This window comes from Cetorhinus maximus, chromosome 7 (genome assembly GCF_964194155.1).
Source record: "Cetorhinus maximus chromosome 7, sCetMax3.hap1.1, whole genome shotgun sequence".
NCBI lineage: Eukaryota > Metazoa > Chordata > Chondrichthyes > Lamniformes > Cetorhinidae > Cetorhinus > Cetorhinus maximus.
The window spans coordinates 88,005,435-88,077,523 of record NC_135885.1 but is presented as its reverse complement, the minus strand read 5'-3'; the positions used below and the strand labels follow the sequence as shown (position 1 = coordinate 88,077,523).

The window sequence follows — 72,089 nt, the reverse complement described above, 5'->3', positions numbered from 1 at the left end:
GTCTCACTGTCGGCGGGACCGATCTAGCGGTGGATCTCCTTGAGGCCACCGCAGAGAGGCTGGTCTTATGCAACATCCCACCCTTCATTCCCAGTGAGCACCTCCTCCCCCACCTTCACCAACTGGGGGAGATCAGGTCCAGGGTGGTGCCTCCCGCATGGCCTCAGGGAGCCCAGTCTCTGCCACTCGTACTCCTTCCGGTTCCAGCTCTTTGTTCGCCTGGCCCGGGAGGGGTGCACAGAGGGGCGGTTTGATTTCAGCTTTGAGGGGGCTGCCTACATTGTCTTCTGGTCGGCAAACGGCGTGCGGTGCCATGCCTGCAAGGAGGTGGGGCATGTCCGAAAGAACTACCCCGCCTCCAAGGCCGCCAATGTCACTCAGGCGGGCGTGGCCGGCACTGCCGCTCCTCCCCTCGCCACTGTTCCATCTTCTTCCCCGCCAGGGGAGGTGCAGCTGGCAGCCACCGCCATCTCGGCTGCCGGCGAGGTGGGGGGAGAGGCCATGCCATGTGGAGGTGGCCCCTCACAACGACCCGACCTTCTCAAACCCACCCTGATTGCCAAACCCCTGAAGGCACTGGTTCGGGAGGGACAAAAATCATCCGGCCTCGGCGTTGCGAACGCGTGAGCTCCCAGGCCCGTGTGCGTCTCAGCGCCATGTGCTGGGCCTGGAGTTGTCCCCATGGCGGTGGGGCACGCAACCCTGAGCCAGTGGTCCTATTAAAGAGGACGCCATATCCAGAAAGGCTGGACAAGGTGGTGGGGGCCTCGCAGATGGAGGTCTTCCCAGCCCCAGGCTTACCCAGGAAGTGGCGCCACCCCTCAGCGGGGGACGACCTCACGACTCGCAAGGCCGGATGTGTCCCCTTTCCCCAAGGAAAAGGTGGTGGCGTTTTTGCCCCATAAGTCCTTGCCCTGCCCTCTGGGAGGAGCCCAAATCCCCGACCCCTTGCTGCAGTCCCCTGAGCAGGGCCCCTCGGGGTTCGGTGAGGGTATCGCTCTTGCGGTGGTGCCCCACCCCGACCCACCTTGCACCCCCGAGATGCCATCTGGCCCACCAAGGGACTGCAGCAGTCCCTTCATGGCCCTGACAACTGGGTCATCGAACGGTGGTGGCAACGAAGGCCTCCCCGCTCCCTCCCAACCTTCAGCGCTGGGTGCCTCCATCCTAGGTCCGGAGCTTTATCCGGACTCGCTGGGCGACCCGGGGGGGGAGCGGGGCTCTGAGCCGCCACCTGCCTTTGGCCCAAATCCCCAAGAGAAGACCAGAAAGGACCCCTCTGCCCTAGATCCCGGGGGTGGGATTGAGGTGGAGGTGGAGCCAACTGGCAGTTCCGGACCAGCCCCCATACTCAATATGAATCTGGAGGCAATGACCTGGAAGAGGGCGGAGTTTCAGTGGTGAGCACCGGGGACAGCTTAGAGTCGTTGTCAGGTTAGGTAGTGGAATCCCTGGTGCCCCGCACTGATTCTCCCCTCATCCCTTTAAGGGAGTTCCCAGGATTTTTTAACAAGTAATCGCGGTTGCCGAGACAGGGTCCAGTTGGCCCTGAACTGGTGGCATTCTTTTCCTCTTGCGTTCTGGTCTGTCCGTGAGACCCTCAAGGCCCCTGGACTGGACTGGAACGTTAAGGGCTCCTGGAGGAGAGAGAGGATTAAAATAGTCCTCTCCTTCTTGTAGTTAGTCTGGGTGATGGTAGCACATGCTTCTTACAATGAAGACTACCATAGCCAGCCTCAACATCCACGGCAGCAGGAACGCACAGCGCAGGTTCCAGAACTTCTCAGTCCTCCAGAACGGGAAGTATGCAGTGTGCTTCCTGCAGGAAGCCCATACTGTTCCAGGAGACAAAGCAATGTGGCTCCTGGAGTGGCAAGTGGGGGGCTACATGAGTCACCTGGCCTCCAATCCTGGTGGGGTGGCTCTTGTTGGCCCCACATTTTCAGCCGGAGATCTTGAGGGTCAAGGAGCCGGTGCCAGGCCGGTTGCTGCACCTGACTGTGCGCCTGGGGGGCACGGCGCTTCACTTTGTGAATGTGTACACTTTGTGAATGTGCACACTTTGTGAATGTGTACACTTTATAAATGTGAACGCTCCCCTGGGTGCGCAGCAGCAAGCGAGATTCTTTGAGCAAGTGTCCACCCATCTTGGCTGCATCGTCCTCGGGGGGGGATTTTAATTGCACCCTCGAGGCCCGGGACCGTCACAGTGCCCAGCACCGCACGCTAGGTGTGAGTAAATTGAGGGACCTGGTCAGATCCTTCGACTTGGTGGACGTCTGGCGACATCTCCATCCTGACTCCAGCGTTTTCACCTTTGTGTCACCTGGAGTCGGAGCGTCCAGACTCGACCGTCTTTACATTTCGAAGGCGTACGTGTCCTGTGTTCCGTCGGCTTCTGTGCAGCAGGTGCCGTGCACCGACCACCGTTTGGTGTGGGCGGAGCTCACTCCATTCTGCGCTCGGACGGGGTCCGCGTACTGGCACTTTAACAACCTGTTGCTGGAGGACGAGCGGTTCCTGGACTCGTTTCGTCGTTTCTGGGCCGGCTGGAGAAGGAAGTGGGGAGGCTTCCCCTCCTTGAGGCTATGGTGGGACGTGGGCAAGACTCACGTCCGAGTTTTCTGTCAGGAGTACACGAAGGGGTCGACAAAGAGGCGGAAATCCAGGGTCGAGGAGTTGGAGAGGGAGGTGCTAGACCTGGAGACACGTCTCCGTCAGCCCGATGCGGACCCGGCCCTGCGGTTGGTGTACGAAGAGAGGAAGGGCGCGTTGGGTAAGTGAGGTCACGGATCCGGTTCCTCTAGTATCTGGACCGTGGCTCCCCCTTCTTCTACTCGCTGGAAAAAAGGCACGGGATCCATCAGCAGCTCCTTTTGCTGCTGGCCAACGATGGATCCCTTGTTTCAGATCCAGAGGGCATCAGGGCCATTGCCCGAAACTATTACACTGCCCTGTTCTCTCCGGATCCATCCAGCGAGGATGCTTGCATAGTTTTGTGGGAGGACCTGCCGCAGGTCGGCCCGGAGGGCGCCGGAAAGCTTGACTCCCCTATAAGTCTGGGGGAGCTGACCGGCGCCCTCGACGGTCTCTCAAGGGGCAAATCCCCGGGACTGGATGGGCTGACCGTGGAGTTCTTCAGGGAGTTCTGGGATGTCCTGGGGAACGACTACGCAGCGGTCCTGGGGGAGAGTATTGCTACCGGGGAGATGCCCCTCTTATGGCACAGGGTGGTCATTGCCCTGCTGCCTAAGAAGGGGAATCTCTGCCTGCTTAAAAACTGGCGCCCAGTCTCCCGCCTTAGCATGGATTACGAAATCTTTGCCAGGGCAATGTCTTTTTGCCTTGGCACTGTGCTGGATCACATGATCCACCCTGACCAGTCCTTCATGATTCCGGGCTGCGCCATCTTTGATAATATACATCTGATCCAGGACGTCATTCACTTTCACCCAGAGGACTGGTCTGTCGAGCGCCTTCCTGTCCCTTGATCGGGAGAAGGCGTTCGACAGGGTGGATCACGAATATTTATTTGGGACTCTGCGAGCATTCGGGTTCGGGGCACATTTTGTCACTCGGATCCGGCTTCTGTACACTGCCGTGGAGTGTCTCTTTAAGGTTAACGGGTCCCTGACGGCGCCCCTTCGCTTTGGGAGAGGGGTACGTCAGGGCTGCCCCCTGTCTGGCCAGTTGTATTCTATTTGTGTGGAGCCTTTCCTGCGCCTCTTGCGGAGGGGGTTGTCGGGATTGGTTCTGCGCGGGCCGGGCATCGGGGTGGTCCTTTCGGCTTACGCCGATGATGTGCTCCTAATGTTTAGCGACCCGGCTGACCTGTGGAGGATGCGCAAGTGCCAGAGGTCTACTCTGCCGCGTCCTTTGCCAGGATCAACTGGGATAAATGTTCTGGACTCCTGGTCGGCCCGTGGCAGATGGATCCCCTACCCGAGGAGCTCAGGCCTTTCACCTGGAGAGGACCAGCCTCCTCTATCTGGGGGTCCACCTCTGCCCTGCTGAGGAATCCTGGCCGGCGAACTGGCAGGAACTGGAGACCAAAATTACCACTCGCCTGTGGCGCTGGACAGGACTGCTCCGAGTGCTGTCTTACCGGGGTCGAGTTCTGGTCATAAACCAGCTGATCGCCGCCATGTTGTGGTACCGGCTGGTCACTTTGACCCCACCCCCGGATTTTGTCACAAAATCCAAAGAATGCTCGTCGACTTCTGGTACAAAAGGCTCTACTGGGTCACTGCTGAGGTTCTGAGTCTCCCACTTAGGGAGGGCGGTCAGGCGCTGGTGTGCCTCCGCACCCAGGTGGTGACTTTCTGGCTTCAGGCACTGCGGCAATACCTTTATGTTCAGTCCGTTCCGAGATGGTGTGCCCTGGGGACATATTTCCTCCACCAGGTGCACGGCCTGAATTATGACGTGCAGCTCCTGTTTGTAGATTGGAGGGGCCTTCGTGGTGCCTTGCAGGCGGTGTCCGTCTTTTACCAGGGCCTGATCAAAGTCTGGAACATGGTCACCTCGCAATGCAGCTCTCCACTGTCAGGAGTAGCGGCTATCGTCAGAGAGCCACTGCTCAGGAATCTGCCCCTCTGCCCTTTTCAGTGGCTGGCAGAGAGGAGGGCTATGGCTGCCGGGGTGACCAGGATCAGGGACATGCTGGGTGGCGGAGGTATGGGCTGGATGCTTCCGCAGGAGTTGGCGCATCGCACATCCATGGACGTCCGGCTCGCAGCCAATACCATTCAAGACCTTAGGACGGTTGTACTTGGCCCTGACATCATACTGGGACTCGAGGTAGCACAGATGCGACCGTACCCCTGTTCGACGGAATTCTACATTGGCCCCAAGCCCCAAACCCTTCCTTGGGAGCCGGTGCCCCGCAACCTGAATTGCCTCGTGGAAATGCCCTCCGTGTCCTTTAGCATGGCGCGGAGGAGTTTCCTGTATGGGCTGCTGCTCCACACCCTTAACTTCCTTGCCCTCGTCCGCTGCCCGGACACGCTCTGGTGTGCCTTGTTGCCGTCCGGCAGTGGAGGTCCCCAGTGGGGGCCCTCTACGGGGGTGTCCTCCTACTTTCCATCGGAGATTTGGGGTGGAGGGTGTTGCATGCCGCAGTCCCATACTACAGTAGGTTGTGTTGGTTCACGGACTTCCAAGATACCTGCGTCTTATGCAGCCTTGTGAAGTCTGTGGGCCATGAATATATTTAGCATTGTAGGCTGCACTCCCTTTTCAGTTATTTAAAAAATCTTTTACTGTTGTTTTGTTTGCACTTCAGTCTCACACTCCTGACCTATGGGCACCCGGTGCACAGGGGCCCAGGAGGGAGGAGGACTCCTCCTAAAGCTGCTCCTGGGCCTGGCCAATTTGGCCATTAACCGGTCCAGGCAGCGGGCGATCGAGGGGGGTCACTCGACCCGTCTGACTGCCCCTCTTCCGTGGCTATGTTCGCACCTGGGTGTCCATGGAGATGGAGTATGCGGTGTCTGCTGGCACTGTTGAGGCCTCCCATGCTCGGAGGGCACTGCATGGACTGGGGTGTTTTATTGACCCTGTTGATACCATTTTGATTTAGTGTTTTTTTTAATGTTTGTCTTTGTTTTTGCAGCTTCCCTTTAAGGGGCTGCTTTTTACTTTGTCCCTAATTTTGTCAATTTAGTTTACTTGGTTGACTCAAACGAGCTACATCTTCTTAACCTTCCTAACCCTGCTGCTATGTCTTGGTGCTCCCCTGACATCTACAGTGGAGATGGAGACAACCTGCTGACTGCTATACCCTGTCAATGATGAACTTGGTGGGCATCCTCTGGAGGGCCGAGACCTGGAGGGCCCCTGCCTCCTTTTGGGGTCTTGCTGTGTGGCAGTGGCACCCTCCTTGGCCTGTGGTACTGGAACTGCTGGAGTTGCAAATGGAGGGGATTCAGATGGGCTCGACACTCCGAGTCACCTAGATGGATGGCCCGGAAGTGTGCACCTGCTGATCCTCCTCCCTATGGATGCTCGAGGGCCCCAGACCGATTCCTTGAGGAGAAGGAGTAGCTGGAGTGAGATTGAGCTGTTTCACACCCCTCTCACACTGACACTGCTGGAGGCCAACTATGGTGTCAGTGATGGAGTTCAGCCCGTGCAGCAGTGCAGGACCATTCTCCTGGCCCAAGTTCTCCATAATGGCCACCATCCTACCAGTTTGGACCTCGGTGCATTAGCATGCCAGCAGTATCACCTCAGACAGACGGATTCCTTCATTGTACTTTGCAATCTGAGGAGTGCAGCTGACATCCCTTCTTGATCTTCCTGAGCTTGTCTTTGCAGCTCCAGCAACTGAAGTATGACCGAACCCAGAGGCTCCTCATCTGACTTGGTCTCAGCAGATTTCTGGCCTCCAGCAGCACTCCGAGTGTCAGAACCCCGGGAAGTCCCTGTCTCTGCCTGCTGTGGATCAGACAGTGTGATGTGCTCACCAGATTGTGACCCTGAGGCTACTCTAGATCTAGGTCCCACTGAGGTGTTTGTCTCAGTGCTGATGGAGGGTGTGGGTGAGCGTTATGAAGGGTCTTCAATGAGGGTGCCTCCAGATTCTTCTTCCGAGGTGTCTTTGGGGCTTGATTGGAAGCCTTGGGTCTTGGACTCCCTCGGCTGTTTCCCAGATGTGCCTGCGAAAGCAAGGAGAGATAATTAGCGCATGGCAGTGGCCTGTGAAACAGGACACATCACTCACAGCATGGTTGTCTTATAGATGTTGCACTGTTGGGCTCTCACTTGGTAGGGCAGCGCTGACCTCACCATCAGCACAGGTATGGTCCAGAGGTTCAGCCAGCCCATCAGCTCCAGCCCCCAGCCCACCTCAGATGAGGAACCAATCGATTAAGACCCATCACAGCATTCACCTGCACCCTCCACCAGTGCAGAGACACACACCTCGGTGGGTGTTAGGCCGAGATTAGGCTCATGGTGACTTTCCAGAGAACACCTCATTGACACATCTCCACAGCAGTCAGAGGCTGTGACAGCCCAGGTCTCTGGCAAACAGAGGACTTCTGGAGAACAGGCATCTGCTGAGTCTGAGTCAGATAATGAGTCTCTGGAAGTGGCCATTGCTAACATTCTGGAGATGCTAAGACAGGTGGAGGAACATTGGACACAGTTACGAGAAGCAGTCAACAGACTGAAGGATGGAGGAGCCTGTTCACATTCTGTCTGATGTTGTGGCTCTGACATGCGAGCACCTCTAGGTCACCATGGGAAGGGTGGCGGCCACCTTGGAGACCTTGGTCCAGCGGTTTCTGCCGGATTTACGCTTGGACCTGCACTCCATCACTATAGAGATAGGTGGGATCCATCAGTGGCTAGGCGAGAGGACTGATGGGACACCTCGACCTCTCTCCAGGTGCTCCTTCTCCTCAAGAGTCAGACAGGGGCCCTTGGACATCCAAAGGGATGAGGAGCATCAGCTGGATACCCCGGGCCATCTACCCAGGAGAATCCAATAGTGTCTGTCTGCTCCAAATCCCCTCTGCCTGTGACCCCATCAGCTCCAGCTCCAAGGCCTAGGAGGGTGAACCTGCCCCACAGCAGGAGACCCAAAGCAGGCAAGGGTCCTCCAGGCCTTGGCCCTCCGGAGGACGTCTGCCAAGGTCATCATAGACAACAGAGCATAGCAGCGGGCAGGCTGCCTCCACCCCTGCTGCGGATGTCAGAGATGCACTTAGACGTACCAGTAGGGTAAGAAAAATTCAAAAATACTGAGAGCACAATGGTGGCACGGGTGTTTACTCACTGTATATATCATGCACCTTTGTAAATACATTTTGATTTCATGATCATGGTCTCATCATGAGAATGTCTCTTGTATATGAATCTATGTGCCCTCTTATTGCAAGGGTGACCCAAGCTCTCACTCTGTAATTGCCTCCCTTTGTGTGACTCAGATTCATGTGATGTTTAACAGACTCATGTTAGCCTCTCACCCCTTGTGTCATGTAAGGGAGATGTGTCAAGCCATATCCTGAAAGTGACTGTATATTGAGATTTGATCCTTTAAGCTTTGCAACGCACCATAGAATTATACATGTACATGTGTCTTGGAGAGTTAAATGTAATGTTGTTTCATCAACACTGAGCTGTGTTCATTTTGAGTGTGAAAGCACATGATCTGGAGCCATGGTCTCTATAACCATGTACAAATCTCTGCGGCCGCTGAAAGAGTCTCTTTCCTGTAGAGGGCATCGTCACCTCCTTTATACATTTATGTGTTGAAGACTGAGATGCTGCATAGATCCCTGTGGACCCCTGGAACGAGCCGCTTGCAAATAAATTAAGTGCGGCGGTGACCTTCAGGGACACTGGCAGGGGATAGCCTTCCAGTCCATGCAGCATCAGATCCTCCCACAGAATGTGGCAGATTTGAGCCCCACATCTCTTGGCAAACGTAGGCATGGGCGGCACTGTCTCTCGCTCATCTCCAAATAGGAGAGGTGTCTTCGGTATCCCCTTGGCCGCGCCAGTCACCTCTTTGGGATGGGTCTGACCTCCTCAGCCTCTGGGTCTTCCTGAGGCACCCCTGGACCATGGACCTCAGGCTGTGGCTCTTCCCTAAGCTGTGCTAGACGGTGCTGGGCCCTTCTTCTCCTCCTTAATCTGGGCACTGCCAACACGAAGCCAACATTGACCGCAGCCTCCATTCTGCAATCCTCCTTCTCCCTGTGGACAGACAGACCCAAGAGATGAATGTATCTCCCCCAATAATTACAAACTCCCACTTCAAGCCAGAAAGTCACTGTCATGCCGTTGGGCTGCACTTGCACTACCTGCTTCCCTTTGTTCTACCCTTGTAGCTGAGCCACTGCCTCATAGATCATAAGAGTCTAAGAAGCCACCACAACAACTTGACATCTCAATTCCATATTGGATGTAAAAGGATTGAACACATCCATGTAATGTTGAGGCTCACTAAAGGCACTCATACACTGCCTTATTTGGATTGGAGGTTACCTCTGCTTAACACTTTTGGAAAGATTGGATGCCTTGTTCCCTGTGACTCAGGTCAATTGGACAATGCAGTTTGCAGGGTTTGGTAGAGCTTGTTGAATATATCCAGCAGCCGTGCTCCCTTAATGTCTGGCTGTCCCTTCCCTTCTCACATTCCCCTGACGGTTAATCAATGTGACAACCTCTAATGTGACCCCAATGCCTAGTGTAGTCTTGTGTAAAAGCGCACCATGAGTTACTGGTTCCAACTCTAACTTTTCAATAAAGTCTTCATGAGTTCTCTCAGCTGAACCTTCACCTCCATGTTGAAATTCTAATAAGAATGAGATTTCCCCCTGAATGGGCCCCAGAGTCCGGCTGTAGAATCCTCCCACACTGCCTCAGACCCCTCCTGTAGCAATTTTTTTTTCTAGTTTTATTTTTAAACTGCATCATTGTTTCAGGGTCTCAACATGATGGTACTGCAATTCTACTTTCAGACCAACTTTGACCCTCCCCCTGTCACCATTCACATCTCTCCGATCATCCTGGAACACCAGGATGAGCAGGTAGACCTCTCTCCGGTCACTCTCCAGCCTCTGCCAGCAACCCTGGAGCTCACAGTGATTGTTGTGGATATATCTGCCCTCCCCACTGAACCCATCACTGTGGATGTTCCCAGGACCCATGTGGATCTCACCCCTCTCCATCGTGAAGATGTGCGCATGGTCACATGCAGAGGCCACTCACCAACTCACCACCACCACACAAGAAAGTTTCGAGTAACCCCCCACTTTATTATATTTTCCCCATTTTATAGGGTGCAGATGCCTCCCAACCATAACTATTCGATCTGCAGCCCAGTACTGAACCAGCCACCCCAAGAACATCATGCGTGAGGCACTGACCATGCCCCATGCCTCACAGTGTGCACAACTCCCACTGAGCAGAAAGCCCTACCCTTCCTGGACCGGGACCATGATGTGCGTGCCATGTATTGCCCCATAGCATGGCTGGCAAAGCCCCAGGACTGCCTTATCTCTCAACCCGACCATTTGGCCACAGTCCCAGGATGATGACTGTCTGACACTTGTCACTCCACTTGCTTCAGGACTGCCTGCTCCCCACCCCTCAAACCCCAGTCATGAGTTTCTGTGTACCTCTTCCCTCTTGTGCAACCCTCACCACCCTCCCGTCATGAGTCTCCGTGAAGCCTTTACCTCTTCTGCAACTAACCCCCCTTTCCCCCAGTCTAGAGTCTGCATGCAACCCCCTCGCTCTCATGCTATACTAACCCCACCCACACCCTTGTGTGTCTGTGTGCACACCTTCCATGTCAGGCTTCAGCTCCCTTACCCCCAGTCTGCCTGCCATCCCCCATCCCTCCCTTGTTCTTAATACCCCCACCCACCCCCCATTCTTCCATCTGCCTGCCATCCCCCTCCCTCCCCTCTTCACTTCACCCTCATGTCACTGCTTCCCCCCACCCTGCTCCAGCGTCCTATGCTGGTCCCTGCCTGCGCCCCGCAGCACCCAATGTGAACAGCCGTGCCTACGTCCTGCAGCACCCAGTATGAACAGTCCTGCCCATGCCCTGGGGCACCCAGTGTGAACAGTCCTGCCCATGCCCTGGGGCACCCAGTGTGAACAGTCCTGCCTGTGTCCTGCAGTACCCAGTGTGAACAGCCCTGCCTGTGCCCCACAGCATCCAGTGTGAACAGTTCTGCCTGTGCCCTGCAGCACCCGGTGTGAATAGCCCTGCCTGTGCCCTGCAGCACCCAGTGTGAACAGCTCTGCCTGTGCCCTGCAGCACCCAGTGTGAACAGCCCTGCCAGTGCCCTGCAACACCCAGTGTGAACAGTCCTGCCCGCCTCCTGCAGCATCCAGTGTGAATAGTCCTGCCCGCCTCCTGCAGCATCCAGAGTGAGCAGTCCTGCCTGTGCCCTACAGCACCCAGTGTGAACAGTCCTGCCCGCATCCTGCAGCACCCAGTGTGAACAGTCCTGCCCGCATCCTGCAGCACCCAGTGTGAACAGCTATACCCGGGAACATCATGTCTCGCTTGAGAGAGGAGCTTCAGCTGCGGTGACGAGTCGGAGCAGCACTGTTGCAGGTAGGCTTTCAATGTTGTACACACCTCAAATTCACGAGTGAAGTGAAGTTGGGCAGATGCACACCACTTATACCCAGTCATGAATCAGAGCGGTCTAATTTCCCGCTGGCGTGGCATGTAATTAGGAGGGAGAATGTGATTCCGGTGAATTGCATTTTTAATGAGCATTCATCATAAGTTAATGCATGCAATTAGGGTTCCCGATTTGGATCACTGGGAGAGTATGCCCACCATTAGGCCGCCATGAAAGTGCTGAAGGGAAAATTCTGACTTGTTTTCCCACTGGCAGAAATCCAGCTTTTGGCCACATTCTGAATTTTCCTCTCTTGCCCACCATGACTCCCATTGCTGGCGGGACCAGAAAATTCCACCCATTCTCTCAACTTCTACCCTTTAAGCCTTCTCAGAGCCTTATGTTTCAATAGGGTCACCTGTCATTCTTTGAGATTCCATTGATTAGTCAGAGACCGAACTATACTGGCATGCCTCATGGCTGGCACTAATTGATGGCTGAAGGGGCAATGCTAGCCATCTCCTTTATTATATAGGAGTGTTGTGTGTTTCCGATTGGTCTTTATTTAATGCTCGTGGGCAGGACTTTTACCTTGTCGGATGGGCGCAGTGAGCAGGCCTGGGAGCGGTCGCGAAACCAACTGCCGCCCGCGATCGGGCCCCAACCACGATTTCACGCTGGCTGCCCAATTAATGGGCAGCCAGCATGATTCATGCACTGCAACGCTGAGTGCCGCTGGAGTGGGGGTGGGAGGAGGGTGAGCGCAGAGGTTTGCGCATGCGCATGGGTGCGTGCACTGAAAGCTCCCTGAAGGGACAGAGCTGACTCAGAGAGCTGAAGACTTAAAAACATAAGTAAAGAATTTAAAAATATTAAAAACATGTCCCCTCATGTGATTTTGTCACATGAGCAGGGACTTATTACAAATAAGATTTAAACATTTTTATTTTTAATTCCTGTTGGAAACCTCATTCCATCCATGGATGAGGTTTCATAAAAAATCCAAAGGCCGCCTGGCCAATTTGCCAGCCCGCCAACCATAAGGTTGGACGGGCAATGAAAATGTGCATTTAATTATTACTTTAATGGCCTTAATAGGCCTGTTAATTGTCGGCTGGCATGCTGCCAATTCCCGCGGGCACCCGCTGACTGAAATATCGCGCAAGTGCGCAATGACATCAGGACGTTTGGCCGACGTCATCACGCGTCATTTTATGCTCGAGCGGGTCTGGTGTGTGTCTGTCCGCTCAGCAAAAACTTATGGCCCATGTGTGTGTCCATTAGCTGTTCGCCAGCCTGTGGGACATAGAGGAAGATGCGGGCTCTGCAGACACTCCATTATATACAGTGTTGAGGAGATTTCCTGAAATTATGTTGCACAGGCACAATTGAATGCCTTATGTGAAGTCAGTGGCCTGTAAAGATGCAGCAGATTCTGAGGTTTCAGTCATTATAGGCTGCTTGGTGTATTCCCCAGACTCCAGGCCCTTCCCACTGCACACTTTCATGCCTTAACCCCACCCTCTGTCCTCCCTTGGAGCCCTGTTCTACTGCTCCATGCTCCAACCCCACCCTCTGTCCTCTCCTGGAGCCCTCATTCACACCTCCATGCCCCTGCCCAAACCGCCACACCCTTCTTCATCCCCCGGCTTACCCTTCACAGTCCTGATCCTCCATGCAAGCTGCCATTCTCCTGCTCCCCTCCCATGTGCCACAGAGTTCAACAAAGACAATCACTAACCTCAGACACAACTGCACAAAGCCGACTGGTGCACACCACCTTTAAATGACTGAAATGGGAGTCACGAGGTTCCCATGCGCCACTAACTTAGGCCGGGATTTTCCAGCCTCATCGTGGCAGGACCTGCCATGGGAGATTCAGTGGCCCTGCCAAAGGTCCATTGACTTTTGGTAGGACTGGACAATCCTGGCGGTGGGTGGAAAATCCCACCCTTAATCTTGAAGGTAGGACTTAAGTATTCATGGCATGCAAATGTACTACAAGTAGGAACCTGACACGGGACAGTGTGAGACCTGACTCACCACTAACCATGCAGTTGACTTAATTTTTCATTCTGAACCCACTGTCGTGATTTCAGCATTTCAGCTCCTGCCTGATTAACTCAGCTCATCCACCAGGTTTCCCGCCCCTAGAGCTTTCATTAAATTATACCCTCTGTTTCCTATTAGTTAGCCGATCCTCTATTCATGTTAATATATTACCCCCAATACCATGAGCTGTCATCTCATGCAAGTGACCTTTTATGTAGCACCTTATCGAATGCTCTTTGGAAAACCAAATACATTACATTTACTGGTTCCCCATTATCCACCCTGCTTGTTATATCCTCAAACAACTCTAATAAATTTATCGAACAGGGTTTTCCTTTCATAAAACCAGGTTCTCTCTGCCTGATTGCATTATGATTTTCTAAATGTCCTGATACTTAACTAAGGATTCCAGCATTTTCCCAGTGACAGATGTTAGGCCAAGTGGCCATAACTTCATGCTTTCTTTCTCCCTTTTTTCTTGAATAGTGCGTTACACTTACAGCTTTCCAATCTGCTGGGACCCCTCCAGAATCCATCAAAATTGGACTGGAGGGCTGCCTAGATTTTATGCTTAAGTATCTGGAGTGGAACTTGCATCCCAACCTTGCGACTCAGAGGCAAGAGTACTCTAACTGAATCACAGCTGACACCTTTGTCAGTAACTGAGGCTAATGGTGCAATTGAATGTGGTATTTAAAGAATCATTCACTGACCTTGCCCACTCTTGTGAGGTTATGACAATAAAAGGCAGGATTATTTGTCACATGGCATGCTATATCCCAAATAACAAATGGTTAAGGTTTAGTTTAAAGCTGAGCGCAGCTTTTTTGCTGTGAGAACTAATAAAACGTTTTAGACACAAGCCTGAATTGTAACTATCTTGCTGGATGCACAAAGTGTACTCATACTGTAGCTTCCATAACACTCTTTCTGCAGCCATGATCTTCCTTCCACCAAAAGGTCAGAAGTGGGGATGTTCGTTGATGATTACACAATGTTCAGCACTATTTGTGTCTCCTCAGCTACTGAAGCAGTCCACGTCCAAATGCAGCAAGACCTGGACAATATATCCAGGCTTGGGCTGGCAAGTGGCAAGTAATATTCGCGCCACACAAGTGCCAGGCAATGACCATCTCCAACAAGGGAGAATCCAACCATTTCCCCTTGACAGTCAATGGCATTATCATCACTGAATCCCCCACTATCAACATCCTGGGGGTTACCACTAAACTGGACTAGCCATATAAATACTGTCGCTACAAGAGAAGGTCAGAGGCTAGGAATCACCTCCTGGCTCCCCAAAGCCTGTCCACCATCGATAAGCCACAAGTCAGGAGTGTGATGGGGTACTCCCCACTTGCCTGGATGAGTGCAGCTTCCACAACACTCAAGAAGCTTGACACTGTTCAGGACAAAGCAGCCCACTTGATTGGCACCACATCCACAAACATTCACTCCCTCCACCACCGATGCACAGTTGCAGCAGTGTGTACCATCTGCAAGATGCACTGCAGGATTTCACCAATGATCCTTTGACAGCACCTTCCAAACCCACGACCACTACCATCTAGAAGGCCAAGGGCAGCAGACACATGGGAACACCACCACCTGGAAGTTCCCCTTCAAGTCACTCACCATCCTGGCTTGGAAATATATTGCCGTTCCTTCACTGTTGCTGGGTGAAAATACTGGAACTCCCTTCCTAACAGCACTGTGGGTGTACCTACACCGCATGGACTGCAGTGGTTCAAGAAGGCAACCCACCATCACCTTCTCAGGGGCATCTAGGGATGGGCAATAAATGCTGGCCCAGCCAGTGAAGCCCACATTCCGTGAATGAACAAAAATAAATAAAATAGGAAGAAGGCGAAGAAATATGTTTAAAGAAACATCCTGTGTTAGTTTCATTCTCCCTCTAATAAGGTCCATTCAGCAACTGTATGCGATTTGTTTTCACCAAAAACATAGAATCCTTTTTTGTTTCTCAACGTTCTGAATTAATCTGTGTTTTGTACTGCTTATTTACAATTTGAAAAGAAAAGATCAGAATGGGTGTGATTAGAAATAAAAAAGGTCCAGGTGTAAATTTCCCACAACATTGTTGTTTATCTAATTTTGGACCTAGTTTGAAAATAATGCAATTCAAATGCTTTCTTTATTGCAACCAGATGTAAATCTGCCATTGGCCACATTCCCTCCTTCTCATATGCCAAAAGAACATTTTATCAGAGAAAATGTGGTTCAACAAAAATCTGTACTGCTGTAGAAAGTTAATAATTGTGTTAAAATCAAAATGAGGACATGGGGGATTACAGTGAGCACACAAATCCTCATCTGTTTCATCTCGGAAGTATCGTCGATGGGAAACAGCACACCATTATTTAATTCCATGGTAACAAATATTTTAATCTGTTATTTGCCACTTCTTGAGTTTTATGCTCTTTAGCCCTTGGCTTTTTACCAGATGTTATGAAACTTAACATCCGTAATGCACGTTTCATATTAAGTAGAGATATATGTAGATGGTTTTTGACATTGGTTTTGGAGTGCATCCTTACACTCATTAAGAAAAATATGTTGAACTAATCTTAAAAAAAATCTTATCAAAAGCAGACTAGTTCGACATATTGTTCTGTTTATGCTAATTTCCTGCACTTTAGATAAGTCACAATTACGACTAATCTCAGTCTTTTCAATTCCTTTATTCGATATTACTGCTTTTTTACTTGATTTAGGGTTGATCTCTTTTTAGTTAAGTGCCTTGGCAAAACTGGTAGTACTCTTGCTCCTGAATTGGAAGATAGGGGGTTTAAGCAGCACTCCGAGAATTAGTCTACAAATCTACATTGCGATAATGACAAAATGCTGTATTGTTCGAGAAACTGGCTCCAAACATTCACGATCTTCAGATGCATCTGGGGTGCCATTGAGGTGACTGGTACAACAATGTGCTGCTCTGTAATGTGTGTATTAAAATTTAATACTTGCCATCTAATGTAACAAAATAGTTTAAGTTAGCTATTTATGCTTTTATAATTTAAAAATTGCTAGAAAGGTCTTATTGTTAAGGTAGCAAATCAGCCATTGTGCAGATACCAGCAACAATTTAAATATCTATTTACTAAACAGGGTACTGGAGAAGAAATTTCATGTCAAAATAGTTCTGTTGCAAACTTCAATCAACCAAGTAGAAATGAAGCTGGGTCTAAAGCCAGTAGCCACCACATTCCTTCAAGTATTGCAAAAAAAAACACGGACTGCAGCATGCCATGTGGGATACGAAGAAGAATATCCAAAAAAGAAAAGAATTATATGTGCAGTATGTAACATTCCATATACAATGTATAGATGCAGAGTAATAGCTAAATACTTTCTTTTTGATGACTGCAAACTATGAATATAGTTTTATATTCATTAAACTATAATGAGCAAATGTAGTTCACAAGAAAATTAAAGCAATGTGATGTGAACATTGCTAACAGTTTGAACTAACAGAAGTTAGGTCCATAAGACCTCACTGAATGTATTTATACGCCTCTTCAGTTCTTCCTAGTTCAACAACAATTAAGAGACCTCGGACCGGGTTTTCATAATCCCTCTGTCCATGTTGGAACAGAGGTGAGCCAACAAAAAACATGGTGGGCAGGCCCTGATTCCAGGATTCCCGTCCCCATTCCCATCACCAGCAATTTTTAGTTGTGCGGGTTCTTAAAAGATAAGTGATTATTAAATTGTCCAGGATTGTGAAAGTAGAAAAGCTTTTGTGTCCGTTAGAGCACATTATGTACACTGGATAAAGTGTTCTTCTACATTGAACAATGGAAATATTCAGATTTGATTGTGCCAGTTGTGCCCTGTGAGTTAATCTTTTTATTGATTGACAGCTCAGACATCTGTTTCCCTGCTTTAAGCTTGAACAGATGGTTGAGCTCTTTCATTAGCTTCAAAGGTTTTAATGTATTCAGCTTTGGAGGTTTGCTGATGCAGTTGTGCAATGGAATCTTATTATGAATGCTTGGTTGAATTTCAACCTACTAATGAATTCATCTCAGCAGGGGTTGTTGATATAGCTGTCAAGGGGCCTGTGAGTTTGTTTATTTTGACAGTTTTATGACCACTTAATAGGATAATTTTTTTTGAAGTGGTTTTTGAATGACTGTTTATCTTGGCAGTTTTATGAGCAGCTCAAAGACTTCCCAATGCTATTATAGTGCTCAGGAGTTCTGTACAAAGAACAAAGAAAAGTACAGTACAGGAACAGGCCCTTCGGCCCTCCAAGCCTGCGCCATTCATATTGCCCATCAACTAAAACATTTTGCACTTCTGGGGTCCGTATCCCTCTAATCCCATCCTATTCATGTATTTGTCAAGCTGCCTCTTAAACACCACTATCGTACCTGCTTCCACCACCTCCTCTGGCAGCGAATTCCAGACACTCACTACCCTCTGCGTAAAAAACTTGCCCCGCACATCTCCTCTATAGTTTTCTCCTCTCACCTTGAATCTATGTCCCCTAGTAATTGACTCTTCCACCTTGGGAAAAAGCTTCTGACTATCTACTCTGTCCATGCCACTCATAATTTTGTAAACTTCTATCAAGTCGCCCCTCAATCTCCGTCGCTGTACATGGTGGATACTGGGTGAGTGGGCCTGGTGGGGTAAGAGGGTAAGGGGTTGGATGTGTGGGCACAGGGGTGGGGGAATATGGAGTTGGGCGAATGGGTATGGAGGTGTGAGGGGGGATATTAGAGGCATGGGGACTATGGAGGTGGTATGGGTTTGATGGTGGATAGAAGTAGGTTATTGGGCATGGGGGTTGAGGGGAGATATGGAGGTTGAAGGAGGCATGGGAGGTGAAGAGATGAGGGATGGGAGGCATGGGAGTGGGGGGGTGAGAGGAGTGATGCTTAGAGGGCCTCACACTCTTGTATCGAACTGGGCCAATGTTCCAGTGAATGGAAGTGGGCCTTCTAACCTGACCGCATCGGCACCTGCCTGCCTCCATTTCCACTTTGGTCCTGCTTCCAAAGGTAGTGGCCCCGACTCCCACCCATCCCCTCTACCCTAACATGAATGGGGCACTGCCAGGCAGGCGATAGGATCACAAAGTCGGGAAATGGCCTTACTCTCAATTCTCACCTCGAAGATGTAAATCCAGCCCCTCAACTTGATATTCAAAAGCACTTACTGACATGAGTTCTGTTGCAGGAAATTTGATTAAAATTTATGTTTTAAATTTAAATGCTCAAGACCCCAAAATGTGAGCCAATTTTGGAGTTGCAAATGTATAGTCAATAATTCTGCTACATTGCAAATAAAAATGGTTTGACCATTCAAGAATTTGCGTGTGTTGCAGTAAATTGGTCTAGTCTTAACTTATACTGAAGCTTATATTCTTGCTAATCTAAATGCTATCATGCACATATTTTCTGGCAATGAAGTTACATTGACAAGCAGTCATATTTCCTTACAATTTTATAACTTTGCTTTGTTTTACTAACTGCACTGTTGGGAAAACATTGTTGTAATGGGGCATACGATGTTGCAACTGGAGACAGCTATTAGGAAGGGCAGATATCTCACAGAATGCATTCTGGTGGTTGCTTGGCACACAAAAGCTTAGAGAAATTGTACTGGAGTATCAGATTGCAGCACACAGATTTTGCATAATTTAACATGCCTTCCAGAAATCCCATATCAGCAAGTGATGTTTGAATTTCTGCTTACAGCAGAGTCCCAGCCAACAATAATGTCTGGAAAAGAATTGCAAAGATAATAGAATTGTCATGTGGGGACATTGTTATGACCATGTGAGGAGGGGGGAAATGACTCCCCCTATTCCCCCATTCCAGGTCAGACTGTAACAGGGTTTTTTGTGAATTTAGAGAGGATGTGCTTTGTCAATGCTGCAGTAGTCCCACTATTTACACTTTTAGATTGTAAAGAATTAAACAAGTTTTCTTAGGTTAAACAGAAATCAAGAAATCCAGATTTTAAAACACGAGGTAAATCGCAACCACCATTCATACGTCACATACATTCACTTGGGATCACACACACACTAGTACAGATGGCAGAATAAAAGGTTCGGCTTAAAGATTTTTAACAGTTTGCGAAGAAGATAAAGCAAAGGAGTATATGGTTAGCTGTTCTTTGACTGGTCTCAATGTGATGATTCCACGTTGTGGCCATTTTATTCCGTTTCCTTCCTGGGTGTATTTGTAAGGAGCAGATTTCCATAGTTTATTCCCAAAAGATCTCGGTTTTCAGTAATTTTTTCTTCTCAGGACGGTTACTTTGCAAATCTGGGCACAATACTGCGGAGAGAGAGAGAGTAAGCTTTTACAGTCTGTTTCAGTACTGTATTCTGATTTCTAATATCTCTCCTGCTTGGTAACAGTCTCTTAAAATACCCTGCTGACTGTATATTCCAAAGAAATTCCATTAGTCCGTATCGGCTGCAGTCGTTTTAGAACAGGTAATTGCATTTTGATGTCTCATCTCAGACACATTTTCAATGTTTCAGTATAGAGTAAGTTCAACAGGAGATGGGGTCTTTCATGCTCCCCAGGGGGTTGAGTGTCTTTTCTTCCCATCCAACAAGCTGTATATTGTAGCCATCTGGCAGTTTTAATTACCTTTTCGAGGGTTTCAGTCTTTTTTAAAATCCAGGCAGAAAAGAAAAAATAGAAATTGTATCTTTAAAAAATGCATCCTTGTAACACAAAGCCAATGATATTCATACATATTAAATTAACTTTGGACCCTAACATTGTGTAGGCCTTGCTTAAGTCCATTTAGGTGGTATTATAAAGAAATTACAACGTAACAACAGGCTGTTTAATCCTTCTACTCTGTGTTGGTGTTTAAACCCCATGAGCAATCTCACATGCTTGCTTTGATCCCACTACCCTATGGGCAGAAACTTCCCCTGTCGGTGTGGGGGGGGGGGGGTTGTGCGGGGGCGGGCAGGGGTGGGCACGAACTTGATCGGCGCCCCCAATCGGGGCTGCGCCGCCATTTTACATGGGCGGGCCAATTAAAGCCCGCCCAACGTGATGCGTGCCCGGAAGTGTTGAGCGCTCCCTGTGCAGGTGGGGGGGTTGCGGAATTCCCTGAGACGGGGCCTGTGCTCTTTCACGCATGCGGCGAAGGAGCACAGAAATCTCCCTGAGGCAGATTGCTTTCACTTATGAAATATTGAAGAAAGGTAAAAAAAAAAATTTAAGGACATGCCCCCTCATGTGAAACTGTCACATGAGCTGGGACATGTCCATTAATTTTTTCAAAAATTTTTATTTTAATTAATAAACCCTTCATGAAACCTCATCCTGCCCTTGGATGAGGTTTCATGAAAAATGTGAAGGCCGCCTGGGCTCTTCACCTGCCCTCCAACCTTAAGGTTGGATGGGCAGCTTTCTTAACAACTTTAATTACTTTCCTAATGGCCTTAATAGGCCTTTGACAGGCTGCGCGCCCACCAAACTGACAATCTAAATGACATATGATGACGTCGGGACGCATGCCTGATGTCACTGCGCGTCATTTTATGCATCGGCAAGCGGGCCCTGTCCCTGCTCGCCGACCCAAAAACACTTCCCTATATTTCCCCTTTTGTTCGACTAACTACCTAACCTATTTTTCAATGTGCACAGTCTGGTAGTGTATTCCACAGCCTCACACTTGCGTAAAAGATGTTATACTTTAAATTGTAGTTTTGGAACATGTCAAAAGATCAATACAGTAAGGAATTAACTTATTTTTTAAAAGGAAATTTGCATGCGACTATTGTTTCATACACAAGAAACACCAAGAAACTTATTCGAAATATGATGGAAGATCAGCAACAATCCATGGACAATCTCGCAAACCAGGCAAGATCACTATATATATGCTATTTAGTTTGACATTGTTAGCTCAATATTTTTTGGTTATATAAAGGTGAAGTAGATAATAACACAGCCAAGTAGAAGAATTTCTAGGTATAGTAAAATTGTAAATATGTTTAATAGTAGAATCCAAAAAAAAAATCTTTACACCTACGCCCCCCCACCCCCCCATATAGGTGAGTTGTGATAGTTTTAAAAATAATTTGTTAATTCCCCTCCCCTCACACCACCCCTAACACTGAACATGTTGACTAAACTGTGACAAATTTTGAAATATGTTGGTCTAGCAAGATACCTTGCCAGATGATGCATCTTAATATGTAAACCTGGTGACAACTTTTGCTCATGCCCAGCATTCATACTTCCTAATAATCAAGAGCTGGAATGCTGCCTGATGCCCAATTCCCAGAAACAAAAGGAACGAGGCCATCTGTAGAATGGAGATCAGACTGGAAATCCTTTTGCTTTGCGTTGCTCAGTGCCATTCAGGGTAGTGCAATTGCCAGCTGAACCATTAGGGTAGCTCTAGCCTAGATATTATAAGGGACTTTTAATCAGTGTGCAGGATTATAAAATTGGAAGCTGCAATGGTATTTTTTGTAAAAGTACTTTTAATTTTTCTAGGATGAAATATAGGTAATATAGTACCTTCAAATGTTTGCAACAAATGTATGAATCTTTTAACAGGTGAGGGAACTGATGAACAGAGTCATTCTTTTGGATTCACACTTTCTGGCAACCAATACTGAGCAATTTCCCACCAGACCAGTGCAGTCACATGGTGAGTGACCACTGTCAGCCAGTTCTAGAAATGCATTGAAATCATAGTTACTGTACTAATGCTAGACTACTAAATTTATTGGTATGTATGACATTTCTTGTATTAGGGCCAACCTTTTGCTCAGTGCCTTCCTGATTTTGGATGGATCTGTGGTGGGAGGGAGCAGCAATTTGGACAGGGAGCCATTTCACTAAGTCCCCACAGCCTGCCCACTCCTACGATGTTCCATTGAACATGACTGCATCAGGTGAAATATGTGCATATGTTCATGTGATACATTAATAATTGAAAATATCATATGGCATAATAGCCAACATTGATGCCACATCAACGTTAGATGAAAGGAGTACCCAAACAGTGATTTGGTAGTATAGAAGTTGAGTATTGCTGAAAAGAGAGACATGATGCTGAAGCTTTTCATCATGCACTCATCAGGACAAATGCAAGAATGCCAAATCCCCTTAATCCTTCAAACAGTCACAATTTCTATTACAGGAGAAAAGGGTGCTGATTGGTTGGCAAGTCGGCTCTGATTGGCTGAGGCATTGTCAAGAAGAAATCAAGGGGGATCTGTAGGCTCCCCAAGCTCCCAGGTAATTCAAAAAAGGCGCAAGGCTTGAAACATTCCATTTGTTTGCAGAGAATGGGTCCCTGCATATGAACGTATGTCACTTCTAGAAAGTGTAAATGAGCCACATTACGAGCTCGAATGAGTATCTTAATTTGGTTGTTAGTGTAGCTATCCGCGCACTCAGGATTGTTCAGCAAGTACAGCTCAATTGCGGAATCACATCTCACAGCAGACATTTTGTTTAGGGTTTTGAAAGTGCAGGCTGGTTGAGTATGGAGTGCACTCTGCCTATTATGAACAACCGAAGGAATATGCTATTTGATTTGATCAGCCAATTGCTGGGATGTGCGGCCCATGTACCTGGCATCACACTGGTAATGAAATTCACACCTGACATTGCTCAGTTGTGCAATAGGCAGAACATCTTTCTGGACCAACAGCAGCATCCTGTCAGTGTAAAATACCACTCACATAGCCACTGCATAGTAGTAGTATGAAATAGCTATTGTGGAATTGTTGTGATTGTTTGAAATTTGGCATTCTTGCATTTATCCTGATGAGTTCAAGATGAAAAACTTCAGCAATCTGTCTCTTTTTTCAGCAATAGAGGAGTAGCCGTGCATTCCTGGTAGCCAAAGTTGCTACAGTAGGTGTGGGAGAATTTAAAATTTAAGTTTATTACACTTACTCTGCTGGAAATTTTTAAAACTGGAAAAAAAATCTTGTCTTTACATTGCTGGAGGAGTCTGAAGTGTGCAGCAGCAATTTTCTGCTCCCCAAGGTAGGCTTCCTGATGTGTAAGCATGAGGTCCAACCCACAAAATGACAGGCCTCATGGCAAGGACTTGTTGCTCCTCCTGCTGTCCATCCAAAATGAAATAGCCCCCATATCCATGTACACAAATAAACACTAACAGAATAGCTGCTTGAATTTTGAATTTTATTTTACATTCACAAAAATAGATTATGTATGTTTATGTTTTAATTTTGATGTATTGATATATCTCTAAAAGGCAATAAATATGCATTTTAATTGTGCTGATTATTTTTTTCTTGTTTTATCTGCTTGAGTGTACTCTTTAACATAGTTTGTAGGGGCAGGTCATGAAACCTAAAAATCATTCTATTGGATGCACCTTTTTATTAATTAAGAGGAAATTCAAAACCACATTAAAAACTACAGAGATAACACGGCTCAAGATATTTTTTCAACTGCTACTGCTAATCTAATGATTAATTTTGATTAGTGTGCCACTTTTTGCAAAATCTAACGTATTTAATAACAAAAATAAATCAAAACTAAAAGAGAGCAGTTACATTATTTCAGAGTAAAACACAGTTTTTGCCAACTTCTCTATATTAACACCAGAAAATATTGTTTATTTATAATTGCTGCAGGATTTGACTGCACTGATATTAAGGACACTGTAGGTTCTATATCTAGAACACCAAGTGGAATCTACATAATACAACCAGAAGGAGCTGATTACCCATTTGAGGTACTTATAAGACTCTGATACTATTACTTCTTGGCTTTTTTATTCTTTGTTCTCTGCCTATAATGCATTTAAAATCACTATAGAAGCTAACAAACCCCTTCAGCATTTTATTGTGTTTTCAATGTTCAAATAATACAAAAATTAAGCAAAATTGAATAGCCCAGGTACATGTCACAAGAATAAGAATCTGCTTACTAAGAATTTGACTTCAAAAATTTACGCATAAGTTAGGCTAGGACACTGTATACCAGGAATAAGACTTCTTCTTGAAGCAGCTTAGAACTAAAATGAGGAAGACATCTTGAATTCCCTATCAAGGGCAGTTACTTTAATGAATATAAAAGAGTGCACTTGTCATGATGTGCTATCTTTTTGGAGAATTTTACTTTATTTGATCCAGGCATACATTTTTGAAATCCAATGTCTATTACCTTCTTTCTTTAGTCATCATCTTCTTGTCCTAGCTTCCTAACTTTGCACATAAGTTACTTCTGTTTATTGTTTACTGATACTTCACTCTATGAGTTCAGAGACATGGATGGGATTTTCTGGCCGCGCCTGCCGCCCGGATTGTCCATGGTTGGGCTGCTGAATCTCCCGCGGAAGGTCCCGCTATGGCAGGGCCGGAAGCTGCTGGCCATAAAAAAATTAACAAACCACTGGGATTCATTTTAGTGGTTTTTGCTGTTCAGTTACACATTATTAGCCCACTTGAACACCTAACAGTCTCAACTGCTTTGTGAAAAATCGCTTCAAAAGTTCTTTAAGATTTCTCTTAATGATCTATCCTTTCTGGGAACTATCAACCATCTTGAAAACTTTCTACATCCTCTAGACAATGGGTCAATAAATTACATACAGGTGTGAAATTCAATATTGGTGGGGTGCTAAATCGACAGTATCAGATCAGCTGCACATTCTATACTCCAACCAATTTTCTTTTAAAGGAAAATTGACTCAGGAATATAGGGCTGAATAAAATGCTGTGAAAATAGGAACATTATATGTCCGTGCTGACGTATTATCGGGCTCAATAACGTTGGGTCGTGTTCCCGATGTCATCCCACCTGATCCAGTTAGGCGGCGGGATAGAAATTGGGAGCCCACCTGCATTATTCAAATTGCATTAAATGGTGTAGTTAAGCTCATTAATCTCCCAATCACAATAATATGTGCCGTGAGCAATAATACGCTTGCAGAGAGTGTTTCACACCAGGTGGGTTTCTTGTTTTTTTATCAGTTAGCTTGTTAGGGCAGGTTTATATTCTCCAGCTGAGCCCTGAGTTTCAGCTTAGCAGTTCAGGCTGCTGTGACTGCTGGCAACACTTCGTACAAGAAGGAGAAGCAGAGTTTCCATTTCAAACTTCTTTTATTTAGAGGCCTTAATCCTCCGGCAGAGAGGTTCATTTCGACCCTCACCATCACTTCAGCCTTCTAACTAGGCCAAACATGGGAATCGTTGTTTCTATGGGAGATAGATCCTCCAGTGAGGAGGAGAGGGGGATGTGGAGGAGGAAAATGAGAGGAAGAAGGGCACATCGAGAGATCCAGGATTCTCTGGTGGTACATGAGGGTGACAGAGCTGTGCCAAACCAAGAACATGATGAAGCCATCATGAACCCTCAACAGAGGAGCAGAAGGGCTTATGCAGCCCATCAAGTATATCGGCAGAGAATGAGCTATCTTCAGATGTCCGAGACACAATGTCAGAGGAGGCTCAGGCTCTCAAGAGCCATAGTCACATCTCTTTGTGACATGCTGGCAAGGAAGATCTTGTCCAACTGCGTTGGGGGTCACCTAATGCCTGTAGCTTTAAAGGTCACTGTTACACTTAACTTCTTTGCAACAGGAGCCTTTCAGGCGGCATGTGAAGACCTCAGTGGCATGGCGCAGCCTGCTGCACATCAAGGTCTACAATGATGCTATTGTCAGAAGGGCAGTCAATTACATTTCTTTTACAATGGACCACCAGAGTCAACTGGAAAGAGCCGGAGGGCAGAAATTTTTATCCCGTAAGTGGGCAGTGCCCGACCCAATCAGGAGTAAAATAGTGCACGGTATTTTGCTCGGCAGGCATGCGCGAGAGTTGGCAGTGTGCCCGCCGACAATTAACAGGCCTATTACGGCCCTTAAACAAGTAATTAATTTGTATTTTTTGCTGCCCACTCAACCTTTGTATTATTTACAAAACCTCATCCATGGGCGGGATGAGGTTTCCAACGGTAAATAAAAAAGCAATAAAACATTTTTAACATTATTTTAAATATGTCCCTCTTCGTGTGACTGAGTCACATGTGGGGACATGTTTATATCATTTGTAAAATGTTTATTTCTGTATTTAAAATTCTTCAGCTCCTTGAGGCTGCTCTGTGCTTCAGGGAGCCTTCAGTGCACGCTCCCCTGCATAAGCGCAGACTTCAGCGCTCGTGCTCCTCCTGTCCCCACCCTGGCAGCGCTGACGCTCTTAGTGTGCATTTCACGTTAGCTGACCGTTAATTGGCCAGCCAGCGTGAAATCGTGGCTGGAGCCTGTTCACGGGGGCGGTCCGTTTTGTGGCCATTCCCGGGCCCGCCCGCCGCACCTGCCCAATGAAGGGAAAATCCTGTCCAAAGGATTTGTGGCAAGTGCAGATTTCCCCAGGGTTCAGGGAGCCATTGACTGCATGCATGTCATCATAAAGGCTCCAGCTGGCCAGCCCTGTATCTTTATTAACAGGAAGGGATTTCACTCTTTGAAAGTCCAGCAGGTCTGCGACGGATAATGCAGATATGCATGAGGTACCCGGGCAGCAGTCACGACTCATACATCTTGCGTAACTCTCAGGTTTCAGATTCATTGGCCTGATGCCCTGGATGGTTCACTTCTGGGTGACATGTGTTGTCCTTTGAAGAAATGGCTCATGACTCCAGTGAGGGACCCAGGAACAGATGTGGAGAGGAGCTACAATGACAGCCACGGAAACACCAGGGCCACCGTAGAGCAGACTACTGAGTTGCTAAAGATGAGGTTTAGAAGCTGTGACAGATAAGGGGGTGCATTGCAGTATGTTCCAGCGTGAGTGTCATTCATGGCTGTGGTATTCTGTGCCCTCCGTAACCTTGCCATTCAGAGAAGGGATGCCCTTGAAGAAGTGGGGGTGCCAGATAGCAGCCATTCATCAGGGGATGAGGGTGAAGATGACATGAAGGAACTGGCATACAGGTACAAGGCCCTGGACATGATCACATTGATGGCCATGACACAAGGGATGCCTTGATAAGGCAGAGGTTCCAATAGGTTGAGAAGTCCCAGCCTCAGAGATGTGTGCACTGGATGTGTCCAAACATCATTCCATGTGGAATGTGAGATTCATGTCACTATCCTGTCAACGAATTTACCGTGCCCAGTCCTTGGTATTCGATGCATTCTACCCTGCCTCCAATTATTAAAGCACATGTTGATTCCCCCGAGAAGGAGTTCAACAGCTATGACATATTGAAATAACCTCTGCATGAAGGACAGTGAAGTCAGGGTTTATTCACTTAAGCATTTTGAGACATGTCATTATCAAGCAGACTAACTGCACCCATGTGATCAGTTTGGTGGCTATTGTGGAGTTCTCCTGAAGCATTTCTTAGTGCTCTGACACAGGAACCCTGCCTCACTTGCTGTTGTACTGGAGAGAGGTTCCTGATCTGCTACTCCCGTTACCCTGGATGACTTTGGCAGGCGTCCTCTGTGTGGCTGAGGCCTTGAGGGCCCCGCCACGTTAGAAGACTCTTGCTGAGTGGTAGGAGGAGCTTCTGTCGCCGTGGCACTAGTTGAGGCGAATGTCAATGATGGAACGAGAAGATGCTGCCCCATCAGAAGTGCCCTGAGAAGTGCTTCCAGATGGCTGCAGCAGCTGCTCATCCTCTATCATCAGGTCCACTTGGTCCTCCAAGCCTTCCTGTGAAGGCCCAGCAGCTGGCTCAGTGTCCAGGCTCCCAGTCTCCCTGGCACTGCGCCCCTGAGATCACAGCCAGGGCGGTGGCGTGCAGGCCGAAGTGCATTCCCATGATTGTGTCTGCAATACGTTCGGCTTGCCCCTCCAGGACAGCCACCAGTCTTCCCAAGGAAGAAGCTTGACACCCTGAAGTGTGGGTGATCTCAGTGCACATGGCCTGAATGGACACCTCCAAAGTCCAGCTCAGAGCACCCAACCCCTTTGGTATATCCACCAAATTTCATTGCGCCTTGAATTGGATATCCAGCATCTGCCGCCTTACGGACGACCCCAGAGGCTCATCATCCGACTCGGAATCAGTCTCTGGATCACCTCTGACACTTCTTCGACTGCCCGAGGCCTGCTTCACAACACTCTCTGGCAGCTGTACATGCGATTATGAAGTGCCATCACCAGATAGTGCCTGCCCCTGTTGTGACACGCTAATCTCTGCCGTAGTGCTTGAGGTAGAGAGAGAGAGTGTGATGGTGCATCCTCCGAGTGTTCTTCCTCATCGTCGGAGGGAATTGGCAGGCTGGCATCGACATATTGGTCCACGGAAGAGGCTTCACCTACGCAAGAGAGACAGAAAAAAGGGTATTGATTGGCTTTCCAAACCTCTCAAAAGCTCTGCAAGGTCACAATGTACAGCACCATTCCAGTCATGTGCAGTATGAGATATGACACAATGCAAACAATATGTACGCTTGCAGCAACATAGAAGCTTTCCACAAAGAAGTTTCCATGGCTTTTAGTGGTGGGGTGGAAATTTTAATATTCATTCAATCATGCCAAGCATCAATCCACCTCCGACTTGCTCCATACCACTTTGTCCCGGTTTCAACCATTTGCCCTTTCGCCAGACCCACACCTTTCTCCAATCTCGCCTCTGCCAATCGACCTAATGGGTTCAGGTGAAGAGAGCAGGGGAACTTCCTCCTTGTGAGGCGTTAAGATTGCAAGCTCAGGGACACCACCTCCAGTTCGGCCTCTCTCCCTGGAATTGTGGGCACACTTCTCCTGAAAGTAGGTGTAAAATTGCAATGACTAACACTATTAGGTTAATTGGGGTCATCTGCCTATGCCTGGACAGCACAGTGCTTGGCAGCCGAAACTGTCCGCCTTGCACATCTGTAGAGGCTCCCCCATACCCCCCACCAGCTCCCACTGGTCCAAAATGAAAAGTGCACAGAGGCATCAACGCTATGACCAATGTCTTTGCTGCATCATGTTGCCTTGGACCTCTAAACACCTCAGAAGCCTCCAGCATTGTTGAGGATATCCTGTAACTTCCGGGCACAAGAAAACACATACTGATGACTTATTTACCCTGGCCGACCTCAGGAGGCCATTGAACCTCTTCTCGCATTTCATCTAAGTCTAGCCCTACTAGCCCTATGCTGCTGACCTCTGCTGCCACCTCCTCCCAGGTTGCATGTATGACTGAAGGAGCTCTCCACTTCCCGTCAGCTGGCATTAGCTGCTCACGTCTGGTGAACACAGCCCAGAGGAGGGTGCGGAGAAAATCATCATTGAATCTTGGGGCTGCTTTGCTCCTTCTTCCCTGCCTTTCCCCTCGCTCTCTTGAGTCAGCCACCTATGGAGGAAAACATCCTATAACTAGGCAGCCCCTCCATGTTAAGATCTTGAAAACATGTTCATGTTCAAATTGAATACCACCTGTGATCAGTGGCAAGAGAGAGCTTAGATAATGGACATTTCTGAGCAATATTAAAAACATTCACACTTATCTTAAACAAAGACTGATGCTATAACCTGTTAAATAATGCTTCAGATCTGTGTATAAGGCACACATTTGTTGTGGCACCTGGCACTGCCCCGGATGTGCCAGGTGGCCCTTTAAATGGCTGGCCGTGAACTTCTTCCGGGTCATGGCCAACGACCTCGCACACTGGACATCCCACTTCCAGCACTGATTGGGTGGAATTCTCACTTCTTTTAGGACTCAAGGCCAGGAAACACACTCTCCAGCCCAAATTTTCATAATAGCCATTTTATGCAGCATTGGCGGATGTAGGAGTTGGAAGGCCACCCAATTCCAGATGTAGGTCCTGCTCACCACGCTTGACTCTATTATTCAGCCCATAATGCATGGCTGATCCACTGTCACCTTTTTGTGTCCTCATTAAAGTTACATTTTACCCCTCCACGCTGTAGCTTTAAAAAAACTCAATCCCCTTTAAGGGATAGGAACTTTAGGTAGGTATAGTGCACTTTATGAAGCTACATCTTCAGTGTTGTTAGATTAAAAGGAGTGGGGACTCTCCATTTTGTGATTTCATACATGCTGCAGTTTTAACTGTTTCCATTTGCAATTGGACAGATGCTCATTGCACAACAAACAAATTTCATTTGTATAGTAGTCTTAATGTAGAAAAATATACACTGGCAGGGTAGGGCTGGAGGAGGTTGCAATGATAAGACAGATAAGAAATCCCTCCTTGAGAGGGGTTTAAAAATGAGGATGAATTTTTTTACATTTGAGGATGGAGAAAAATATGGGCCTACGAAGATAGGGTGACGAGTGAATGGGACTAGGTACATGATAGGATATATGCAGCAAAGTTTTGGTTGAGCAATTATCAATTGAATTATCAAGTGAATTGTAAGCTTAATTCTTTAAATTAATATTTTGTGTATAATTCAAACAATAGTAAGACTACTATCAGGAGGAATGAAGAGGCAACAGAACACAGGCAAAAGTTGATATTTCCAATGTTCCAATGACAGATAATATTATGTACTAATACTTCTGAGATAAAATTATAAGTAGTGATATTCCATAACTAACATTGCCACCAAAGGTTCAGCTGTAAACACTTTTATGTAGAAAAATCCAATTTGGGTAGTTTCTGCAACTGGTTGATTGCCTAAATTTTTATTTTTCTTATGCAGGATTTAGCAAAAATGATAATTTTAAATTTGAGGCTTTGGAGAACTGGGACCAACGTTCAGCAAGGACAGGGCTAATGAATGAGGGATTTGGTGCAGGATGCAATGCGGCAGCAGAGTTTTCGGTGAATTAAGGTTTATGGAAGATGAAGGATGGGAGGAAGACTTGGACAGCATTGGAATAGTCAGGTCTGGAGGTAACAAAGACATGGCTGAGGCAGAGGGGCTGAGGTATGGGGCAGAGTGGGGCAGCGGTACAGAGGTGGAAGTAGGCAGCCGTTGTGGTGGGGAAGATTCAGGTTTGTAAGCTCAGCTGAGTTTAATAGGCCACCAGGTGTGTGGAAAGTCTGGTTCAGCCTCATTGGCTGGTGAAAATTGTGGCTCATTAAAGATTGGATGTCAGATAAATATTTTGACAGAAGTAAAGCAATGGAACATAAGAACCCAAGAAATAGACACAGCAGTAGGTTATACAGCCCCTCAAGCCTGCTGTGCCATTCAATAAGATCGTATTGATCTTTGAACTCAACTCCACTTTCCCGCCCAATTACCATATCCCTATTTATTGATCTTAACCTTGGTTATACTCAACAACTGAGCATCCATAGCCCTCTGGGGTAGAGAATTCCAATGATTCACAACCCTCTCAGTGAAGAAATTTCTCCTTAGCTCAGTCTTAAATGACTGACCCCCTTATCTTGAGACTTTGCCCTCTACCTCTAGATTCTGAGGGGAAATGGCCTCTGAGCATTTACCCTGTCAAGCCCTCTCAGAGTATTATATGTAGCAATGCGATCAGCTCTCTTTATCTAAATCCATAGAGTATAGACCATTCTATTCAATTTCACCTCAAAAGACAACCCTCTCTTCCCAAGAATCAATCTAGTGAACCTTCATTACACCAGTTCTATGTCAAGTATAGTTTTCCTTAGATACAGGGACCAAACTGTATAAAGTACTTGAGGTGTAACCAAAGCCCTGTACAATTGCAGCAAGAATTCTTACTCTTGGAAACCAACCCCCTTGCAATAAAGCCCAACATACCATTTGCCTTCCTATTTGCTTACTGTAACTGCATGTTAACTTTCTGTGTTTCATTTACAGCGATACCTCTGACTATCAATATTCAATAGTTTCTCACCATTTAAAAACTATTCAATTTTTCTTTTCTTCCTACTAAAGTGAATAACCTCCCATTTCCCCACATTATACTCCAGCTGCCACCTTCATTACCAATTGCTTAATCTATCTGTATCCCTTTGAAGACTCATTACTTAAGAAATTGGACTCCATGGTACCACTGGTTCCAGTGCTATGGAAGCCCCAAAGGCATAAAATTGTGTGGGCTATGATGCTGGCGATGTCCTGTGCAGCCCATGTGCCAGTCCATGTTCCTTTAACAAATCCCCGATCCATGCTAATATATTACACTCAACTGTATGGATCCTTATTTTGTCCGACAACCTTCTTGTGGCACTTTATCAAATGCCTTTTGAAAGTCCAAATATACCATATCCATTGGTTCCCCTTTATCTACCCTGGTAGTTACATCCCAAAAAAAACAGATTTGTCAAACATAAAACCTTTTTGACTCTGTCTAATTGTATTATGATTTTCTTCATACCATGTTAACATCTCCTTAATAATGGATCCAAGCGCCTTCCCGACAATTGCTATTTTTACGGTGGTGGTTGCATAATGTGAGACTCCCGCAATGCAGCCAGGAAACTGATCTGAATTTAACTGCAGCCTGAGGGCTGGGGAATGGTAGCTAATGAGGTGGGAGCAACAGGCTCCAGCAGTATAGAGGATATAATTTGTGGTTAGTCAGGGATATTTCAGTTACATGGGAGGGGTGGGGAGGACAGAAAACTGATAGGAAAAATTCAAACAAGGACTTAGAGGAGTGATGGACATGGATTTAAGAGTTGACAACACTTTAAAGGATCAAGAAGGTAAATGGATGGTTGATGGCAAATACAGGGGGAGTCTGAGGGACCAAAGGAATTACTTACAATTGTTATATCTCAGTGGAGCTTTGGGAGATGAAAATTGTTATAGTCTTCCCTCTTACTTCCTGATTCTAGGCTCTTTGTTTCTCCATTGCATTCTTTATTATCGTTCCACATTTCATGAATTCCACTATGGTTAATGCTGCTCTAAACTTTCCTCTCCTCTTCCCCCAAGTTGAAAATATACTGTCCTACAAGCTGTTACAACTTTTTTTATTTTCATGAAATCAAGATTCATTGTACATTGGAATTTATTCTTTCCCCAAAGCTTCACATTGCTGGAGATACTAACCTTGCTTAGTCTTCATTCTGGTCCTCCAAGAATTTAAAACCCAGTTCATATTCAACAAATCGCTACTTTCTAATTGACCATGATTTCTCTTTCGCTCTTTCCAACCTTTGGTCCCTCGTGCACAATGGCCTTTGGCAGTTCAACTGGATTCTCAATCAAAAATGTGTTTGTGAGAACTTGTTTTGAATTTTTCCTTCTCAACACATATACTTATTTCTAAAACCTAGCTACAATTATCTTATATCATAGGTGTTCTGTGAGATGGACTACATGGGTGGCGGCTGGACTGTGTTTCAGAAACGGATTGATGGAACTATTGACTTTGAACGGTCTTGGGCAGAGTACATGGATGGCTTTGGTGACCTTACTGGTACGCTATCAACAGCATGAGGAATAAAAATTGTTGTTATCCATTTTAATTCTTATGCTTCTAACTTGTAATGTGCAAGAACGTTAGTTTAATAACCCATAGACTCACCAACTTAATGTTTTCCTAGCCCTCAGAGATCCTTGACATTTCTTTGGCACCATTATTTCTGGTGAGACCTGGTGTATTAATTAGCCAAATATTATGAAGCCATGCTTTATAAAGCATGACTTTAAGAATTTACTGGCTGAAAACAACTAATTGAATTTTTAAAAAGATTAAAGCCATATTCCAATGACTGGAAATCACAGTCAATGATGGCTGAATATTTGCATCACTGTACTTTCTACAATTGAAAGCCATTGGAATGGAGACAACCTGCCTGTAAATCCTCAACAGGAACAATTGCCTTGAAGGAGAATGAGTGGAGGCCATCTCCTACCTCATTAGCAAAGCATCCAGAAAACCACCTGGATACTCAACTGGGTGGAGACGAATCATCAGACTTGATTATTTGGACAATGGGATTCTGACTTTGAAAGGAATCTGCCCAGGCGTCATCTAATAATGTAAGCCAGCAACTAGAATCCATTAGCCATGACCATATTTGGGTCACTGGGCACTTGGGAAGAGAGAGTCATGCGACAAGCCAGCTAAGCCTTTGTGTGTTTAAGCATCTGTTTTCCCTGCAGACCAGGACAAGCAAATGAGACATTGAAGAAGCAAGATCCCAGTGTAGGTCTCTCTCTCTCTCTTTTTCTCTCCACCTTTTTTTGTATTCTTTCGCAGGAATTGGGCATCGATGGCTAGGCCAGTATTTATTGCCCATCTCTAATTGCCCTTCATAAGGTGGTGGTGAACCAATTTTTTGAACCACTGCAGTCCGTGTGGTGTAGGCACACCCACAGTGCTGCTAGGAAGGGAGTTCCAGGATTTTCACCCAGTGACAGTGAAAGGTGGACAGTGAAATATTTCCAAGTCAGAATGGTGAGTGGCTTGGAGGAGAGTTCCAGGTGGTGGTGTTTCCATGCATTTGCTGCCTTTGTCCTTCTAGGTGGTGGAGGTCATGGGTTTGGAAGATGCTGTCGAAGAAGCCTTGGTGAGTTGCTGCAGAGCTTCTGCAAATGGTACACACTACTGCCACTGTGTTTCAGTGGTGGCGGGAGTGACCGTTGAAGGTGGTGGATGGGTTTTCAATCAAGCAGGCTGCTTTGTCCTGGATGGTGTTAAGCTTCTTGAGTGTTGTTGGAGCTGCACGCATCTTGGCAAGTGGAAAGTATTCCATCACACTCCTGACTTGTGCCTTGTAGATGGTAGACAGGTGTTGGGGAGTCAAGAGGTGAGCTACTTGCTGCGGAACTCCTCGCCTCTGACCTGCTCTTGAAGCCACAGTATTTATATGGCTAGTCCAGTTCAGTTTTTGGACAATGTTAACCCCAGGATGTTGATAGTGGAGGACGGTAATGCCATTGAAAGTCAAGGGGAAATGTTTGGAAACTCTCTTGTTGGAGATGGTCATTGCCTGGCACTTGTGCAGTGTGAATGTTCTACAAGTTTGAACCCTATCTGTTGTTTGACTATCCATGTGTCACAGACAGAGAATTTAAAAAGAGCTCAACTCAGTTTCTACTATCTCTGGAAGAAGAGATAAATCAACCATCAATATGTCCATCGTCTTGTCGCAAAACTCGAAGGGCCACCAAGTTAAGCTTGAAGCCAGCCAATTCACCAGTCTACCTTCCAAAGCTTCAAGTGTGTGTATGCGCATGTGCACTTGCGCGTGTATGAGTGAGTTGGAGCTTCTTTTTTGAAAATTAGTTTTACTTAGACCGGATTAAGTACAATAAGTACTATTCTGTTCCTTTAAAAAAACTCGCGAAAACCTGTCTATCTGTGTCTTTTATAGTCACAACAAGTAAACAATTAAACAATCACTGAATTGGCAAACATAACTTTTGTAAAAAACCTGTTGTGGTCAAACAAGTAGTGGGAAAAGAGAGGAGCCATCCTACTCCCCCTCACCTGATTGTAACGCAAAGGATGTGAGTGGACCCCACCATGGTTCCAAGCTGAGATCATGTCTGGATTACTGAAGATGAACATTAAAAATATATATATTTAAATATGCCTCCTGTAAAATAAGACATTCTTTTCCCTGGGCCATCAACCTCCACTGAACTTTATATCCTGTTTCCAAAAGCAGTTTCTCCAAAAGCATCCCTTGTGACATAGGCATTTGGCATTGAAATGTAAAAAGAGAGGACTTCCCTTGACACCACAGAATTTAACAGAGTCTGTTGTGAAGTTTCCTGGTGGGTACATTTCAGCACTTATGCTGGGATATGCTTCCTGTGGATTTTCAGCACCATTTATGTTAAGCTTGAATTTGTCCTGTTAGAAAATTTAGCTGATGACTTTTCAGATATACTAGAGGGACCTTGTGTTGCATAATATGAATAGCTGAATAGCTATGCGTAAGAAATGCATGTGCTTCGATTTCTGGGTGGGGGGCTACAATTCATGCTGCGTCCACTCACGCACAGTTTGAGGTGGGTAAGACACAAAATTGGTGAAGCCACCTCATCTGCATGATATCAGTCCCATTACCTTTGTCTCTAACAGTGGTTTTCCCAACATTACTGGCAAGCTCTGCACACAGCAAGGGGTGATCAATGCCGGTGAATGCAACATCACATGACTTACGTCCACCACAACACAAGCCTGTAATGCTGCTCAATGACCACAGCCCCAATGCTCACTCAGCAGCTCTCCCTGGCTCTCAGGGCTGACGCCTAACATTCAACTACTCCAGTTACCCTCACACTACTACCAATGCTGCCAGCCTCACACCCACCTCTCACTGCCTCCCCATGTCTCCAGCTATTTAACTATGGCAAAGAAAGTGCTACATAACCACTGCCATTCTGCCTTCTCTCCCAAAAAATTGCACACAACAGAAAGGGGTTGGCCTGCAGGTAACTGTGATGCCTGCAACTCCTGAACACTACAGTGGAGATGGCTGTCTGCATTATATGGCCAGCTACAACAGGTACCCATCATCCGAAGTCACTGAGAACATTGAAGATGGGGGGATCTTCCTGCTTTATACCTCTTCTTAATGCCCAGCACACTCTCATCTTGTTATCTGGCGTGATGAGAAAGCTGCTGATGGTTTGACCTTGGATCTGTAGCTTCCGATCTTACCCTTATACCACTCTTCCTCTTCTGAGTTCCTGCTTTCAGCTACCCAAAAACTACCATCTGCCCAGCCACATGAGCCCAAGGCATAAGGGAAACAGCAATAGTACAGCACTGATGAAGAGGTCCCGTCACCTGATCTGACACTCACAACCATCAGTTTAGACATTGGCATTGCACTTTACTTGGAGGCTAGCACAACGTTGGAATCACTACATGGTGAATCACTGGGCAGGAGTGGGCTGTAAGAAGCTAGGGTGAACAATAGTTTATTTGCCAGCTCATCAGCTGGCGAGGTGGCAAACAAGTACTGCTGCAGAGGATTCAGATGAGGACCTTGATAGGGTGACATGAGACTGTGATGAATGAGCATGCACACTGGGGACATGCCTGCCAGATATCCTCCTGTCATTAACAAAGACCATGGAACAGTCTGGCTCCAACTTGACAGATGATGCAGGGCAGAGCTTGCCCTCTCTGCTTCTTCTACTGTTATGACGTGGCAGGTGATGTGTGCCAGGCGGACCAAATCCACAAGGGAAACTTGGCCATCCTATCACAACGGTTTTGTGATTTGCATTTATTACGAGAAGGCTTATGCGTTGAATTCAGAAGAATTGAGTCCACTAACGCCTTTAGAGATTTTAGAACTATGTTAAAACATTTATTAACAAAGGAAAGGATAAAACAATAAGCACACACAAAGCTACAGTTACACAGTTATTTAGTCTCAACAGTTCCCAAAATTCTTAATTAAACAAGCTCCCAACTACACATCCCCCCACCCCCTTTAAGGCAACAGTCCAAAATAGATTTGAAATTATAAAATCAACCAGGCAAGGTTACCACAGAACTCACTCGACCGTGGAATTCCAAAGGCCTTTAACACAACTTTAGTTAATGGATACAGCAGACTTCTGCTAAAGTGGCTGGTGGCTTTTCCTCAAGGGCTACTTCACACGGTGTAACTTTCGATCTCACATGGCCACACCCCCTATATAGCCTTCCATCCCTCTTTATCTATATATTTTCTCTCCCTTTAATCTGTAAATTCCATTGTTCTACAGATCTTTGGAAATTTACTTTTGCCATAATATAAAAATCTTTCATGTTGTCAATATGGCCTCTTTCCTTTTGGGAAAAATAAACATGATCACCTTACCCTATTTATCTTGTTAGTTGTAAACATCCTCCTATCCCTTTGAAATTAAACACCTTTCCGCTTCCCTTAAAATTCAAATTTCCTTCACACTTTATCTGTGAGACCCTCATCCTAGCTTATCCATCTCCATTTCAAAAGTCTGATTTACACTTAACTCTTTTGATTATTGCAACCTTGCGGTCTACCTGACTCTGATTCAATTAAATCAGTCGCACAGACGAACCATCCACACTCACACCCATAAGCCTACAATAATATCATGAAAAATATTATAGTTTTGTGACAGTACTGAAGATCCAGAAGCACTGTCACTGCTGCTCTATACCTATTTCAGACTTTGTGCAGACTGGTGGACTCCTCTGTTAGCCCTGTCTCTGGCAAATGGACCAAAACACCATCTAAAGCACTCCTGACTACTTTCAGACACTTGCCAATAGAAAAAGTCCCATAAATTTTAATTACATGCAGTCAGGTGCTTGGCCTTTTAAAGAACACTACAGAAGAGCTCACCTTGCTTAAGAATAGAAAACACAGCCATTTCCAGGATCTGTATTGTCCAGTTTTGATATCATGGCCTCACCTCAGCCGGTTCGGCTGTGAAAGTCATGCTGTCACATGAAATATGATAGAGTAGGCCATTGATATACTATAACAATACTTCTGCCTAGACCTGGAGGGGCCCTGCAATACTTGGCATAGCGGGTTTCAAGGCTTGTGGCGGTTTATTAATGAAGAAATTATCCAGGTATGAAACAAGAAGCAACAACCCCAATTCCTCATTTTTCACTGACCATCACATTGTCCCCAATGCAAACATAAAAGTAATCACAAAATAAATATTTTAAACCCATTATTTAAGTGAAATCATGCCATATTGCATACAAAAATCAATTAATGACCCTTGTTCATTTGCCTGTTCTAGTGCTCATAGGCAGTGCTGCCCCAGTGCTGCAGCATGACTGGTGGAAGGCTACTGTCTTGAAAGAAACTGGGAATGGCCTCAGAAGACAACCTCAAGGAGCTCCTGGCCTAGACAGCCTGGCTGCAGACTAAACCATCTCGGTATGGGTGGCAGCAATCTGGGGTGGCTGACTGACTAGCAACTGGCAAGGACATTGAAGTGGCAGGGATGGGAGGACAAATGCTGTCTTCCAGGGAGAAAACAGCAGGTCCATGCCCCATTGAGCCTCTGCCACTCCTAGCCTGTTGGAAGACAGATTGCTGAATGCTGTGACACCCTGCAAACCCCTTACATACTGTAATCTAAAGCCATGATGGCAACAGCTTTTTGAGTATTTGAATAGCTGGGAAAATAGTTATAGTTTAATGTTGAGGTTAGCGATCCATTCAACGGCTTCAGATGCAGTATGAATGGTTGTGATGTCACCAGGAATGGATCTCTCAGGGCAGAGGTTCAGCATGTGGGTGATGGTCTGACTTGGATGGCCACAGTCACAATTTGAGCTGCTCCTCATGTTCCACTTGTGGAGCAAGTGGCCACATCTTCCCTGGGCCGACCTCAAGCGGCAGAGGCTTGTCCGGATTTTCCATGGAAAGTTGAAATCTGTGACTTCACCACTCGGATCAGTTACCAGGCTGCAGTTGGCGATGTTTTCAGTTAACTAGGAGGTGTATCATCTAGATATGTGGCTTTCCTTAGTTTGTAGGGTCTGGTGTGTGTTCCAGTGGGGGCTTTGGATTTCAGGCGAGTGCATGGGACTTTTATAAGGTCCTGTGTCAATGGGAGTCCTTTGTTAGCTGTCAGCTGGCGGCGTTCTTTGAGAAAGATGTTTTCCCTGTGGACATCAGGAGGTTGAAAATGTAGTAGCACAGGAAGCTAGTCAAGCTGTGTTAGTCTCATTGTCCCAGCAATAATCCTTGTGACTTCCTGGAGGTGAATATCTACCACGTTTGTGTGGTGGCTCCTAAGCCAGGGTGAGCAGCAGTACTCTGCTGCTGGGAGGACCAGGGCATGTGAAGCAGTGTGTAGTGTGTTGACTTCGCTGCCCCGAGTGGTGCCTGTCAGTTTTCCTATGAGAAACCCACTGGTAGCAAGCTGACCTTGCCTGGCAGCAGTCTCGGCTTCCCACACATCAGAGTCATGAGCCATGTTGTAAGCAGCCAGCCCTTGTCACCTTGTTGCCACTCTTTGTTTAGCTATGATAGCTCAAATGCAGCTGGTACAGCAGACTGCCACAGAATGAAGGCTGTCTGGATCATAGGAATGATTTACTGCCTATGGTCACATGTCAGTTGATGGGATGGAATCCATTTTAGTTCCAGTATATGGCAAAGTTGACATGCAAGATTCCATTGATTAAACCCTGCACCGTGAGGAATCCTGCAATCTTAGCAAAGCCGCAGGCTCTCTCCATCTGCTGGCCTCTGGCAAGAGGAAATAAAATGTAGTTGTCTCTCTTTGAATAGAGAGTCCCAGTGACCTCCTTTAGACAACAATGGATAGCAAACTGGGAAATGTTGCAAAAATCTTTCAGCCTGAAGGAGCCAGACATAAATGTTAATTATCGCAGTCACCTTAACAGCCATTGACAATGAGGTCCTTGACCTGTTCTAATGTTGGATGCAGTAGGTGTTGGATTTTGGTGAGGACCTCCTTACTGAGGCACAGACACTTCATACCTCATTGTTCAGTACAGAGGTTCAGATAGGAGAATTGGTCTCTGAACACCCTGGGTGGATAAGCTCTCCTGCTGAGAGCCCTCTCTTCATCTTCCTCCTCCTTCTTCCAGCAGTTTGCCATCGTCTCTTAGACCTCTGCTCATTCTTCTAGTTATACCGTATTCCAAAGGGAATGCCTAATAATGCACCATTTTTCGGAGCAACTGTTTTGTGCAGAAGTCTTGAATTCCACAAGAAGTTCTTCAACAGCTGCCACAGAACTCCTTGTAGACTTTGGTACCTTGAAACAACTATAAAAAGCACCAAACACTGTAGAATCATAGCCATAGGCAGAGGAAATCAACGAATAACTAACCTGTAGGTAGTTGATGATCCTTTCAAATAACTTGTGGGAGTCCTTCCTGTTGCTGAACATGTGTGTATCTGTGCAAGGTTGACAGAGAGCATAGGTTGGATTGTTGAGCTCCAAAATGGCACCACTGGTGTCAAATTAGCATTACCCGCTGACTGATGTCATGATCTGCCTGCTCTGCATATTTTCAACAGATGTTCACTGTCCATTTGCTAGTCCAGAAAGGCATGCCTTGCATGCATCACGGACACCATTTCTTTTTATTCTTTCACAGAATGTGGGCGTGGCTAGCTAGGCAACATTTATTGCCCCCCTCTAATTGCCCTTGACAAGGTGCTGGTGAGCTGCCTTCTTGAAACGCAGTAGGTACAGCCACTTTGGAGCTCCTGGAGCTCAAAGGGCACTAATAGCGCTCAGAAAATGAATACTAGTGAGCCCAATTTTTAAAATTCTGAATTTTATGTTTTTCATTCCTCCCTCCTCTTTATTTTGTTTAGTTCTGTTTCATATGTTCAACTTTTAGCTGATTGCTGCTACGACATGTTGTACAACTAAAATGCTAAACTATCTTTCTTCGTTACAGATGTTGGCAGACCTACATTTTCTGGGTTTTTTTTTTACAGTTTTAGGGTCAGGGGAAGAAGTTTAATATTTTCATCACTAATTTACTTTCTGATTTTTAAACAGGCGAGTTCTGGCTCGGATTAAGAAATATCTTCCATATAGTGAATCAGAAAAACACCAAGTTCAGTCTTCTTGTGGCCTTCGAATCAGATGATGAAAGCACAGCTTATGCATCTTATGAAGATTTTTATATTGATGATGAAAATGAACAGTTCAAAATCCACTTTGGACAATTTACTGGAACTGCTGGTATGATTAGTTTAGGCTCTTTGTAGATTTGTTTGTAATTTCATCTAAAGTAACCGATATATACCTCAACTGATACCACAAGTCATTAAGTCAGGCGTTACATTCTTTTTCTCTTTGACTTAAACGTACCAATCATACACAAGGGTTAGTGAAACAATATGGTTGGTTCTTTATTTGAAGATAAAGGTATATACAGATAATGTTCACTAGGAGGTTTAAGTACAGTACATCTGACTTCTACTATTGCTGTTTGCAGGCGGACTACAAGTCAAAGGATGACTACATCATATCCTGTTGAGATAGGTAATGATTGACAGTAGTTTGAGATATGGCCCCTTACAGGTGCAAGTCATCAGATCACAACAACTGATGTGGGTAGTTTGAGTTAGTTGAGAATTTCCGGACTTGGCAGACCCGCCTCGATAAAAAGGGCCCCATTATGCTCAACTTTCGCTTTGGAGGGGTGCGGGGACTTGGTCGACACAGGTCTGCCAACCCCTGGAAGCAGATCAGAGGCAGAGGGTGGGGGCAAATCACAGTTGAGGACCGAAATAAAGGGCCACTCTGGACTCTGTTCCTGTTGTGAGGAAGGAAGCTAATGGCATGTTGCAGACTCGTGGGAGGAGACGTCTGTCAGCAATCAGGTGAATAAGGACTGTAATTGTTGGCCAACTAATTAATTACACATTGAGGGCCTTCCATCGGAACCATAGATTTTAATGCTGCCTCTTGATCATGTTTAATGAAGGACCACACAGCAGCAACTGAATACCAGCTAACCTTCACAAGGCCCAGCCATGCAGATGACTGCATCTTGGTGCTTCAGCAGATCCTGATACTCTGCATTAACTGAGATTGTCATCGGGGCTGAATTTTAGACACTGCATAGAGAACCTTTGCCCATTCACTTAACCTTTCATCACCCATCTGTCAGAGTGTGCGCACCCAAATGTCCATTATCCTCACAGCAGCACACTGTCATTGCACACGAGTGTGACACAGAGGGAGCACGCCGGCAGAGGCATGTTCGCTTGGGAAGCCACCATGCCATGTTGGCGTGAAAACAACAAATGTCAGGCTACCCAGCATTCAAGCATCAGTCAGCGTTCAACTACATAATCATTTTCCTATATGCTAACGGATACAGGTTATGTGTTGAACCGAGTGAAGAGAGAAGCCTTACGTGCCCATGTGATTTCTTTATTGTCATGCCAAAATGTCACAAGGGAGAACAGCTCCAGAAGAGAGAGATGGCACCCAGGTTCTGTGACCAGGACCTCAAGATTCTGGTCCAGGAGGTGCAACACAGGAGGAAAAGTCTCTATCCAAGAGGTAGCAGGAATGCTTCCAGCATCACAAAGTGAGTATGACAGGAGATATCAACCACAGTGAATCCAGCAGGGGACCATAGGTCCAGTGCCAAAATTGGTTGCATGCCCTGCTGCACTCTGGCAAGGTGAGTTGTTTGGCAGAAGCACATATATATCCCTGTGATAGTTGATAGCTGAATGATGCCCAAGATAGGGCACGCTTAGCACATACATTGGCACATGGATGAATGTATGGCCAAGGCTCTCATGCAGGCCCAAGTAGTCACTGGGGGTCACATGAATGCCCAGTTAGATCCACTGCCAATTTGATGAGTTTCATCCCTGGATGCCAGACAAAATGGGCTTACATCATTGTGCGAGCGGAATCACCCCAGTTTTGCTCTAAGTGCGGTTGTGGCCGTGAAAAAAGTCATTTTGCATGCCGGCTGCAATAGCGAGTTTTTGCATCATATTATCCCATTCCCAGCATGTCCCGCCTCATTAATAATGCATTCATGGAAACACTGCAGATCGCTGGTGGGCGAGCTTGGATTTGCCTGGCACGCCGTGACCTCAACGCTTCCTTGGTCCAAGCGCCATATTTAAAGTCCACCAGAGCGCATGCCTACTTCAGGTCTTCAGACCAGGACTGTTCCAGGAGACAGATGGCCTCGAAAGCAAAAAATATGGCAGCCCAAAATTTACACCTCTCTGGGGCGCCTGTTGGGCACAGTGGAAGGCTGCCATGATGTCCTCTAACCCCGCTCCGGCCACAGGAGGTCCACCAGAGTCACCAATCTGGCCTGGGTGGCGGTGGCAGTGGCAGTCAGCTCCACCAGAGCACAGAGGAGGTTAGGCATCCAGTGGAGGAAGAGGATGAATGCTCTCATCCATTCCACCAGGGTAAGTCAACCACCTCATGACTCTCAACTCACACACTCACAAACTCATCACACATCCAAAGGGATCTCACACCTCAAGGGACAACACCACGAACTCTCACAGACACCCTCACATCTCCATCAGACTCATATCCTCTAGAGCTCATGCCCTCATTCCGTCCATGGCTCTGCTCACCACACAAACATTACACGCAGTGCCATGTGTCCCGCTCACATTTTCTCCATCTGTTTTCATGCAGGAGAAGCTGGCTCACAACCAGGGAGAGGTCCCAGACCGGGGGTGGAGTGGCCAACATTAGGTTCCTCACTCACTTTGAGAAGCGTGCCATCGCGCTGACAGGTGAGGGCGTGGACCCTGCCTGTGGTGAGGTTGAGGTCATCGGCAAACACCCCCGTGAGGATCCTGCATCGCATCATCCCTCTCTCAATGCAACTGTAAATGCTCTCCCTCCTGCTTTTGACTTTGCTGTCATGCACTAGTTATCTCCACTTTGGTTTACAGGGAGCTCTGCCAAGCGACTGACGCCCTCAGCCAGTCAGTCCCTCAGCTCCAACCAGGTCCTCACCTTCAGAGAAGAGGACACTTCCTCCATTGAAGAGCTGGAAATAAGCAGCCTGGAAGACCCACCACAGCAATTACCCATGCCTCCACTAGGGCAGACACACACACTTCGGTGGGACATAGATTTAGAGCAGGCTTGGGTTCACAATCTGGTGGTCATTGCACAAACTTGTGTCCACAGCAGCAGGAGGCAGGCTCAGCTGAGCTCCCTAGCACTTGGAGGATTGCTGGGGAAGAGGCATCTGTGAGGTCCGAGTCAAATGATGAGCCTCTGGATTTGGCCTTCCAACTCATCATGGAGAGTCAGCAGAAGGTAGGGAACATTACGCAGAGCTGTTGGAAGGCCTCAGCAGAGTGGCACGTGAGTCGGAGGAGAGTGACCGCCTGCTCTCTGATGAAGTGGCCCACATGTGCGTGCATGGAGGTCTCCAGGCAAAGGATGGCAGACGTCATGCAGACCTGCACCCCATCGTGGTAGCCATGGATGAGTTCCTGCAGTGGCAACACGAGAGGGAAACAGGGCACCTCAATGTCTCTTCAGGTGTTCCTTCCTTTCAAGGTATGAGGAGCGGCAGCTGGACACCCCCGAGTCATCCACTCAGGAATCTCAGAGGCTGTCTGCTCCCTCTGAGTTCTCTTTGCCTGTGATCCCCCTCAACCTTGTCATCTGTCACTGCAGAGCTGTCCCACAGAAAGACAGCCAAGGCAAGCCAGGGCCTTCAAGGCCTTGGCTTTCCAGAAGTACCTCGCCAAAGCCATCAGAGGCAACAAGGCCAACCATTGCACAGGCTGTCTCCACCCCTGCTGCTGATGTCAGGGCAGCACCTAGAAGAAGTGTTAGGGCTAGAAAAGTTAAAAAATTCTGATCACAAGTGGTTGCAGGGTGAACACATTTTGTCACTTTATAATCGAAAAATATAATCACTTTCACTGAATAATGTGTGGTGTTGTCTTTCAGCTTCATTTACAGGCTTCGTGAGTCCTCCCATTGCAGCCCCCCTCCTCCCCCGCCCCGCAACCCCTCCACTAGCAGTTCAGCTGCACGCAGTGATTGTGGAGGGAGAAGTGTGTGTGTGTGGCAAGGCCTTTCGGAGCCTTGTGCATACATTCTCCCATGCAGGTGGAGTCTTCCTCCATCACATTCATCTTACCGTCCTGAGCATTTTCAATGCTTCCTGCTGGGGTCCTCTTTCAGTTGTCCATCTGAGTCGACCTGCATCTCCACCCACCCACTGTTTGTGCCTGTGCCCGTTCAACATGAGGCTCCGCTCACTTTGAGTTTCAACAGCCATGGCAGTCTTTAAGTTTCCCCGTCCTTTCCTTTCCCCTCTCCCCGTCACCTATGTCATTTCCCCTATCACTGTCAACCTCTCTGACCTCACCTTCCACCTGCCCACCATCTGAGTATGGTGTTCCAAAGCAGACCCGAGACATCAACAGAGACCTCCCACCTTCCATGAGCTGCTTCGCAATGGAGCCATGTCCATGAGAATCCACCTAGCATGAGATGCACATGTTCCTCCAGAGTCCGGTAGCTGTAGGGCTCCACAATCATCTTTTCCTCAGATGTCCACGATCTGAGCAAGGCCCTAATGGTAATTCCTGACTTCTGCACATCACACTTGTCCAGTCTGTTCTGGGCCAGCGTGTTTTCCCACCGGTGTAATGGTAAATCTGGAATGGGGGGAAGATTCTGGTCAGGCCTTACTTTGCATCCCATTACCAGGATGAAAATTGGATTCACACCAGCCTCCAGTGGGATTGGCGTTCCGCCATGACGGACACCATCCGATGATCCCGCTGTGATTTCACGCTGGTGTGAAACAGATTTTTGGTCTTCTCATCATATTGTGTCTCCACCCCCCAACACCATGACACACAACGCCAAAGGAGCTGGAAAATTCTGGCCTGTATTTTGTACTTGCAGGGCTTGCAATACAAGAGAGATGGCCAGGACTGGGGGTAGGTCAGTGCGGTTGAGGGCGGTTCATACAGTTGAGGAAACTGTCATGGAGATTATGAGGGTGCTGTCCAAGCTCAGTATGTGAAGTGGTGAATCACCTATTATAGTGCCAAAGATTGTTTTAGAGGCACATTTGAGTGTGGTATCAATGATGGAGGTGTTGCTGTTAGCGCATGAAACAGATTGGGAAGTTGGTTCAGGGGGAGTACGCAGGATGGTTTTCATGCTAAGGGTTCTGCGCTATGGCACACCTGCCAGTGACAATGGATACCCCTGAAGAAATGCAGAGTCAGCAGTCTCAGGTAGGTCCCCAATGGGTCACTGTATGACAAAGCTTGCCGCCATATTCCTGCTGTATAGCTGGGGAGGTGAGCAGCCTGTCGCCACCTCCCCATTGCAACACGGGAAGCACTACATATGTGTTCCTGAACCAGGGTGCTTCTTCACCTCAATCACCAAATGGTTCACAGTGGTGTCATTTACGAACACAATGTTAATAGCTACTTTCATACACCTTGTACATACACTGTACTTTCTGCAATAGAATTGGTGGTGTGTCATTTTAGAGTAATAACTACAATTACCAAGTAAACAAAAAGCAGCACTCCAGTGGGAATGGAGACTGCAGCCAGTAGTCGATCTCTTAGTGATGGTATGAGTGAAGAGTATGGCCAAGCGTATGAGTGAAGCTTGCCTGTGTGGGAGCTCCCATTCGATTGAAACCTTTGTCTTTCTTGGTGGTAGAGGCCGTGGGCTGTCAAGAAGCCTCGGAGAGTTGCAGATCTGAATATTGTGGATGCCACACAATGATGCCACTATGCGCTGGTGGTGGGTGGTCACTGTGGAAGGAGGGGGATGGTGTGATGAGGACACATGTGGTTTTTTCCTTCACAGTGTCAAATTTCAGCATTTCTGTTGGCCCAGCACTCATATCTGCCGGTCCTGAGTCTCAACTCGCACTGCACATGGACTCGACATGGTAGCATGGTAGACAGGCTTTGGCTAGACACAAGGTGAAGTGGTCTCTGGTTAATTGCCAGCCTCCAACATACAATTGCAGGCCTGATTTTTAAAGGACATCACGAGGACAACCTGTGGATAATGGCAAATCCAGAAGTGATGAGCGTGCATGGTTTAGCCCTGATGACATTGAATGCTAAGGGTTGCAATTGGCATTCTCTCTTGTTGAGGATGGGCATCTCCTGGAAGATGTGCAGCAAAATGTTAATAGGCACTTATGCGGCAAGGGCTCACCAAGGACTTGCTGCTGGATGTGCAGTGAGGTCCTCAAGGCTACTTATGTGAACTGCTTCTCTATTAAATGGTCTCTGGCAACAATGGTGTCCTGTACAGATCCAACCATCAGTGCCTGGGCCTGCCTCTCAGGATACCTTCCATTGTTGCCTTCCTCAGCGGCATCTTCATCGGAGTTGACGGGGTCCTCCTTGCCCTCCTCCTCCTCCAATGATATTGGACTTATGCTGGCTTCTGGCCTCTCGATGTCAATGGCCCTCTGCGCGAAATACCGTACAGCATACAGCAAACGATCACTATCCCAAACACACTTGCAGACGAGTACTGGAGTGCTCTACCCAAATGGTCAAGGCATCTGAACTGCATCTTTAACAGGCCAATAGCCTGTTCAATGGCTGTCCTTGTCTGCAAGTGGCTGTTATTGTAGTGACAGGGCCCTGTCTCCATCGCCCTAATGGAGTAAGCAGCCAACTCCTTAGTGGGTACCCCTTTATCCCCTTGAAGCCAACCTTAGACCTGGAGTCTGGGCTGGAAAAGTTCTGGCAGGTATGAATGCCTCAGAATAAATGAGTCACGGCAGCGGCAAGGGAAACCTGCACATACATGCAAGAAAGCCTTATTGTGGTGGAACACTACCTGCACGTTCATGGAGTGGAATGATACTCTGTTTATGAATGTCTCCGGCTACTGCATTACAGCAATGTGGTACAATCTACCACTTCTTGAACTGTGGGAAACCATCTGTGGATTATTGGAAAAAGGGGGATCGGAAAGGGGGTGGGGATGGAGGAGAGATTTCATGATCTGCGTTTGCAACACCACATCGGTGGTGAAGTTGACGTGTCTCCCAACCCGAACAAAGAGTGCATTTGTGACACTGGCGAGGACCAGTGGGCAACTGATTGAGAGATCAGAGGTCTGCAGCAGATCCCTGGAAGAAACAGGTCACATAGAAATTGAGAGCCACGGTAACCTTGAGTGCAACGGGCAGGTCATGGGGATTGACTGATTGTGGCACGAGGTCTTCCTCCACCATGGCACAAATACCTTTTCCATTTCTTTTGAAATTCAGAGCTGTCACCTGCACTACCTCTTGGTCACCCAGAAAACTTCTTCAGTGATGGTGCACCCTTTACTTAGGGGAATATCTCCTCCTCCTCGGCCTTCTCCTCCTTCCTGCCGAGCTCTGTGGTAGCTCTGCAAACTCCTGTGTGGGTGCAAAAGCAAAATATTGTGGATGCTGGAAATCTGAAACAAAAATAAAAATAAAAATAGCTGGAAAAACTCAGCAGGCCTGACAGCATCTGCAGAGAGGAATACAGTTAACATTTTGAGTCAATATGAATCTTCATCAGAACTAAGGAAATATAGAAATGAGGTGAAATATAAGCTGATTGAGGGGGGTGGGACAGGTAGAGCTGGATAGAGGACCAGTGATAGGTGGAGGCAAAGAAGAGATTGCCAAAGATGTCATAGACAAAAGGACAAAGGGGTGTTGATAGTGGTGATATTAGCTAAGGAATGTGCTAATGGTGACATTAAGGATAGAAAGCAGGATGAGCAAGTGACAGGTAGCCCTGGTAGGGGTGGGGTGGGGGGAAAGGGATCGAAATGGGCTGAAAGGTGGAGATGAAACAATGGATGGAAATACATTTAAAAATAATGGAAATAGGTGGGAAAAGAAAAATGTATTAAAGAATTATAAATTATTGGAAAAAGGGAGATCAGAAAGGGGGTGGGGATGGAGGAGAGAGTTCATGATCTAAAATTGTTGAACTCAATGTTAAGTCTGTAAGGCTGTAAAGTGCCTAGTCGGAAGATGAGGTGCTGTTCCTCCAGTTTGCGTTGAGCTTCACTGGAACATTGCAGCAAGCCAAGGACGGACATGTGGGCATGAGAGCAGGGTGGTGTGTTGAAATGGCAAGCGACAGGGAGGTCTGGGTCATGTTTGCAGACAGACCGAAGGTGTTCTGCAAAGCGGTCACCCAGTCTGCGTTTGGTGTCTCCAATGTAGAGGAGACCACATCGGAAGCAGCGAATGTAGTAGACTAAATTGAGAGAAGTGCAAGTGAAGTGCTGCTTCACTTGAAAGGAACGTTTGGGCCCTTGGACGGTGACGAGCGGGGAAGTAAAGGGGCAGGTGTTGCACCCTCTGCGGTTACATGGGAAGGTGCCATGGGAGGGGGTTGAGGTGTAGGGGTTGATGGAGGAGTGGACCAGGGTGTCCCGGAGGGAACGATCCCTGTGGAAAGCCCCCAGGAGGGGTGAAGGGAAGATGTGTTTGATGGTGGCATCATGCTGGAGTTGGCGTAAATGGCAGAGGATGGTCCTTTGAATGCGGAGGCTGGAGGGGTGATAAATAAGGACAAGGGCGACCCTATCATGGTTCTGGGAGGAAGAGGAAGGTGTGAGGGCGGATGCGCGGGAGATGGGCTGGACATGGTTGAGGGCCCTGTCAACCACCGTGGGTGGAAAACCTCGGTTAAGGAAGAAGGAAGGCATGTCAGAGGAACTGTTTTGGAAAGTGGCGTCCCTGTCGCTTGCCATTTCAACACACCACCCTGCTCTCATGCCTACATGTCCGTCCTTGGCCAGCTGCAATGTTCAGATGAAGCTCAACGCAAACTGGAGGAACAGCACCCCATCTTCCAGCTAGGCACTTTACAGCCTTCTGGACTTAACATTGAGCTCAACAACTTCAGATCATGAACCCTCTCCTCCATCTCCACCCCCTTTCCAACCCCCCTTTTTCCAATAAATTATAATTTTTTAATATATATTTCTTTTCCCACCTATTTCCATCTTTAAAAATGTATTTCCATCCATTGTTTCATCCCCACCTTTTAGCCCATTTTGATCCCTTCCCCCCACTCCACCCCCACCAGGGCTACCTGTCACTTGCTCATCCTGCTTTCTATCCTTAATGTCACCATTAGCACATTCCTTAGCTAATATCATTACTGTCAACACCCCTTTGTCCTTTTGTCTACGATATCTTTGGCAATCTCTTCTTTTCTTCCGCCTATCACTGGCCCTCTATCCAGCTCTACCTATCCCACCCCCCTCTACCAGCTTATATTTCACCTCATTTCTATATTTCCTTAGTTCTGATGAAGATTCATACGGACTCAAAACGTTAACTGTGTTCCTCTCCGCAGATGCTGTCAGACCTGCTGAGTGTTTCCAGCTATTTTTATTTTTATTTTTGTTTCCTGTATGGGTACTCTCACTCTGGCCACACAGTGCTGCTGCTGCCCTTCCTTTGCCCAAATGTGGGAAGATGCCGCAGCTGCACCCATTTTTTTCAACTTCCTTCTTTCACTGCACACTCTTCACCCAGCGAGCCTGGCAGTCTATCCTATCTCGCACTTGGCTGCCCAAAGCAAGGAATAATCCTAAGGGGCCACACAGGTCTGCCCTTTTTCCTCCACAACCTTACCCCCTCCATCCCTTGTGGTCTGCCACCAACCTTTATTTCTGAAGTAAGGCTTCCGTATTTAACATATTACTTTGCAAAGCTCTGCACAAAGGATACATATCTTTTTATGAGACCTTCAGTAGTATTTTTGTCTCCACCATAAATTTGTGACTCCCACACTGTGAGTTAAGGTACTTGGAGCAGCAAAAATTGCATCTGTTTAAACTCACAACTATTTTTAAATCTTCTTTCACCTTCCGGCAAAATTGGTATCAGCCATGCATGGGGGGAGATCTTCCGCATCCGGGTTCTGGCCGCCAATTTTAAATGTCTGCAGAATTTTCCCAACGCGCTGAAATCTGGTCCACAGTCTCAACATTGACTTCATACTGGGTGGCATACCTGCTCTCAAAATATAGAGCACACAGCTTTCAGACAGCAATTTATGTTTTAGTATCAGTTACAACTTGCTTGCCAATACTGAAGTATTACTTTTTCGATCACTGTCAGTCCCCATATTTGTCTTTCTGAATTTCAAAGGCCTTCCAATTAATATCCTGAATTTTTCTAGCAAAATCTCTAAGTAATTTATGACACAGACAATATACAATTGAGAAAGCAGAGAAAATATTCTTTAAGAAATACAGATTATTGTACAATGCGATTTCATTTCAAGCAAAAGTAGAGGTGGTTAGGTGTTGTTCCAAATAAATTAATTACTTAACTGCATTGGAGTAATCTTTGTAAGTTATGAATGATACCCTAGTTTTATAAAAAGACATTGTGATTTTTTAAAATTGTGGATCAAGCATTAAAAATTAACTATTATGAATTAAAATTGTCCATTTGTGAGAACATTCTCAAAGTAAAAGTGGTAAGTATGTCACATGGTTATCAATTTTCATTTATAGCTTAGGTTTTATTAACTTATTTACTAATACTTATTAAGGTAAAGGGTGAATCTTTTCTGTTTACCTTGTACCAAGAGTTTCACCTACTTATTACTTCAGTGTACCTGCAATGCAGTACACTGCCCAAAAGTAAAACTTTTTTTTATGTTATTCATCTAACAGGTGCATAGACAAGGGGCTGCATTTTATCAGCCACCTGGAGATGGGCTGGGAAGTGGGAGGGCAAGTGAAATGGCGGTGGAAGACTTTGGGAGGGAAGGCTGACGTCTTCCAGTTGCCACCAGATATTACCAGCAGTGAGAACCACTGGAAGCCAATTATACTCTTAAGTGCCCAAATAAAGAACATTTCCTGTTCCCAATGGCATTTTACTGGTGTTGGAAAACCACTAGGTAAATGTTGGTGGCCTCCCAGCGGCTTCCCCGGGGGAAGGGAGGTGTTCTCTTTTATGGCCGCTCCTTGGTCCATGGCAATGGCAGACCCTCCAGTTATGGGGCCATTGCTGTAAGGTGGACCCCTCCCCAGTTATGGGGCTTGCCTGGTCCTGGCAAGGTAAGAAAAAATATACCTTGTCTTTCCTACTTCCTGCAGACTCAGCGTTGGCCACCTCTAATGGTGAAGCTGCCAAACTGTTGGCCCTCTGGCTATGCCAACAGCTCTGGGAGCTGGGTCCCCATTCTCAATTGGACGGTGGCTCTGGATGCTACCACCAGTAAAATGCTGCCCAGGGTCATGCAGCTCACCTGCATGGGCTCAGGTCTCACCTTCAATCCCACTGGGGGGACTTCATTCCCAATGAGAAAATTCAGCTCAGTGCTTTTAATCTCCACTTATTCTTCTGGATTTCATGAGCTGGAAAGCCAAAAAATGTACTTGCTTCATGTAAAACAAATCCTGATCAGGAATCCATTTTAAGTATTTTTACAGTTTAAAACAAATGCACTTTTGGAAAATGACAATGATTTTTGTGCATTTTTAATTGATATGTTAGCAGAGGATTTAGGGGATCAAATGTGGTTCTGATTTTGTATTTTGATTTTCGTGTTCTTAATATTGGATCTCAGTGAGAAAGAAAGAATTGGATTTATACAGAGTCTTTCACACACTCAGAGCATCCCTAAACCTTTACAACAAATTGATTAGTTTTGCAGTGGAATCACTTTTCTTATGTAGGAAAACTATAATTTAATAAAACTCCCAATGGAACATGAGGACTTCAGAATCCAGTCATTTTTATTAACAAAAACAGAATTACCTGGAAAAACTCAGCAGGTCTGGCAGCATCGGTGGAGAAGAAATCAGTTAACCTTTCGAGTCTTCATGACCCTTCGGCTTTTTGTTTTTATCTCATTTTTATTAAGTGTAGTTACCGAGCAAGGATCATGTATTTTCCTGAAGTGAAATTTAAATTGTTCTTTGGGGACGGTATTAGTTTATTAGTCAAGTCTTTCATTACGGCATATTACCCCTGGAATACAAGATGGATGTATTTTATAAGGGTAGCATATTTTTCTGTTCTTAAATTTGTTTGGAGTTGTGGTTTAGGTATGTAGTGTACCTGCTTCAGAGAAATAATATCACAGAAATCATCAAAGTGGAATTACGAATACTCAGCACACAGTCACAAATACATGTAGAATGATACCACAACAAAATAGTTCCAAATCAAGAAGGGATCATGTATACTTTTTGAGTGCACCTTCAAACAACTTTTTATTTTTTAGCAGTTATGTTGCAATTGATTAATTTACTAAGCTAAAATGAACAGTTGTAAGTAGAATGCCATATAGGTGAGTGTATTTTTTTAAATACAGTATTATTTAATTAGATTTAATTCTCTCCATATTGTGTATATAATATTACAATGTGAAAAAGCCATATTTTCATACAAAGTTTTTGGCTTCATAGGAGTCTAATGGCATATTTTTCATTTATTCCAGGGGATGCTTTTCGAGGGTTTGGAACGCAGGATGATCAGAATGGAATGCTGTTCAGTACTTTTGATCGTGACAATGATGGTTGTAAATCACAGTGTAATATAGAAGCAACGTCTGTTGACAACTGCAGTGTTTATCAGAATAAAACTGGCTGGTGGTACAATCAATGTGGCCTGGCCAACCTGAATGGGGTTTACCCAGTGACTGAAAATTCACTTACTTCCCATATTCGTTGGGAGACATGGAGACAAAATGGGGTGCCAATCAAGATTAAGTCAGTTTCAATGAACCTCCTGCGATGTCGTCCACATTTGTAGGTGCGGTCAACCTGCCTTGTCTAAGATTCTGAACTTCAAAAATGATTATTGAATGTTGTATTCATATTAACACAATCTTTAACAGCTCTAATTTTTATTGTTTTGATTTCACTTTTAGGAGTGGCTATTATCCTATGTGTCCTATATATTTCACATTGTAAACCAATATACTGCTAATAGCAATATTAATCACAATTATTCATCATACACTCGTTTTTTAATTCTTTTATATATGACCATTTTACAAGCAACTTGTTAATAACAATGCGCTAATCAATAAATACATGAAACTGATTAGGATTGCAAATCTATAAATTCTGTGATATTTATAGAACTGGAAAGGATTAAATATCTTGAGCTCTGTTTATGTTGTTGAAACATTCATTGATGCAGTCCGGCCCCCAGAAAAGGTCACCTTCGAAATGATGTGTTGTTTATGGATGTGTATATTTCATTCATCCTGGTACATATTAGGGTAGGTTTGCTGTCTGCTGACATTGGTGGTACCAGTGGGATTTGCTCATTGGAGACTGGGAATTTGGGTAGTCATCGCTTCCACCCAGTTCTATTTGCAAACTACCCCATTAGAATTTTTTTTTATGATGTACACTTATGTTATTGCATCTCATTTCACATTTATGCTAAATGAATGATCAGGGCCTTTTGTAGTTCTGCTAAATTTCCCGATGTTTGGGTGGAAGCACCGTTAAAGGTAAGCTGCGTTTCCACGTCAAACTTAAAGGGGCACAAGTTTTTTAGGGAAATTATTTGGATATATTTTTCCTATATAGTTCTTGAAGTTATTTCCCATATGCTTCAGAACAGGCTGCTACATCTTGAGTATCTTCTACTCTTCTTCATCTAAATTTGTAGGCTCCTGTTTCTTGGATAACTGCAATTGACGAGTCCCAACTCCCAGTGCCTTTGAGAATATCTTTAGCAAACTTGGTATCAAAGTGAGCCTTTAACAATATGCCCAGGATAATTGACATTGAATTATTTTAACTAATAGAATTACGCCACAGTGATAAATGCATTTTCTTACTTCAGTTTTTCACTGCAATGTAACTATGGGATATACTGATGGTCCTTGCATCTGAATTTACAACGAGCTCACATCCCACTGCACTCTCAGCAAAACCACTTGTTTTCACAAATGTTGATTAGGTTCCATTTTTCACAAAAAAAAATGTCCAAATTGTGGATTGTATTTTGAAACAGTAGTGAAAATATTGGAATACCATGTAATAAGACATAGTTTAACTTATTTTACAACAGTAAAACAGTGGTTTGAGCCTATATGCAAGGCTTCTTTGAGGTTTCACTTGTTGTGTAAGTTGCTAGTTTTCTGGTGGATGGAGGGATTGTGTCAGTTTATCCTGAGTTGTTTAACCTGAATGAGTTAATGAAGCAAATGTTTGTCAGCTGATAATCTGCACAGTCATTATTTCCGATATCAGAGAAAGTGATTGTAAAATAATCCTTTCTATGATTCAGTTGAGCAGGAAGCTCCTTCAAGAAAGGAGATCTTTAACTATCTCCTACAATGCCAATACAATAGCAAAATATTGCAGATGCTAGAAAAATGAATTGAAAAAATGCTGAAAACACTCAGCTGGTCAGGCAGCAATTGTGAAGATAGAAGTAGAGTTAATGGTGGGAGAATTTTAACCTAATTGTGCAGGAAATCAACTAAAGAATATGATAGTCTGAGCTGGAGGAAAGATTTTGTGGTCTGCATACTTTACTATCTACAATCTAATCTGTACAGTATTATAAAAACAAAATATTGGGCCATAACCTCTAATCTCCAGGGCGTCGTACCCGGGCATTACCCCAAAGATGCACTGGGGGTCCCTCTGTAAGGATTGCATAGCAATTGCCTAGGAAGTTCAAACTTCTGTTGGGCAATTACCCTGCATTGGGAACCATCCGATACCCCAATGTAAACTGGAAACTTCAGGTGGTTCTGACTGTCTTACAGGAATAGTTACCCAGGAAAGAAGAATTAGAAGAATTAAAATCACTTCTAACTCCTGGGTAATTATAGTACTGACCCCCACTGACCACACACTACATCCTGACTACTCCCCCAACCCCCGGCTAACCTCCTGACCCCCCAACTATTCCCGCCCACGCCCTGACCCCCCTACGGGACCTCCTAACTGCTCCTCTGCCCTCCTGACTACCCTCTACTCCCCGACTAGCCTCCACCCCACCCAACTACCCTCCCAACACCCCCAACTACGTCCCATACCCTGACAACCTTCTTGACTACCGTCCCAACCCCTTGACCACCACGAATACTGACTACGCCCCCACCCTGACTACCCCCACCCCCCTGACTACCCTCCCAACTACCCCCCACCTCTGACTATCCTTCTGATAAACTGCTACCCTGAGTCTCCTGCACTCGACTTGTATTACAAGGGTATTCAGCATAGCAAGTGTTAATGTGTAACTGGGGTAACAACACTGCTCACATTATGATGTAGAGAGTCACAAGATAATAGACTGAGTACAATAGTAGTCTGGTAGAAGCCAGCATGAGGATAGTACCTAGTAAGGGCTGTACCTTGGAGATGAATATAGTTATGTGTTTTGAATAAACACTTAGGGGAGGATTTTCCCCTCATTGGGTGAGCATGGTGGGCAGGCCCGGGAGTGGTTGTGCAATGGCCTGCCACCCATGATTGGGCCCCGACCGTGATTTCATGCTGGCTGGCCAATTAATGGCCAGCCAGCGTGAATCATGTGCTGAAACACTCAGCGCTACCTGGGCAGGGGGAGAGGAGAGCAAGCAAAGAAGTCAATACATGCGTGTGGGTGCACTCACAGAAAGCTCCCTGAAGGCACAGAGTTGCATCAGGGAGCTGAAGATTTTACACATTAAAAATAAAGCTTTAAAATAAAAGGATACCATGTCCCCTCACGTGACTCTGTCCCATGAGCAGGAAGGTGTTGAAAATGAGCTCTAAAAACATTTATTTTATTTTTAGTTAACACAAGAAACCTCATCCCGCCTATGGATGAGGTTTCCTCAAAATCCAAAGACCGTTTGGCCTATTCACCCACCCGCCAACTGTAAGGTTGGATGATAAGGGAAAAATTCTATTTAATGAATCAATTAATGGGCTTAACAGCCCTCTTAATTGTCTCCGGGTGTGTTGCCGACTCCTGAGCGCCCACCGACCGAAATATCACGCGAGTGCGTGATGACGTCGGGTCACTTGCTCTAAGTCATCGTGCGCTATTTCAAGCTCATGCATGTCGGGCACATGCCCGCACGCCAAGCTGAAAATCCAGCCCTTAATGTTCAACCACATAAGTCTCCAGACCTATTAGTGAGACACTGAACATGGTGACAATGAAAGAATGAACCCATAGCCTCAAGGAAGGTGAAGAAGGATCCCAGAGAATGAAAAAGTAAAGAAACTGCAGTCTGAACTGAAGATCTGGTCAAACACAGTGTCATAGGATCTAGCCAGATCACAAAAGACTGAGCAAAATTCAAAAAAGAACAAAGAGGCAGAAAGGTGGAAGGAAAAAAAAACTTCACTGTGCTGCTAAGGGCTGCAGATCTCATGGAGGTCCATTGTGTGAACCCATTGCTTGTGCAGCCAAAGGACTTAGTGGGGTGAGCAAAAGAAAAATTCAGTTCTAAGCCAGAACTAGTTTACTGAAATCACTGCGGCCAGTACGTGTTCAGAATGGCACCATGCCATGTGGCAGCCAAGCTCGTTTTCAAGAAAAAAAAGAAGCGGAAGGTTTAAAAACCTCAGCCAAAGCTGGGAATTGATTATACACCCCAAAATCCCCTGATATCATGGAGAATGCTCCAAATCAATGATTTAATAGATTGTTGCAGAAAATAAATCCCGAAGAAGTCGAGTCTGTGATTGCAGCAGAATCCCGCCAAAACCAGAAAAATGCAGGAAAAAGAGAAAAACTTGGCTGCTGTGGCACCATCTGGGAGGAAAAACATTTCAGTGGTTCCCCCTGTTATAAAAAATAACCATGGAAATCAGTCCTACCAGATCAATTTGGGCTGATAAAAGGGCCAAACCAGATGCAAAATTGGCGTCATGGAGAAGAGAATTTTTAAATTACCAGACTACAACAGGATTAAATAGGAAATCAGGGGAAGTGCAAGTTAATACATTCTCGTGCTTATGTGGTGAAATGGCCGACAATGTAACCATACAACAAGGTGTAGATGAATCCTCAATTACATTTAGTGAGGTATTAGAAGCCTTTGACAAATATTTTAAACTTTAAGTTGTGGAGAGCACAGACCTTAAAGTAAGGTACAGCTAACTCCCACCTTTCGCGACTTCCTTGTTCTCTTTTTCACTTACCTGCGCATTGCACTTTGTACACTGCCTTACCTATTGTATGAGCAATGTTCGCTCATCCAGGTTTTTTCTCCCTCTCTCCTCTTTCCCCAGGTCTTTTGGCCGTTGCTGAGTGTTAGTATGTTGATCCAGGTGGGAAGAAGCTTCCCGACATGGAGGCGACATGGCAGCTCGTCTCCTTGCCCTGCTCTATTTTTTAAAAGAAAGTGGCAAGAGAGGCATTTTGTTTGGTCAAATGATTATTATTCTGAGAGCTGAAGTGTGGCTTGAACAATTCTGAAATCTGAAATAAAAATACATGGCCCTGGAGAACATGAGGAGTTAAATAAGATGTTGAATACTACTTCAGAAAAAGCTGTATTGGAAATATCAGTAGCAACAAAGCAATTCACCGAAGTGTGGTATGTATTAGCAAGAGGTCAACAAGAAAATAAGCAGCTGAAAGAACAGTTGATTGTCCTCCAAGATCAAATACAGTAGGAGTATATAACCCTTTAGCAGCATGAAGAAATGAAGACTGCCTTGAATAGCAGAATGGAAGAACAGCAGAACAAAGTCAAGGAGACTCTGTTGAATTATAACAAAACTCAAGATGAAGCAATTGAGCTTCACAAAGGAAAGGGAAGCCTGTTGAAGGACTTTCACAAGCTACAAAGATCCCTCAGGCCAAAGTGTGCTTTCCTGGAAAATTACAAAGAGAAGCAAAATTAATTTACTGTCACTCTGAACAAACTGAAGAATCAGTTGTCAGAGAAGACTAAGCAATGTTCTGTATTCCAGGAAGAAGCCAAGAGGTACAAGAAAGAGATTGAAGTGCTGAAGAATCAGCTGAATGGAAAGAGGGAGGCATTGAAAGATAAAGCTGTAGAGCTTTCCAAGCTATGAGCGGATACTAGAGCCATGAGTAGCACAATTACAGAACTGAAACAAGTTAAGACTTCACCAGAGACAGACCTGGCCAAAAATGAAATCAAAATGAAGGACAATTACAGAGCTCTGCTGCAGATGGAGAAAGAAAAGACAAATAAGATCAGAAAATGTATATCCGGTGCTGAAGATCAAGGAACTAGGAGGAAAAGCACTGGATGCCTCAAACTTACTGACACCATCAAGTTGTTGAAAATTAATATGGCTGAAAAGGAAATCAAGAACCTAGAATGTCAAGAAAAAGTTGAATAGTTGCAAGAGAAAGTAGAAGTTTTCACAAAGGAATGTGAAGAGTCTCAGAAACAATGAGCAGAAGTAAAACTAAAGAATGTGAGCTTGAAGGATAGCATACAGGAATTAGGCTCTACTAAGGGAAAACTGTTCAGTGCAGAGAACCAACCTTCACGTACAGAAGATGTGTTTGCAATGGAAAATTAGACCTTGATGAACTTTACGTATCAGAAGTCTCTATTGAGTATCATGTCTGAAACAGGAAAAGGAATTACTGATGAATCTGAACAGTTGGTTGAATGTAGAATTAGCAACCAAAACTGATGAAATTCTTGAGTTTCAATCCAATCTGAAGAAATTAAAAGATGTGATGTGCAGGATAGAAGAAAAATTCTAAGAAACAGATTGAGGATATAACGAGTGAATTGAGAGAGTCTAAGGAGCAGTCAGTGATCATGAAAGAAAGATCCTGCAGAGAGCTGACCACAATAGTTGCTGAGCTGAATAAAGAGATTAATAACCTCAAAAAAGAATTGTTAAATAAGAGAGTAAATAAATGTTTGGATTAAATTGTGAAACACATAGAAATGAAAATTTTATTTTTAAAACATCAGCTTCCAGGAAGAACATGGTGGACCCCATGGAAAAAGAAAACCCAAGTCCACTCTATGAATGAACAGAGTGAACATTCCCTTTGGAAGGAAAGGGACAAACCCGTGGTATCTGAACAAAGATGGGTTGTCGATAAAGAGAAACACAACTCTAAGGAGCGCAAAAAATGAATCGGATACAGACATGCAAGTGCCAGAAACACTGAATACTATGATTTCAACTCCAAACCAAAAAAATCTACCCATAGCAACTGAGACTGCCACTCCTCCAAATGTGACCAGAACAAGTTCTGGAAGAATTGTCAGGCCTCAAGACCATCTGAATTTATGGGCCAGAATTTTCCCGTTGGCGATTTGGGGGTCACAGGTGAGACAACCCTCACAACGCAATGGACTTTTCTCACCTGGCCCGAGTTAGAAGGTCGGGTGAGAAAGGTACAGCTACGTTTCAGTGTAAGTAAATAGCAGTGGAGTTTTTTAAAATTCTTTCATGGGATGTGGGCATCCCTGGCAAGGCCAGCATTTGTTGAGCATCCCTAATTGCCCTTGAATTGACCTTGCTAGGTCATTTCAGAAGGCACTTAAGAGTCATCCACATTGCTGTGGGTCTAGAGTCACACATAGGCCAGACCAGGTAAGGATGGCAAATTTCCTTCCCTATAGGACATTAGAGAACTGGATGGGTTGTTACAACAACTGATGATAGTTTCATGGTCATTATTGAGACTAGCTTTATATTCCAGTTTTATTAACTGAATTCAAATTCCACCAGCTGCTACATCCCCAGAGCATTAGCATGGGTCTCTGGATTACTAGTCCAGTGACATTACCACTACGTCACTGTCTCCGACTGTGATTGCCACTCCACAGAAGTTCTGGCCCACAGTCTCTGCTGGAAGTCTGAAATAAAAACAAATTGCAGGAAATACTCTGGTAACAGAGCATCATCTGTGCAGAGAGAAGCAGAGTTAACTGTAACTTCCGATGGAGTGGCAATTGAGTCGGATTTTCACTCCGCTTGAAGGTTCTTACCTTGAATTCCGGCGATCCTATCTTGCCTGGCCTTCCGGCTCAGGCCTGGTGAGATCAAGGCAGTGCAGCGAGTCCCCACGGCCTAGTCTCGAGGGCTGTAGAGTTGCAGGAACGTAAGCCATGCCTGCTTTTTTACGGCACTAGCTGCCATAAACCAGGTAAGTTTAAAGGTCCAGCCAAACTTTAAGGTCTTTGGCAAGCAGGGAGAAGGTATGTAAATAAGGTAAGTGGGTAGGATTGGGGAGGGGTCGGGTCGGGACTTTAGAGGGGGTTCGAGTGGGGCCTTGAGGGGGGTCAGGTCGGGCCTGGGGAGGGGTTTGGGTCAGGCTGGTTGGTGGGGGGAGGTGGGGAGGGGGGGCAGGCCTTGGTGGGGGGTGATGGGTCAGCCCTGACGGGCCCTGGGAGATGTAGTGTAGGGTTGTGTCAGGCTGTGGGGGTATTGTGGGTGGAGGCGGGGCTGAGAGTCTGGCCTGGTGGCGGGAGGGGGCAGATGCTATTGGGCTTCAAGGTGGTGGGGGGTGTGGAGAGAGTTGGGACTGGTGGCAGGGGTGGGGGGGATGTCAGCAGTCGGGTCAGGCAGTGGAATGGGGGGGGGGGAGGGGAGAGGGGGAGGTTGTAAGGGGTTGGGGGGATTGGAAGGGGTGGGGGGTGGGGGAGTCCCCTGGGGGTTTAGGGGTGTAAGGGGAGCCCTGTGGGGAGTTGGTGTGGGACTGTACAATGGTAACCCAGAAGTTAGAATTGGTTTTAATTCTTCTAACTTTTTCTGGGTAACTATTGATATAACACAGTTGGAGCCATCCTAAGTTTGCGATTTAAATTGCATTTTCGAATGGTTCCCAGTGCAGGGCAATTTCCCATGGGAAGTTTGCACTTCCCAGGCAATTGCCTTGCAAACCTTACCTGAGAACTTCCTTGAGGGGGTGGGGGTGGGTGATCTCCCTAAACAACTTTGGGATACCCCCCAAAATACGACACACTGGAGCTTGGAAGTTAAGTCCCATATTGCTTCAGGTCAATGACTACTTTTATTTACCCGATGACAGGCCATTGACCTAAAATGCTAGCTTTGCTTCTCTCTCTATAGAGTTATATGGTGTACTATCAGCAATCCCTCGTGCCAAGGATGATTCTTTCTTGTGTGTGGCTGGGTGGAAGTTAGATGTCAGCATTGGCTGTGGGTTTGCAGATGGCTTTTGAGCCCTATCTTAGCCTTGCAGGCTCTCCCACTGTGAAGACATGAATTGTCAGCCAAAGGAGGTGGTGGCAGATTGTTGATTCAAGTAGCTGCCCTCTCTTCCTGTCTTCTTGTCGTTCTTTCTCAGTGGATGGTGTTGTTGATTGGAAGGTCTTGACACCATTTTAAGAACATATAAGAAATGGGAGCAGGAGTAAACCACATGGCCTGTCAAAACAGCTTCACCATTCAATGCAATCATGGCTGATCTTCGACCTCCAATTTTCCATCTGCTCCCAATATCCCTTGACTCCCTGCTCAATTTGTTTTTCTCAGCTTTAAATATATTCAACAATGGAGTACCCACAATGCCTTGTGGTAAATAATTCCAAAGATTCACAGCCCTTTGAGTGGAGTAATATCTCCTCATCTCAGTTGTAAATCATTGGTCCCTCATCCTGAGATGGTGCCCCATGTTATAGATTCCCCAGCCAGGGGAAACAACCTCTCAGTATCTAACATGTCAATCCCCTTCAGAATCTTTTATGTTTCAATGAAATCATCTTTCATTCTTTTGAACTCCAGAGAGTATAGGCCAAATTTACTCAGCTTTCATCATAGGACAGCCCCTCATCCCAGGGACCAATGTAGTGAATCTTTATTGTGCTGCCTCCAATGCAAGTTTATCCTTCCTTAAATTTGGAAACCAAAACTGTACACAGTATTCCAGGTAAGGGCTCACCAAAGCCCTGTACAATTGTAGAAAGAGTTATTTATTCTTGTGCTCAAATCCCCTTGGAATAAAGTTCAACCTGCCATTTGCCTTCCTAATTGTCTGCTGGGCCTGCATGCTAAGTTTTTTGTGTTCCTTATACAAGTACACCCAAACCTTTGATCATCAACATTTACAATTTTCACACCTTTTTAAAAATATTCTGCTTTTCTATTCATGTGACCAAAGTGAATAACACCACACTTCCCCATATTATGCTCTATCTGTTGCCTTGTCTTTTAAAAAAATTATTTTATGGGATGTGGGTGTCGCTGGATAGACCAGAATTTATTGCTCATCCCTAATTGCCCTTAAGAAGGTGGTGGTGAGCCACCTTCTTGAACTGCTGCAGTCCATGTGGTGTGGGCACACCCACAGTGCTGTTAGGGAGGGAGATCCAGGATTTTGACCCAGTGACAGTGAAGGAATGGTGGTATATTTCCAAGTGTGAGAAATGGAGGTTATTCTTTTTAATATTTTTGGGGACTATTGTGTTATTCTGTAAAGAAGTTTGTGTGTCTGTGTAAATGATTTGATTAAGCTGGATAAAGGTTACAAGAGCCAGATTGTCTGGCAGCGTTAAAAACATGAAAAGGATTGAGGTGTTAGGTTTGAGGTACAAGTGAATAGGTTGGATATAAGATTTGCATTTTTAGTGAAATTGAGTTTGTTTGAATATCTGAGATGAAAGGGGGAAAAAAGTGTTTTAGAGTTACTGTGGAAGCTTAAGGGAGCTGTGAGAGGTAGCAGCTGGAGCTATAGCAGGAGCTGAACTGGGAGCTGTAGCCCTAGTCTGGGAGAAGGGGCAGTTTGAATCAGGCATCCAGTTAAGCCAGAAAATTCTTGGACTGCAAAAAGTAGTCTGTTCTAAAGTCTTGGATTTCCATGACAGAGTGGAAGAGAGTTAAAGGGGTCGTGTGGTATGCCTTTATTAAAGCTACAGCAGTTTGCTTTGGGTAATATTACTGGATTTTTATAGTTAAACATCTATAAGAGAGTGTTGCCTGGAAGGTGTTTAGCTGTGGTTTTGACCAAGGAGAGATTCTTTTTTTTTGGGGGGGGGGGTGTGTGTTGCAAGACTAATTTTTAACTGTGCAACTGTAATCTTGTGCATTTAAATTCTCTTTTATTCTTGCTAATAAAACTTTTACTTTTAATTTTTAAAATCCCAAAAGTGTAACTGAACTTCTTGCTGCTGAGATCAGTATATCTTCTTCTCCTTTTCAGAATACAAAAAAAGGGTATGGCCCATAAGCCAAGTTTCTCTCTGGGATTTGGTTTGCACAGGAATTAACATCGGCTGTGGTCATAACACAAGTCAGGTTGGCAAGTGGCTTGGAGGGGAACTTCCAGGTGGTGGTGTTCCCATGTATCTGCTCTCCTTGTCCTTCTAGATGGTAGTGGTCATGGGTTTGGAAGGTGGTATCTAAGAAGCCTTGGTGAGTTGCTGCGGTGCATCATGTAGATGGTACACACTGCTGCCACTGTGCGTTGGTGATAGAGGGAGTGAATGTTTGTGGATAGGGTGCCAATCAAGCAGATTGCTTTGTCCTGGTTGGTGTCAAGCTTTTTGAGTGTTGTTAGAGCTGCACTCATCCATGCAAGTGGAGAGTATCCCATCACAGTCCTGACTTGTGCCTTGTAGATGTTGCTCACTCACTTAACCTGTCTACATATCTTTGCAGCCCCTTTGTGTCCTCCTTGCAGCTTATATTTCTACCTGGCTTTGAATTGTCAGCAAACCTAGATACCTTACTCTCTGTCTCTTCGTCTGAGTCATTAATATTGATTGTAAGTGGCTGAGTTCCCAGTGCTGATCCTTGTGACACTTCAGTAGCCACAGCCTGTCAACTTGAAAATACCCCATTTATCCTTACTCTTTGTTTCCTGTGCATTAACCAATCCTCTATCCATGCTAATTTATTACCTCCAACTCAATGAGCCCTTATCTTGTGTATTAACCTTTTGTGTGGCACTTTATTGAATGCCTTTTGGAAATCCAGGTACACTACATCTACTGATTCTCCTTTATATACCCTACTACTAGGTACATCCTCAAAGACTCCAGTAAATTTGCAACATTTGATTTTCCCTTCATAAAATCATGTTGACTTTGTCTAATCATAGAATGATTTTCTAAGTGCATTGTTAAGGTTTTCTTAACAATAGATTCCAGCACTTTTCTAATAACTGATGTCAGGTTAACTGGCCTGTATTTCCCTGTTTTCTCTCCTCCTTTCTTGAACAGTGGTGTTACATTTGCTGGCTTCCAATCTCCTGGGACCATTCTAGAATCTATGGAGGTTCTGAAAATCATAGCCAGCCCATTCTCTATTTCTGCAGATATCTCTTTTAGGGTGTAGGCCATCAAGTGCTGGGGATTTGTCAGATTTTAATCCTTTAACTTTCTCCAGTACTTTGTCTCTGCTGATATTAATTACCTTAATTTCCTCACTTTTTTAGTCCCTAGGTTACCCACTATTTTTGGTCAGCAACTTGAAGGCAGACACAAAACATATGTTCAATCTCTCTGCCATTTCCTCATTCCCCATGATAATTTGTTCTGCCTTTGCTTCTAAGAGACCAACGTTTGCTTTAGCTACTCTCCTTTTTATAATACTTGTAAAGGCTTTTACAATCTGTTTTTGTAATGTGATTTGGAGCCCAGGCTCATAAAAGGATTATTTCAGTGGGGTTCTCTTTTGACAGCGGGAGAAACTGTTGACTTTGCTTGATTGATATCTTTATGTGGTTATAATAAGTTATTTTCTCTGGAATCTCTTTTGTTGATGTCTCAATGTTTATTTGCACAAGATTAAGAGGGGTGAGGTGTTTGGAGCCCTTGTTATTGATACTTTAATGGTCTGTTTGATTGACACTTTCATAGGGTTATGCGAACAGCATTTTTTTTTTCAAAAGAATATTTGTGAATGGGTGATTTTTTAACAGTTCCACACATGTCATTGTTACTATGAGATTCCTTGGTTCTATATCATGTGCATATTGGGTGAATGGGCATAGAAGGGCCATGAGTAGTGTCATGCCCAGAAGACACGAAGGAAATATATATATTTATGTCAATATTATCCTGGCTTCTTTATAAAATAATTATGTATATTTTTTAAATGGACAAAGGCTTTACACTGACAGAAGCAGGATTAGCTTCAGAAAACAGCAAGGATCTCATTATCTCTAAAGAGGCGCTAATGCACCTCTGGGGTTATTAATAGAGGATTGGATCACTCCAAAACTGAGAGGTTGAGGCAATTAAGCCACCACTTATAAAGGGGGAAATCAAAAATCAAAAACACCTTCCTGCTTATGGACCGGTGGTTAGAGTAGAAATCTGGGCTGTTTTAAATTAAATCCCCTCCTGTCATAACATTTGGCATGGGGACTAAAAGGGGCCATGAGGGTAGGTGGGGATATGAGTTGGCATGAGTTGACATGGAGGGGCATGGGGGCATTGGGTAAGACCTTTTGAACATGTCTTTCAAAAGGTTCCTGAATCCAGACTATGGTTCATGACTCTTCTGAGATCCGTGTATCATGAGTCCTGGAAAAGCTGGTCTGACACCACAAAAATTGCAGGGCGCTAGGATATGCATCCCCACTCAATGGAGCTGGCCAGGTCGGGGTGCTACTTGCACCTTTATCCCACACCAGCAAAAATTGGGGGTGCTGAGAATGGCGGCGGGAATCCGGGAATGGGGTCCCACCCGCCATTTTTAAGTGGCTCCAGAGTTGTTCCCACTTCATCACAATCTGAGCCATGGTTGAGTTTCCACCTGGTGACACATATCTCACAAATCACCAAGAGCAGGCGGTGGAGTTGCAGAGTGCAAGCCTCTTCAAGTGCTGCTCAGTTGGACACAGAACCTGTAGCATGGGGACTGCTGATTAAGACAATAATCATTGAGCAGCTATGAAGGATTTGCAATTAACTGACAGGCGTTCCAAGATCACATTGCAGAGAGATTGGAAGAATCCATCTCAAGTGGGTTCCTGTTGTAGGTCTGTAAGATGATGCCCTTTTCCATGTATTGAATAGAAAACTGCATGGAATGTGAAACACAGCAATCAAACAAGTGCACACAGGCCTCAAGAAATGGTTACCAGACTCTGGATATCAATTTAAATAGGATGACTGATACCCAAGAATTGGCCTGGCAGCTTCCCACTAACCTGCCACAAAGTGGCCTCCAGAACAGTTTTATTTATTCATTAATGGGTATCACTAGCATTCCCTATTCCTCGTCTCCAACAACTGAGTGTGTTGCTAGATCATTTCAGAGGTCAGTTAAGAGTTAACCACATTATTGTGGGTTTGGAATTTCATATAGACCAGACTAGGTAAGGATAGTAGATTTCATCCCCTAAAGGATGTTAATGAATCAGCTAGGTGTTTATGACAATCCAGTAGTTTTATGGGGAGGGATCTATTGAAGCTTGCAGGGTGCTCCAGGATGAGGTCACACCCCACAGGTTAGGTAATTTGAATTTGATCTGTGCTCAGGGACAGGAGGGTGTGACTGCAGGTGAGGCAGGTATGGGGACCCAGGGAGTAGCATTCAAGGAGCCTCAGCCCCTGAAATTGTCCAACAGTTACGAGGTTCTTGCAAGCTATGTGGATGAGAGCGGGGACTGCAGGGAGGATGAACGAACTGACCACAGCACCGTGGTCCAGGGAGCCATTCAAGTGGGGGAAGTAGGAAGGTAGTAGTGGTAGGGGACAGTATAATTAGGGGGATAGATACTGTTCTCTGCAGCCATTAGTGTGAGTCCCAAATGCTGTGTTACCTGCCCGGTGCCAGGGTTAAGGACATCTCCTCAGGGCTGGAGAGGAACTTGGAGTGGGAGGGGAGGGATCTAGTTGTCGTCATTCACGTTGGTACCAACGACATTGATAGGACTACAAAGGAGGTTCTGCTGAAAGAATTTGAACAGTTAGGAGCTAAATCAAAAAGCAGAACCTCCAAGGTAATAATCTTGGGATTACTACCTGAACCATGGGAAAACTGGCATAGGGCAAATAAAGTCAAGGAATTAAATGTGTGGCTCAAAGGTTGGTGTGGGAGGAATGGGTTTCAGTTCATGGGGCACTGGCATCAGTACTGGGGTAGAAGGGAGCTGTTCGGTTGGGATGGGCTTCATTTGAGCCATGCTGGGACCAGTGTCCTGGCGAATCAAATAACTAGGGCTGTAGAGAGGGCTTCAAACCAAATAGAGGGGATGAGAGTTCTGGAGAGAGAATAAGTAGGCTTACAAAGCAAAAGGATATGGCAGCATTGCAGGGCAGAAACTTAGGTAATGATATCCAGAGTGTGACAGGAAGGGATAGAGTGTACAAACAATGAAAAAAGGCAGCAAATAGAGTCAAAGGGGGAAAAAATAGTAAGAAGGCAAAATTAATGGCTCTTTATTTAAATGCACGTAGTATTCAGAACAAAATAAATGAAGTAATGGCACAAATAGAGATTAATGGGTATGATCTTATAGCCATTGAGGAGACGTGGTTACAAGGAGATCAAAGCTGGGAACTAAATATTCAGGGGTATGTTACTTTTCGAAAGGACAGGCAGGAAGGAAAGGGTGGTGGGGTAGCTTTGTTAGTACGAGATGGAATAAGTACAAAAGCAAGAAATGATCTTGGGTCAGAAGATGTGGAATCCATATGGGTGGAGGTAAGAAATAACAACGGGAAGAAGGAGTAGTCTATAGGCCCCCCTAACAGTAGCTATGCTGTCAGACAGAGAATAAATCAGGAAATAATGAGGGCATATAAGTAAGGCAATTTATTAATCATGGTTAACTTTAATCTCCATGTAGGTTGGGAAAATCAAATTTGCAGAGGTAGCCACGAGCAAGAATTCATAGAGTGTATTTGGGACAGTTGCTAGAACAATATGTTGTGGATCCAACCAGGGATCAGGCTATTTTGGATCTGGTAATGTGTAACGAGGCAGGTTTAATAAATGATCTGAGTAAAAGATCTCCTAGGAAACAGTGACCATAACACGGTGGAATTTAGCATTCAGTTTGAGAGTGAGAAACCTAGTTTGGAAACATTTGTGCTAAACTTAAATAGGGGTAATTACAAAGAAATGAGGGCAGAGTTGGCTGGAGTGGACTGGGAAAGGAGTTTAGCAGAAAAGACGGTTGATGAACAATGGCAGACATTTATGAAAATAGTTCATGACTCACAACAAAGATATATCCCAGTGAGGAAGAAGGATCGTATGAGGGGGATAAACCAACCATGGTTAACCAAGGAAGTTAAGGACAGTATCAAAGTGAAGGAAAAAGTATACAATGTGGCAAAGATTAGTGGTAAGCCAGTAGATTGGGAAAGTTTTAAAAACCAACAAAAGATGACCAAAAAAATAATAAAGAGGGAGAAAATAAACTTTGAGGGTAAACTAGCAAGTAATACAAAAATGCACATTAAGAGCTTTTTTAAAGATATAAAAAGGAAGAGAGAGGCCAAAGTCAATATAGGCCCCTTAGAGAATGAGGCTGGGGAGATAATAATGGAGAATCAGGAAATTGCAGAGGAGTTGAATAAATACTTTGCATCACTCTTCACAGTAGAAGACACTAATAGCATACCAAAGATACCAAATAATCATGAGGCAAAAGGCAGGAAGGAAATAAATACAATAACCATCACTAGAGAAAAAGTACTAGGGAAACTAATGGGATGAAAGGTCGATAAGTCACCTGGACCTGATGGGTTGCATCCTAGGATATTAAAGGAAGTAACTGCAGAGATAGTGAATGCACTGGTAGTAATCTTCCAAGAGTCCTTAGATTCTGGAAAAGCCCCAGAGGATTGAAAAGCTGCTAATGTAACACCCTTATTCAAAAAGGGAAGGAGACAAAAAACAGGTAACTATAGGCCAGTTAGCTTAACATCTATCATTGGGAAAATGTTGGAGTCTATTATAAAGGTTGTAATAGAAGAGCATTTGGAAATACATAATCTAATCAAGCAGAGTCAGCATGGCTTCATGAAGGGGAAATCATGCCTGACAAATTTATTAGAATTCTTTGAGAAGGTAACAAGCTGGATAGATAAAGGGGAACCAGGAGATGTAATATATTTGGATTTCCAAAAGGCGTTTAATAAGGTACCACACATTAGGCTATTTAATAAGATAAGAGCCCATGGTGTTAGGGGTAGTATATTAGCATGGATAAAGGATTGGTTAACTAATAGACGACAGAGTTGGGATATGGGGGGCATTTTCAGGATGGCAACCTGTAACTAGTGGAGTGCCATAGGGATCAGTGCTGGGGCCACAATTATTTACAATATATGTTAATGACTTGGATGAGGGAAATTAATGTACTATCACCAAGTTTGAGGATGACACAAAAATAGGTGGGAAGGCAAGTGGTGAGGATGACACAAAGAGTCTACAGAGGGATATAGATAGGTTGAATGAGCGGGCAAAAATGTGGCAGATGGAATATAATGTGGGAAAATGTGAGGTTATGCACTTTGGCAGGAAGACTAGAGAAGCTGAATATTATTTAAATGGAGAAAGACTGAAGAAAGCTGCAGCACAGAGGGATTTGGGGGTCCTCGTGCATGGATCCCAAAAAGCTAACATACAAGTTCAGCAAGTAATAGGTAAGGCAAATGGAATGTTGGCCTTTATTTCAAAGGGAATGGAGTATAAAAATAGGGAAGCCTTGCTAAAACCATACAAGGCACTAGTCAGACCACACCTAGAATACTGTGAACAGTTTTGGTCCCCTTATCTAAGGAAAGATATGCTGGTATTGGAGGCAGTCCAGAGAAGGTTCACTAGGTTGATCCTGGGTACAGAGGAATTTTCTTATGAGGAGAGGTTGAGTCAGTTGCGCCTGTACTCATTGGAGTTTAGAAGAGTGAGAGGCGACTTTATTGAAACATATTAGAGGGCTTGACAGGGTAGATGTTGAGAGGTTGCTTCCCCTTGTGGGAGAGTCCAGGACCAGGGCATAACCTCAGAGTAAAGGGGCACCCATTTAAAACACAGATGAGGAGGAATTTCTTCTCTCAGAGGGTAGTCAATCTGTGGAATTCTTTACCGCAGAGGACTATAGAGGCTGGGTCGTTCAGTATATTCAAGGCTGAGATAGACAGATTTTTATTCAGTAAGGGAATCAAGGATTATGGGGAAAAGGCAGGAAAGTGGAATTGAGGATCATCAGATCAGCCATGATCTCATTGAAGGGCAGAGCAGACTCAATGGGCTGAATGGTCTACTTCTGCTCCTATGTCTTATGGTCTTATATAAATATTCAGACCATTCTATGATTGAGTGGGAAACAAGGCAGGGGCACTTAATTGTGCAGGGTGTAGGATATCAGTTTCCCAACTGTGGAATGAAAGTTGGGAGGTTGGCAGTGGATTAAAGGCGGATCATGGTTTCTAATGGCGAGCGTCGGGGACCTATTTTTAATGCATTAGCATGTCATGCATTGTGTTACCAACAGGGTGAGAGAAAACTGCTGAAATCCCTGTTCCCTTCCCACCTGTCTGTAATCAGTCAGCTTTTGAGAGGAAGGTGTGTGTGTGTGTGTTTTTAATACTTGAATGTGAGGATAATTTGAATAATCAGCAGGAAGCCTTTTGTGAGGATTGTTTATTTACATGCTCACCCTGAAATTTAACGCTCTGGCACTCACAAAGTCACAAACACAATTCAAGGAAGTTCAGTTGAAGAGAACACTGCTTTTTTACAGGTTATAAGCAAAA

General features: G+C 45.5%; 1 protein-coding gene across 1 annotated transcript; it reads left to right on the top strand.

Annotated features, from left to right (window-relative positions):
- The first annotated feature begins 15,372 nt into the window (after positions 1-15,372).
- Positions 15,373-54,601, top strand: angptl5 (angiopoietin-like 5). The gene is made up of 8 exons (XM_078545820.1): positions 15,373-15,543; positions 16,281-16,470; positions 20,922-21,025; positions 21,728-21,821; positions 23,791-23,891; positions 33,322-33,442; positions 41,479-41,664; positions 53,925-54,601. Exons 1-8 carry the CDS (start codon positions 15,445-15,447, stop codon positions 54,236-54,238), a joined length of 1,209 nt encoding a protein of 402 aa, XP_078401946.1. The 5' UTR covers positions 15,373-15,444; the 3' UTR covers positions 54,239-54,601.
- The last annotated feature ends 17,488 nt before the right edge of the window (positions 54,602-72,089 follow it).

Bases quoted from the DNA above. Each gene is read 5' to 3' on its own strand.
- angptl5 (XM_078545820.1), top strand. From the start codon at position 15,445: ATGAGGACATGGGGGATTACAGTGAGCACACAAATCCTCATCTGTTTC. The intron at 21,026-21,727 runs GCAAGATCACTA...ATCTTTTAACAG, and splicing joins TGGACAATCTCGCAAACCAG to GTGAGGGAACTGATGAACAG. The intron at 41,665-53,924 runs GTATGATTAGTT...CATTTATTCCAG, and splicing joins ACAATTTACTGGAACTGCTG to GGGATGCTTTTCGAGGGTTT.